The following is a 72,089-nucleotide window of genomic DNA, read 5'->3' on the forward strand; positions in this document are numbered from 1 at the left end:
TGTATGCCGACATCACCACCAAGCTGCAGAGGAAACTCCAACGGATCCAGAACGCTGCCGCAAGACTCATCCTGGACATCCCTCGCCACCACCACATCTCCGGACACCTGAAAAAACTCCATTGGCTACCCGTCAACAAGCGGATCACCTTCCGACTACTCACCCACACACACAAAGCCCTTCTCAACCTCGGACCCAAACTCATCAACACCCGCGTCTCCTTCTACACTCCCCCGTGCACTCTGCGCTCCACCGGACAGGCCCTGGCAGCCGTACCCCGCATCCGCAAAGCCACCGCCGGAGGAAGATCCTTCTCTTTTCTAGCAGCGAAGACCTGGAACTCTCTGCCCAGCCACCTTCGCGCCATACCTGACCACCTCTCCTTCAGAAGGCAGCTCAAGACCTGGCTCTTTGAGCACTGACCCCCCCCCCTCCCAGCGCCTTGAGACCCTTGATGGGTGGGTAGCGCGCTTTATAAATGCGATTGATTGATTGATTGAAGCATATACCTTGTACTGGAAGCAAACCCTCCCAGAACAAAATCCATATCCCTACACAAATTCTGATACTTTCGACTCATAGTCTATGCACTGTACACAGCAGCACATGTGCAATGTTTGGAATGTTTGGAAAAATAAAAACATTTTGCCTTGTTAGAGTCTGCTTGTAATGTAATGTAATGTAATGTAACTAAGTACTTGAAAAGCTCGCACAGAGTGTCCCGGGGCTGAAAGGACCGCTAGACTGACAGTATGCACTAAAGCAGGTTGGCCTAGATCTAATGTTGGAATAGCCAGGTTTGTAATTTCTTCCTAAAGGCGAGGAGATCCTGCACCTGTCTAAGAGAAAGTGGCAAGCTGTTCCATAGTCGAGATGCCACCACTTGGAAGGTGCAACCACGCATAGGGAGCGGGAAATCTTTGGGATGGTCATCAAGAGCTGTTCTGAGGACCTCAAAGCCTGTTGTGGGACATAGTGCTGAATCCTTTTCCTAATGTAAGAGGCCCCTGTATTATGTAGGGCCCTAAAGGCCAAGACTAGAGCTTTAAAATGGATCCTCGTCCGCACCGACAGCTAGTGCAAGGATGTCAAGTGGGGGGTCATTCTCGCTCTGGGACCTACCATGAAAATAGCTCTGGCCGCCGCATTCTAGACCACCTGCAGGTGACCTAGAAGATAGTCAGGGAGGCCCAGGTACAGGACACTGACATAGTCCAGCCTTGATACAATCAGGGCCTGGACAACAGTCTTCCTGTGTGAGACCGGGAGCAGGGGAAGAAAGTTTTGTAACATTTTCAATAGCCCAAAGCAGGTGCCGGACACAGTTTGAATCTGAGCCTTCATGGACAGGTCAGCTTTCAGCTTGACCCCAAGGTTCTTCACGGTGCTTACTGAGGTTACGGGGGGACATATCCTGTGGCCACCATTGGCGCGTACTTCACAAGGATTAGGGCCGAAGAAAATAATCTCCGACTTCTCCGGATTGCACTTTTGGCTTCGTCTCAGCCAGGAAAATACCTCCGTCAAGCAGGCGCCTATCTCACTGCCTCTAAAATCGGCACCCTTATCACAGGTGAACAGCAATTGTGTGTCATTGGTGTAAGATACTTTTTTAGTGCAGTATTCCTCAGCTAGGAGCCCAAGGGGGGCCATACACATGTTAAAGAGTGTCGGGCTCAGATTCAAACCCTGTGAAACCCCTAACTTCATAGGGGGGATGGGAGCCGAAAAGAGAGGGGACCATATTGTTTGCTGACGGCCGCTTAAAAAGGAGGTGAACCGTGCCACCGATACCGCAGTCCTGGAGTCTCCGCAAGAGTCGGTCGTGGGGCACGGTATCAAAGGCCGCGGAAAGGTCCAGCAATACAAGTACCGCGCTGCCCCATTTGTCTAGTGTCACTTTAATAGTTTCAGAGACTTCTAATAAGGCTATTTCGGTGCTGAAGTTAGCTCTGAAACCCGACTGACCCAGGTGAAGTAAATGGTTGGCTTCCACATATTCCGTGGTGACTGTATTTACATATTTCACCAAGGCCTTGGAAAAGAAGGGCAGCGATGATATTGGCCTGTAATTACCGGCTACCAAGGAGTCTGCCGCAGATTTCTTTAGTAGTGGGAGAATTTGTGCGTGTATCCAGCTCTCTGACCTTTGCCCCTCATGCAGAGAGCTGTTCAGGACTAAGTTGACTGCTGGGTTGATCACCTGAGCAATAGATGCCAGTACTTTTGCTGGGCATGGGTCGGAGGGAGAACCGGACTTAAGAGCTTTCATTATCTCTAGAGACTTATCCAAAGGGATAGACGGTAACTGCATGAGGGAAAAACCTGTATTAGGGTTGGCGCAGGGGAGTGAACCCGTGTTTACTTCCATCGCCTGGGGCAGCGCCTCAAAAGAATCTTGGATGATTTTGAGTTTGTCATAAAAATAGCGTGCCAGATGGTTAGTCCAATCACTGGTAGGGGTAAATGGCCTGTCTATTGCATTAGGGGATGAGAAGTCTTTTATGATTTTAAAGAGTTTTTTACTTTTGTTTCCAGCCTGTTCAATTTTAGAGGAGAGAAAAAGTTTATTTTCTTCACAGACTTTACTGTAATGGACTTTCAGGGCCAGTTTGTAAGTAATTTTGTCCACGGGATTGAAATTATTCCGTCATGCTCTCTCTAGGCGTTTGCAAGCACTTTTGCTCTTTCTAAGGGCCTCTGTAAACCATGGGGCCAAGGCTCTGCTGGCTTTTGCTGCCCGAGTGGTGGGGGGGCAAGCTCCAAAGAGTGGAGCTGTAGCCAGTTCGCCAAGGAGAGCACACCACTCTCAAGATTTTCGCTGTGAGGGATAGGGTGTAGCCTGAGTGCACTATACAACGCCTCCGAGGTGAACTGATGAAAGGGCCTAAAACTGCTGGCGTGAGGCTTACCATATGATTGAGGGCTACCTGATTCCTTACGGACTCTGAAACCAAGCAGAAAATGTTCTTACCATACTATGGGGAGGGGCGCATCGATTTCTATCCTTGCAGTAGAAAAGTTCTGGTCCAAAGTGTGACCCCTTTCATGGGTAGGGAGGAGGACATAGGGGACATAGGGGGCCAAGTTGAATATGCCTAAACATTCGCACAGCCTAGTGGGCTCAAATTCCGCTGGTTTGTCCATGTGAATATTAAAATCCCCAAGTACCAGGCATCAATTGTATTTGGCGGCAGTAGGGGAAATAGCGTGGCTAATAGACTCTATGAACTTTCCAGCCGGCCCCGGAGGCCGGTAAATTATTACGCCTGTGATAGATTGGTGGGCAGATACAGCACAAAGAAAGCTGAGGCTCTCGGCCCCCTCTATCTCCGCTGTAGGTATTAAGGAGCAAGTAAAAGTGTTCTTAAAGATTATAGCCACACCCCCGCCCCTGCCCGATCCTTTCTTATGATCTGGAATCCAGGGGGGATCGCACTAGCAATGGTGGGATTAGATCCTTTGTTTAACCATGTTTCAGTTAGAAACATAATATCAGGCGTTAAGTCTATTAGAAGGTCATAGAGCTGGAGCTCGTGTGTTTTTTACCGACCAGGTGTTCAATAGGAAAGTCTTCAACTGTCTCCCTTTCCCATGCTTCTGGTCTAAGTGGGTGCCGGTGTTAAACTTTTCTTCAAGGGGAGGTTTGTTGCCACAAATCCTGGTCTGGCTAGCTTCTTAGGTTGGAGTCTGTGTCAAAATCTTTGGCTATTTTTGCTGATCCGCATAGGTTACACCCACAAAATGATTCCTTGATGTAAATTTGTGGCTATTTGCACTGAGAAAAGGGAACCTTACCAGTGCAAATAAATACCTTGGTGCTGAAAAATTATTAGCCCTCCAATCTCTATAGAAATTAGCAGCACTTTGCTTGTCTTGGTGAAAGCACAACATCTTTGTAGATGTGTTGCTTAGAGTGAGCTGTACATGCTGAATGTCTGTCAAATGTCGTGTAAATACAGCAGCACTAACGATATAAGCAGTGGTAGCGCCTCTGCAGTTATTGTTCAGAGATTCCACTGAAAGAACATTTTGTATATACCTCTGGTGCCATTAGATGAATTTGAACAAACCCTTTCATCACACATTTTCATTTACTTTAGGTTTGTGGGAGCAAAATAAAACTGGGTTCCTAAAAGAAGCATTTCCCATTTTAACAGCCATTGGAAATTTAGCTTGTAATGCAGAAAATAAACAGTCAGACAAAACTACAGTAGACTTGCTGTGTATGAAAACGTTTGCTGAAATAATTGCCTCTGACTGGATTGGGGTTTATCTTTAGTAATTTTTGAGAAATTAGCATTTAAAATGCATTCCAGTCTGGGCATTAACAGGCTAAAGTTTAGAGATATATGGGCCATTAATCAGCGGATCCTTTAAAGATTCATAAAATCATAGAGGATGACAAATCAAATTAAAAAAATAGAGGCACACCATTGGATTAGGAGCCTTTTCACTCATAATCCATTGCTGATTTGCAAATCCAAGTGTTGCTCTGTGAATCCATGCTGCTCTCATTTGTGTCACCAAAATGTTTCTGTTGTGGCTGCTATTATCAACTTGGTGCACAGAACACTGGACTAGGAAAAGTAAAACAAAAAGTTCATATAAATGCAGGATAAGCCTACCCTGACCGCCGACCCACGTGGCGAAGTCACAAAGGGTTCTAAGAAAATGAGGGAGGTACCCTGATACATTAGATAAGGGAAGGGTCTGTGTAACACATAAAAGAGAAAATTGACTTTTCAACAAGATCAGATTTTAAACAAGATGAAAATACAAGAGGTTATAAAAACCAACCTTCAACTTGGACCATGTGATATAGATGTTGATATTAACACTAATAAAAGCTGCAGGTATTATAACAACAAAGAAGGAACAGAGAAAAACTACCCACAGGTTATTATCCGCGTTGCTAGAATGTGTTGCAGTAATGGCTAAATAATACAATCACTACAGAAAACCATCAACAGTCATGTACTCATACACAAGTGATTTATTTAAAACCATAATACATACATATAAAAACCAAAATGGCTTATTTCAAAAAAACATTTCAAATTTCCATTTATAAAGTACAAATTCATGTATCTATCAGTGGGTTTATAAGAAAAAACGTTTTTTCGTGATTACATGATTTACATCTATATTCAATTTGTTGTTCCAAAACAAACTATCAAATAAAAATTAAAATTATTCCAAAGAATAAAAAATTATGTTGACACAGCGTTTCGGCACAAAGTTTCTTTGCCTTCTTCGGGACAGAAAATATTTCAATCTTATCTAAACAGCAATAAAAACATTATGAGTACATTTAAACATTCCATAGTTGACAATATTTACCGCACAACATCTTATAGCAGCAACGTGCACTATACTAATATTTTAAACATCTCCCAGAACAACTCATTATCCAAAAGATCTCCACAACATCTAAGTCCTGTAGTATATCCTACAAATCACTAATTACAAAAAAAAATTAAACAAAGAGGCATTTTCTATAATATATCACATGATCCTTGTTCTTGTATGATTATTTGTTTACCACTAAAATCCCTCACAGAGAGGGGGAACTAAAGCCTTACCAGATAAAATTCAGAGACCAAGAAGAAAATTGTCTCTTGCTTAAATGGCAATAATAGGTGGAGGGGAACTGTATTTTTCTCCCATAGTCCACTAACCATAGGAATCTATCATAAAATATATATATAAAAAATATTATATATTAAAAACCATCAATTAATTCAGCCAAAGAACTTGACATACTTGTTGTGAGCAACTCACATTTACACCCACCTATGTGGTCGTCTCTCAGTTGTATTTGACTCACACTTTTGGCATCATTGTTAAAATTTCCTGATTTAGATGTGTATGGTAGAGCGTAAAGATTGTCTAGAAAGTAAGGGTACAAAGTACACATATTTACACAACCCTACAAAGCATACTATTCGTGAGTCTCGCATGTGCCTTAAGCTAACAAGGTTGTTTCATACCTGGCAATTCCCGATATTGGTGCACTGTCACCTTGCTTTTTAAAATTGCTATCAGGCTCAATTGTACTGTGTAGCAGCCCAGGTTTTAACAGCCGAGGTTAAGGAATCATTGGATACAGTATGTTCTGAAAGTAGAAACGATTTTAAATTTATGCCTATACAACAACAGCGTGATTAATATGAATGTTTTTAGGAACTATACTTCATATGAAGATGTTTCATTGAACTAATTTAAAAAGGACCTAAAAGTTGAGCGAAAACTACCTACCAATTAATATTTATTTTCCGCTAGGACTCACTGATTATTCACTCTACCAGCCTTCCGTCTCACTTCTTTCTTCCATTATGACAAACTCGAACTGCTGGAGGTTACTCGCTTTTATGGCTGAAAACCAGTAAATAGACTAGACCTCACTCTTCACTTCCTCTACACTCTATGGTGGGAATGCACCGACTGCCATTTTAAAAGTATTCCCATTAAACCAAATACCTACTTATCACCACAAACCTGACTCCCTGTCCTACATTAAATTTCTGACCACACCCCTGTATCAAGTATTGGCTGACATCTCACCATTTGCCACCGAAATGCGGACTCCCTTTGACTAGTGTTGTTTACCAGATTGCAATTTAGGGAACATTCCTGTCTTTTGCTTTGTTTGCCATTGACTAACAGCTTATGGACCCATATTATGTATGCCACTCAACGTATAATCCTCAAACCTTCCTATCATGTTATAAAACATCCTGAAACAATGGTAAACATCATTGACCATACATGCCTACTACTATTTAAGGGAATTTAGTATACTTGGGTTTCATTAGCTTACTTCTTGCATTAATAATTTTATCCATTGACCTCAACATCATAGCTTTTATTTCCAGAATCTTGACTATGCTCACCTAGAGCCATACAGTCATGGCTATCTGTCCTATTATCATCTATTAGCACACTTTTCATCCCAGAAACACACTCTTCATGGCACAAGGATGGTCATTATTACCTTGTCCTTCACAACACATTCATGACCGTAAGTGCCACTATAATTTATCGCCAAACATGTGATCAATCTATCTAGATTTACCTTTAGATTCCTGTCTCTCATTTCTTCTGTATGCATTACTGCTATCCTCCTACTGGGGTCCTCTACAATTACCCCATAAGGTTTATCTTCCATTCCCCTGATTATCAGTAAAATCCTGACCTTAGTCCCCCTACACTTATCACCACTACAATTCTGACACCCAGTGCTCTCACCATTCATTATTACTTAGCTCACAAAACAATTTGTTGGGAACAATCTTGTCTAGAAGCAGAGACATGTCTTAGTGACAAAGCATGCTGGACACCAGGAAACTGTCTTTGCAAGAGAGTAACTCCCTCATTTCCTCCTTTAAAGTGACCCAATATCAAGAGAAGTTCCCTCTCTCATACACTGGCTACAATGAAGATAAGGTGTAACCTTATAATTTTATGTTGCACTAAACTCATATTAGGCCATTGTGACTATTGTTTGGGAACATATCCAAGTTAGGATTTGTCCTGATGAATACACACAAACTGTACGGACACGTGTAAGAGCAGAAACATGCTAGCATTATAGATTCAGAGCGCTCCTTAGAGAACTCTTGGGTTTTTGCTATTCATGTGAAAGGGGTGTGTTAATAAAATAACATAGTACTAACCCTCTCCTGCTGATATAGAGATTTGGGGAAAGATTTGTTAAGAATCTGATTTACCTATATAAACTAGTGCCATCTGAATTTAGGGAGACACATGATATCTCACAAAGAGCTCCAGGAGAAGCCCCTCTTGAACAAAACACCTTGTCAAGAGAAAAGGAAACCAATAATGGAGAATGCGACGGTAAGTGTGTTAGGGTTTCCATCCTTGAGATTGTTAAGATTACAACCGACCAGTTAGCAACTTCCATAAGCCTAAAATAGACAAGGGTCAGTCAGTAGCTTTCAAGGCTCCTGATTAATCAATAAGTTAGATATTCATGGTTAAAAGTTAGATAATTATAGTCAAATTCTGTACTTCTCATTTCTCCATATTTAAGTGCACTGTTAATCATCGTATTCCTTCTCCTTAGCTTTTTAGCTACAAAAATGGGGTCCCGTGGTTCCGCCACATTTATTGTCACATACGTGCTTGATCCTCTTTTGACCGTGTTTTAACCTCTATCGTCCATTATTTACCACACAATTAGGACCCTCAGGCCCCTTATATTTACTAGCACTATCTAGACCCTTAGTTATCATATACTGTGCCCCCCTCGAATCCTTATCATAGTCAATGCAATTTACCTAAACAACCTCAAACCACAAACTCGACCTTAGTAACTCTGGTCAGCCTAGTCCATCCCTGACCTCAATATTATCTGAAACACGCCTGTTTCCTCCCTATTCACATGATACTTGGACACTAATAGAATCCTAGTCTGCCAGTTTATTACAAAACTCTGTGAGCCGTAGCATGTAGCAGCATCCCCGGAATTTACAGTTCAGTCATCCAAAACATCTCTTCCAAGCTTGTATCAACAAAACGTCCCATTCCACATCTTAATAGATAAGACCCAACAATAAATGTACTTTCAGAAGGATGAAACGTCAAGGCAGATTCTTGGAATCCCAGAGCTCTAGACTTTGAAAGGCCATGAACCTAAACCTGAGAGCTGAATCAAACTACAAGAAGTTCAGAATTTTTTTTTTATCTTTGTATTCTTGTCTGCAATTGGACTTTATCCAGAAAATAGATTGTAAGTGAAGAACTTTATACAAGAGTTCATGTCACTATTTGGCTTATACCACCTCCAGAGACCCATCCAAAAACAACTTTCTGCTCCCAATACTTTACTTTCAGCACTATGAGGTAAGCAAAATGATGCATGTGGCACTGAGCAAAACTCTCAAATAAATCAATGAAAACATAAATAAATATTAATAATTACCACCTCTAATAATCACAAACAATATAGAACAGAGATCTGGTTATAGTCATGAGAATCCTTGTAAACTCTACAAAGAATAAAAGTCCAAGCAGCTATTTTAGCCGTAATTTTAGGAAGCTGTGTCACATCAAATCGCCCTTCATTGATCTCCACTGACTTGCGGTAGAACAAAGCATAACATTTAGGCTTTCATTGATGTGCTACAGGTTTAGAATACCAACATAAGCAACTTCAAATTAGTAGACTAGAGAAACTCAAGTAAAGAGACAGCTGAAAGTTACAGATTAGAGTGCTGTGGCCCAGGCTGTTGGTTGGCTAATGTGAACATCTTTGAGGGACAACCCTAAACTTCAATGCTTGAAGAAAGCTTTGATGATGCACCTAGTTGAAGAGACGTTTGACAATCGCCCTGCCACCAGGGCCGGCCTCTGGCATTGGGAAGCCGGGCCCAAGCCTGCGGTACTGATGTTCAGAGTGGCATATGAGTAGCCTGCAGCAATCTCCCCCCAGCCGGACTCTAAAGGAACACGTGCTAACCATTGCTGCAGTCTGTTTTTCTCCTCTCTCTTGTCCAGCTCACCCTCCCTGAGCCCTTCCATGTTCCCAGAACACTGACATTTAAAGATGAGGTGGGCAAGGGGTTTTTGCCCAGGGTGCTATCTGAGCAAAGGTGAACTAGGCCCATAACTCATGGCCGACCACCACGGCAGTGTCTCGCACAGCTCCTCTCCAAACCAGAGGTGACCACATTCTGCACAGAGTCTTGCATTAAGCAGTGTGCTTTGTACAGACTGAATTGATACTTCCATACAGGCAAAACACATCTAGTGTAACCTCCCTTTAAGAAGCAGTGATTTCCCCAGGCAAAGAAGAACACAAATTATTTGCAAAAGTAACTAACTTTTCTAAGAAAAATATTATCACTGCTGGCGTTGAAGTCGTTGTTATTGCACAGATCAAAACAGGTGATTTTAATAACATGTATATCAAGCTTGGATGATTAAAAGTTTGAATCCGCTTTTACGAATTGCAACATTTGTCCAAAGGCTGAAATGAATGAATCAATGATGTCATAGGAGTGGGGGAGGTTGTCAACTTTTGATCCTTGCCATAAAGCCCCGCGGATGAACTTACCTCTGGCAGATGAGCTGAGCTGGCTGTGCTGTGAAGGGGGTGTCAGGGTAAATCCTGTCATCGTGGACAGGCAGAACTCCTCCAATCAGAACCTCACCTGGAATGACAACACCCGTGACTTCCGGTCTTTCAAGATGGCAGCCTGTGTGGTTGCTCTGTCGGGAAGAAACAGAGACCAGACTGGACATAACAACATAGAATACCCCCTTCTGGGAGAGGTGCATGGTTTTGCCTGCTTTCAAAAGCAAGTCTGACCACTGCTCGCTTGAGTAGCCTAACAATTTCGTTTGGACATTTTGACGAAACCCGTTGAACTGTCTTAGTTGCTTTTTAATTGCGATACAGCTCGAATCCCAGAGTTTGGTTTTATTCAACACTACGTCAAAACAGTTGATAACGTAACACTAGGACAATACAGACTATACAACAGCGCCCTTTATTTAAAGTGGGTCAGGTGGCTGCCCTGACAGATCAGATGCCCGCGCACGGTTCATCCCTTCTGACGCACATCCTGCATTTCTCCGGCTTTATAGCCACGGCTCCTCGCCACCGCGGGCACCGCGTCTCTGGAGAGCGCTTCACGCCTGATTGTGGCGCTCACAATTATGGACCACAGGGCAATTTCCTGAGCCACATCTTTTTAAAAGTTTTACTTCTGGGATTAAAACGTCACAAATAACCGCAGTAATACCGTAGGGCTTAGCGACAGCACGAGGTCATCTTCAAGAGAAAGATGAGCCACAATAATTGTATTTTCGATTCTAGCTGAAAACAATATTTTCTCAATGATAATTATGTGCACTCGTCCAGCCACACCATATCGACTACAAATTAAAAAAAAAATTGAAAATCAGATGCATATAGCTTAATGGTAAATGTAGCGCTTTCAATTCGACAATAGTAACACATATTAGAAAAACTGAAACAAAGGACTTGAAAATACGCAGCCCCAAATGCAAATGAAGAAATTATTATTATCATTAAAGCAGGTCACATCTGTGATGCACACAGTGCATGTCTGACTTGTGGAGCAGTGTAATTTAGCATCTGACCCCTTTATATGCACCCAATATATTCAAGGTGTGTTTAACTGTATTAATATAAATGCATTGTTATTTTCCAAAAGCAGCAAGTGGCTATATATTCTCTTTAAAGAGAGCCACCCGTAAATGTACCTGAATTATAATAATATATTCACTATGAAAGAAAATGCACGCCTTCTTCGAATTGCATTTGATATCATCATATATGCTAACTGTAGTCATTTAGAACCTAATATTGGTCTGACTTGTAACGAGGCTGTACCAGGCAGGCCGGACTGATGTTACATCCTAGGTCGTCCAGATGTTTGCTTCTTTGTTGCCTCTTTGTTGGGAGCTGGGAACTCGGAAGTCTACCTGCTCCCCAATAGTCTTTTGATTGGTTCCTTTCATGGGAAGTGATAGGGAAAACCCTCCTAGAAGCCTCTTTCCTGTTTTAATTTTGTGCTTTTTAGAATAACACACCAGACCCTGCCCTGGCTTTGCCTGAGAGAAGAACTCTTCTGGACTCTGGCTATTTAAGCTGCTCAGAGGGTCAAGCTTCATGCTTGAATACTCGCTTGTTCCACTGAACCTTAAATCTTGTTCATCTGATGCTGAAACCTTCTTCATAGAATTTCCCCTTCTCAAGTCAATACTTTATTTAAAATAGTGCAGTTCATTTATGGAACCTGCTTGGGTGATATTTTAAATGTTGAATGTGATATTATTTTGCATTTTCTTTCCCATAATATATACATTTATACTGCACAACCATTTCAATATGTACACTCTTATGAAATGTTTTCTCTAGTTTTTGCTTATTAATTTAACTTGTAATCTGAATTGAATTGTTAGTAAAAATTCTAAAGGGTTGGAAATCATCCTCTTGTGAAGCCATATTAATGTCACTATATTTGCAATTTACCTCTGATGTTAACTCCTTTATTACACTTCATGTCAACAAAAAAGGTCCATATGACCAGTGGGGAAACTTATTTGATGACTTCACTAAGAGATTGAGATTTAAGAAATTCCACTCTATCGCTTGCAACTACTGAGAATGTTTCCATAACGGTATTTGTGTGAAAGTTCAAGGACTCTGTAGTCTCAAAACAAAAAATACAAAAATCCTATTGGTCAAGGGTATTTTTCCTGCTGTCCATTTCAGGTATTCAGAATCACAACTGAGATCACAGAGTCACGCACTTTTATTGGTTGTCCACAAGATAATTTGTTTATGCTGATCCTGAGAGACAAGGACCCGCCCCCTGGTCTGCAGGCCACACTTTGCAGCCTCGGAGATGAGGTTGATGACTATATGAGAGAGCCCAATACTGGGAACACAAGTTTCATAGTCTGTGGTTCTGCTACAGCCACCACAGACAATGGGTGCTATTTTGGATGTGCAAAGTCCACAGTTTAGAAGTCAAGGATACAGATGATGCGAGCCATCTGTAAAGTACAGAGTCTGCCATCGAGTTTTCAAGGCTTCAGATAATTTGGAGTGTGCTGAGTCCGTGGCTGTGAAAAATAGTCTGTAAACTTCAACAAATGTGGTGACTATTTAAAATTTAAAAAGCTCTCTTTTGGCCTCACCTACATGTGTCTTGAACTTGCATTAGGTTTTTATGAGGTCATTGACACTAAGCTCAACATTGTGTGTAGTACATCAACTCCACAACCTTTCTTGTGAGACCACAGACCCAGTATATCACATCTAACAACAAGGGCAAGAATGCATGCACAATCCTAGACTTTCTGTGTAGAACACCAATATTTTTAATTTTAAAAATCATTCTGATATTCTCAGGTAGACCAGATGAAAAAGTGCCTTTTCTTTGGCAAAAGAGGGGCACATCCATAATGGTGTAAGCAGCAAAAGACCTAATCATGTGCACAGCTCGCGTTTTCTCCTCTATGGTGCAATATAGAGAAGGAGACCTTCCCGGACCATCCTTTGCTGCGGCTGAGGAGGGAAGAAGATGGGTAGTGTTTCAAAGAGACTGTAGAGCTGGGGAAGCAGTCAAGTGTGTGGGAGCTTTTTACCCATCCTGCCAGGAAGAAGAAACACAATGCATGCCAGGTCACATGCAATTCCTTTGACCAGAGAATTGTCAAGGGGACACAAGGCCACTACTCCTTTGGCACCACAACCATGTTTAGGCATTTAAAATCAAAGCATGAAATATTCAAGGTGGAACAGGAAGAGAGTGTGTGCTCAGAGGGAGAGGATAGGTATTTTTCTTGCACAGGTGTCGTACGAAAAAACAAAAAGAACAAATCTACACTTGAAACAGTTCATGCTGTACTGTATGGAGTGCTATGCCTTCTGATTATGAGGTGAACAGATTTGGAAAGGGAAGATAGAAGAACATTTTTGAATATTCACCAATATAATAAAAATCTTTGAAATAGGCTGTTTGGCATAACAGTTGTTAAAATAAAAGTCAAATTACAAAATAAACAACAACAAAAAAAACCAACCAAAAATATTTGGTTTTTTTGTCAATCAAAAATCAAAGAGCTTATCTTAGGCTCTGAGGTCAACCCTCACTGTGGGTTAGGCACTGAATGAAGACCAACTGTCTAAAGCTGAAAATTGACAAGACTGAAAAATGTGATTTTTCCGGATTAGCACACCACAGTGAGACTCCACCTGGTGGCTAATAGAGCTAGGACCAACATCCAACCCCATCAGCCATGCCAAAACCCTCAATATCATCATTGATAGTGAACTTGACGTGACCTCCCAAGTCAATGCTGTCACCATCTCATCCTTCCATACTGTGAAGATGCTGGAGAAGATTTTGAAGTTGCCCCCAATCAGACGATGGAAAACCATCCCACACACTTGAGTCAGCCGTGGCCGCTGCAGTTAAGAGCTGTGGGGCAGTGGGGCCAGGTGAGGGGGGATTTCGAGAGACGACCACCAAGGAAAATTAAATAAATAATTAATTTGCACTATTCAAAGTGTTGTATGACAGAGGCATGCATGGCTAAGCCATGTGTGCCTCTATCACGCAGCCCGATCCACAAATGCATCCTAACCATGCATTCCTTTACCAAGCATGCCTTTACAGCGCATTTTCATTGTAAAGGCACGAATGGTAAGGGGGTATGCATGGTTAAGGTTCACCACTACTCTGACCCAGCCCACTGCCCTAAGCCCTAAAATTAAAAACCCCTACCTCGCCCTCTCTCCCTGAAGCCTAAACCTGCTCTGCCCTTGAAACTGCGCCTTTCCTACCTCTGCCCTGAGGCCTGAAACCATGCCTCTTACCATATACTACCCGATCCCTGCCCCTTTGCCCTAAGCATTAAACTTTGAACCACCTACCTCACCTCACCACCCTGAAAGGACTAAACCTCCACTGTCCTTAAAACTACCATTCCCTGCCCAGAGGCCTAAAACCATGACTCTTACCATATACTAGCCTACCCCCCTGCATTGTCCCTAAAAGTACCCCGGCCCACTTCCCACTGACCCGTAAAAACCTCCCCCTTTCTAAAACTACGCAAATCCTTCCCATTGACCTGAGGCCTAAAATCCTGCCCAATTAAAAAATAACCCCGATCTCGAAGATGCGCCCTAAAAACCTTCCACCTTTCTAAAAGTACTCTGCCCCCCCCCTCCGCCCTGACCCCTAAAATGTGCTGTTCAGGCAAATGTGGTTATGATTGGTTTGTTCCTGAATGAGTGGCTCTATCCGCGATGTTCTGGGTGTTCCCCATTCAAAGTCCTCACCTTCACTTTCAAGGCTCTACATAACAGTGGCCCGGCATACCTTGACAATTGAATCTGCTTTCACAAGTCGGCCAGACACATCCGCTCACCTCCAACGCTACCTGCAAAAATCCCACGCATACTAAAACCAGAACCGGCAGTTAAGCCTTCTCTTGCATCGCTCCTAAAGCGTGGAACAACCTGCAGCTATACATAAACGCCTCCTCCTCACAATTTAGCAAGAAGCTGAAGACCTGGTTTTTCGAGTAGTCCCCCTGGGTCTTAGTTGTACCTAAACTCAAATCTGCTCTGTGCCAGTATACCCTCCAGGGTGATAGGACACTTTTCAAATATGCTTAACATAGCATAACATAACACTGAGATTATGGTCAGTCCTCACTGTGCGTGGCTGAAGACCATGAGCAGGATAGGTTTACCATCTGTGGTGAGCTGGGTGCAATGCCTGGCCACTTGCTCAACAATTGTAATATATAACATATGTGTATTTCATTTAAAAATGCTATTTGATCATATCCAGTATGCAAAGGGTTACAATTGTGTAAGGCAAATTAACGTTAAAGTGGCAGTGTGAATGTTGGATGAGTTGTTTCCCGGAGTAATGCCATTGTTAAATGCGTTCTGAGAGGCACTAAATAGTGTTTTCTCTCGGTCATTTAACTGTACGTTGATGATAATATAATGATCTGAGATGTCATCAGTGATGTAACCAATGAATTAGTTTAACATGCCATTAGTGATGTCATATATGAAGTCATAAGGAGCACAAGATGGGATGCAAGTTATGGTTAGTTTACCTAAACATAACTGATGAAGTTCTGTGGGTTTTAGGTTTTGTAACCATATCTTCATTTTAACAGTGTTATTAAGTGCATTTCTAAGGGATTTTTTAATGTAATAGTGCATTAGAACACATAAGAACTATAAGGTAGACAGAGACACTATACACTTTAGCAAGACACTTCGAAAACCTACACTATCAGAACCCTCACAAAAGTTATTTTGTGAAATGACAGTATTGAACAGAATGAAAAGGTGGATACCAGGAGAAGCCACTAGGTCACTTGGAAACCAGATACATCCTGGATTTAAAACCAAGCACCCCTCTGGACATAATATTGATGAAGAACTTGCTGTATTTTATACTAATAAATGGACATCTGTACGGTACGCATTGGTGATTAAACTGCAATGTTTGGATAATGAGTAAAGATAATTAAAAAGACGTATTGATCTTTAACAAATGATTGATTGCTAGCATTTTTGAGTTGGTATTTAGCTACCTTAGGATCTAAGAGAATTATTGGCCTTCAGGTTAGAACAAACCCACTAGGGTAAGACTGGAATAATTCCATAATGTTCAGTAGTATATGGTGTAGACCTACGTGGGTGAAGATGCTGACACATACACGTATAATGTTGGTGACAATAGGCAATGCATGGGAAATGTAAATGTGACCCATACATGGTTGGGTTGCCAAAACCGTTTCATACATTGTTTTTTAACATCACTGTGTCACTAAATCACATGCATTTTAATTGTTTTCTTGTGCTTACAAAGACTAAAATGTGGCCTGGAAATATTATGTGGAGTGTTTTTAGGGAGATCAAATATTGCTTGGGTTGTAGATTTTAAAATATAGGGATAGTGAAAAGAACTATGCTAATTTAGGGTGTGCTTGTGACTTATCCTTACTAGGAATCTGGTTCCTGCTGGGACAGGGTGAATACCTCTGCCAGCCAGAAACCCAATTTCTAACAGCACATAAAAATGTTTTGTCCCCCTTTAAACTTAAGTCACCTTAATGTATCGTCACAGAACTTACCATGACCTCAGAAGATTGAACATACTAAATGACTGCCAAATATCATGTGGATTGTTCAAATGATTCCACAGTTATTTGCAAATTAACATGTTTTTACACTCCCCTGCCCCCTTTTAACTACGTTATCCTGTAATGAATCATATCACATTTTAAAATACCAAAATTCAACCAAGCATGCTAATTCAGCTAAACATGTCATCTCTGTAACTGCAACCTTCGGTTCCTACAGAAAGTTTATTGACATAATTCGATTTGTCAACCACAGTTTTCATCCCTTTGAATGGTTATCTTGTCAAAGAAAACATTGTAAACGGAAGAGACCTTAGTTCTAGAAAAAGGATTATGTTTGTCTGAAAGTACACTATGAAATTGCTGAAACAAGGATTAATCTCCATCCGCTTATCCACTTTCACATTTAAAAGGTGGGGGTCAAAAAAGAATTCATTAACTATAAACGAGTCCATTAAAAGATAAATCCACATGAAATTTGGCAGAAATTTAGCGTGTTTAGGGGCACATGCATCAAGCTATTTTGAAATCTCAAACAGTGAAATTTGCAAAAATCGGCCGTTTGTGATCGCAAAATTGCCTCTTCTAATCCATTAAAGTGTTTGGCATTCCCAATTTAGGTAATCGTGATTCCCTAAATTGCAAATACAAATAGGGAATCGTATTTTGCGATTACCTAATGCACATGCAAGAAGCCTTTCCTAACTGCGAACTGTGCATTTAGAAAATGCTAAATAACCTCAATTTCAAGTTGATGTTAACCATGTGCATACTTTAAAAAATGCACAAAACTTCATTTTTCAAAGTGCCATGTGGCGCACACATGCCCCTAGGGCATGTGTGTGCCTTACTAGTGGACCTTTTTTTTAGGGGAGCCTCATGGGGTCCTTAAGCCCCCGGGCATCCTTGCCTTTGCATTACCTAATTTGCGATTACCAATTAGGTAATCGCAATTTAGGTATTGCCAGACCATTCTTAGAGTCACAATTGCAAATAGAGATTCCCTATTTGTGTTTGCGATTCTTAGGGAATCGCAATTAGAGAATCGCTATTTGCTGCCTGTTTTGTTGCATTGAATTTTGCACTTACTAATTAGCGATTTCTGAAAAATCGCTATTTGGTAATCACAAAATGCAACTTTCATGCATGTGCCCTTAGTATTTTGTAGACATAGTAAGTTTTATGTAGATCTAGTGCGGGGACAAAGGTAAAAGAAGGTGGCAAAAATGTTTTCATGTGCTAATAGCTCTGGTGCATTTTAATTATTCAAAATGACATTTTCTAAGCTGTTAACAAGTTAAATCAAGTCTTAGAACATCGAGTTATAAGCAGACCAAAAAAAGAATGGGAAAAGTTGAAAAACATGTATTTGCTAATAACTATGGCTCCGCTGTATAGAACTGCACAACGCTTGGCAGACACTCACATGTTTTGCATACTCTTGATGAGATTTTGAGTTTCATGCATATCCATCAAGGGGGCAATACTCAATGGGGTGCTCAAAAATAAGTATTTCCCACTTTAACTCAAGTATGAATCTTTGCTATGCACTGAAGAGAAAAAGCATGAACGTGAAAACACCAAACTTGGTATGAAAATAGCTTTACTTGGGGAAGTGTCTGTTTGGTTTGGAGTACATCTCTTTAGTGGTTATCAAGAAACTAGCATAGCACACAAGTATCAGTAGGCTTGAGAGTGTTAAAAGTAAAGACATCTGGACCATTAGTCCACATACAACTCTCAAACCATGTTTGTAGACTGTCCTTGAACCAAAACCTAAAAATAAAAACCCTCCAATGACAAGCAACCTGAATCCTATTGCACATGACCTTTACTCCCACAGGTGTGCCCCACAGGGACTGGTCAACACTAGCTGCAGATGGCTTTCTGAGTCACATGCACCCCCTGGGCCAGTTCACACCCTGCTGTAATTGGGCAGTCATCCTTTCTCCACCCCTTTAACTTCCCCTCATTTACTGCTATGTTGAAACCTGATACCATTGCACTGGGTTTAACTTGCTTACAGTCTTTCAAATGCAATGCAGATTTCTTTTTTTTATGTTTGAAAGCTTTATTAAAGAGTTGATAACAAAGGAAAGATATCAGCATACATTGCAATAATACAGAAACCATTGAAAAACTTAACACTGCTAATATCACTGTTAGAAACTCACAAAGCATTTTAAGAGAATTTTAACATTGAGGGAGGCAATGGGAGGGATAGGATAAGGGAGGAAAAGAGGGGGAAAGGGAAAAGAAGACATAAAGATAATAATATAGACCATACATTATCCAATAATTACAACACATATCAAATCGTAAAAATCAGCGATGCAAAATTGCCATCATAAAACAAGCAATAATATTAAACAAAACCCATACTGGATAGCAAAAGGAGAGAGTTCCAGACGTTCAAGGAGGTTTAAAATTTTCTGCATTGAGACATATAGGTTTCTTTAGGGCCAAGCAGTCCAAATACGTGGTGAGAGGCAACCAGAAAGAATCAACATTACGAACAGGTTTACAAGTGGAGGCAAAGGAGACGTCCAATCTGTGAAAGTGGCATAATAAATTCCACCATCCTTGTAAGGAAATAGAAGCTAGAGATTTCCAGTTGGAAGAAATATGTTGGAAGGCAAGCGCAAGCGTCAGGTCAAAGAGACCGTGTAGATGAGCAGGGAGATTCAAGGAATCAGAAAGGCTACCCAAAAAGAGAAAAGAGTGTGTGAAAGAGGAAGGGAGAGGGAAGATACGAGAGAGGCATGACCACACTTTCCCCCAAAAGGTAGAAACAACTGGGCACAGAAAAAACATGTGGAAAAGGTCAGCATCAGAAGAGGCACAAGTCCAGCATTTAGAGTCAGAGGAGGGAGAAAAGCGGGATAAAGAAAGGGGAGAAAGGTAGAGCCTGTGATACAGATAAAATAAGGATTGAGTAAGAGAAGCAGAGTGGGAAATATTTAAAGATCTGGACCACAGCTTATCCCAAAGAGCAATCGGCCAAGTACAACAAAAATCCGTTTCCCAAGAAAGCTCCACTTTAGATTTGACACGATTAGGATTAGGAGATACAAAAGATTTATAGATGAGAGATGCTTTAGGGAGTGTAGCAAGAATATTAAGAAGAGAAGGAGGAGGTGACGATGATGGTGAGGAGGGAAGAGAGTAATAACGATCAAGGATAATTGCCATGAGGGTTGTGAATTTCCGCAGAAAGGAACGAGGGCACCGAAATAAAAGTTGAAATTGGGGAAAAGAGCAAGGGGATACACCATCAAAAAGTTGGTTGACCCACATTACGCCCTTTACCCTCCATGCTCTCCAAAAAATGGGTCTATTTTTGAAAAGAATAAGAGAGTTATACCAAATAGGAGAATTTAAGAAGGATGTACGTGTGACCTCTACAACTACAAGAAGTTCAGAATTTTTTTTTTATCTTTGTATTCTTGTCTGCAATTGGACTTTATCCAGAAAATAGATTGTAAGTGAAGAACTTTATACAAGAGTTCATGTCACTATTTGGCTTATACCACCTCCAGAGACCCATCCAAAAACAACTTTCTGCTCCCAATACTTTACTTTCAGCACTATGAGGTAAGCAAAATGATGCATGTGGCACTGAGCAAAACTCTCAAATAAATCAATGAAAACATAAATACAAAAATAAATATTAATAATTACCACCGCTAATAATCACAAACAATATAGAACAGAGATCTGGTTATAGTCATGAGAATCCTTGTAAACTCTACAAAGAATAAAAGTCCAAGCAGCTATTTTAGCCGTAATTTTAGGAAGCTGTGTCACATCAAATCGCCCTTCATTGATCTCCACTGACTTGCGGTAGAACAAAGCATAACATTTAAGCTTTCATTGATGTGCTACAGGTTTAGAATACCTACAAAAGCAACTTCAAATTAGTAGACTAGAGAAACTCAAGTAAAGAGACAGCTGAAAGTTACAGATTAGAGTGCTGTGGCCCAGGCTGTTGGTTGGCTAATGTGAACATCTTTGAGGGACAACCCTAAACTTCAATGCTTGAAGAAAGCTTTGATGATGCACCTAGTTGAAGAGACGTTTGACAATCGCCCTGCCACCAGGGCCGGCCTCTGGCATTGGGAAGCTGGGCCCAAGCCTGCGGTACTGATGTTCAGAGTGGCATATGAGTAGCCTGCAGCAATCTCCCCCCAGCCTGACTCTAAAGGAACATGTGCTGACCATTGCTGCAGTCTGTTTTTCTCCTGTCTCTTGTCCAGCTCACCCTCCCTGAGCCCTTCCATGTTCCCAGAACACTGACATTTAAAGATGAGGTGGGCGTGGGGGTTTTGCCCAGGGTGCTATCTGAGCAAAGGTGAACTAGGCCCGTAACTCATGGCCGACCACCGCAGCAGTGTCTCGCACAGCTCCTCTCCAAACCAGAGGTGACCACATTCTGCACAGAGTCATGCATTAAGCAGTGTGCTTTGTACAGACTGAATTGCAACTTCCATACAGGCAAAACACATCTAGTGTAACCTCCCTTTAAGAAGCAGTGATTTCCCCAGGCAAAGAAGAACACAAATTATTTGCAAAAGTAACTAACTTTTCTAAGCAAAATATTATCACTGCTGGCGTTGAAGTCGTTGTTATTGCACAGATCAAAACAGGTGATTTTAATAACATGTATATCAAGCTTGGATGATTAAAAGTTTGAATCCGCTTTTACGAATTGCAACATTTGTCCAAAGGCTGAAATGAATGAATCAATGATGTCATAGGAGTGGGGGAGGTTGTCAACCTTTGATCCTTGCCATAAAGCCCCGCGGATGAACTTACCTCTGGCAGATGAGCTGAGCTGGCTGTGCTGTGAAGGGGGTGTCAGGGTAAATCCTGTCATCGTGGACAGGCAGAACTCCTCCAATCAGAACCTCACCTGGAATGACAACACCCGTGACTTCCGGTCTTTCAAGATGGCAGCCTGTGTGGTTGCTTTGTCGGGAAGAAACAGAGACCAGACTGGACATAACAACATAGAATACCCCCTTCTGGGAGAGGAGCATGGTTTTGCCTGCTTTCAAAAGCAAGTCTGACCACTGCTCGCTTGAGTAGCCTAACAATTTCGTTTGGACATTTTGACGAAATCTGTTGAATTGTCTTAGTTGCTTTTTAATTGTGATACAGCTCGAATCCCAGAGTTTGGTTTTATTCAACACTACGTCAAAACAATTGATAACGTAACACTAGGACAATACAGACTATATAACAGTGCCCTTTATTTAAAGTGGGTCAGGTGGCTGCCCTGACAGATCAGATGCCCGCGCACGGTTCATCCCTTCTGACGCACATCCAGCATTTCTCCGGCTTTATAGCCACGACTCCTCACCACCGCGGGCACCGCGTCTCAGGAGAGCGCTTCACGCCTGATTGTGGCGCTCACAATTATGGACCACAGGGCAATTTCCTGAGCCACATCTTTTTAAAAGTTTTACTTCTGGGATTTAAACTTCACAAATAACCGCAGTAATACCGTAGGGCTTAGAGACAGCACGAGGTCATCTTCAAGAGAAAGATGAGCCATCTCTGATAACTCCTCTTTTCTTTCACAATAATTGTATTTTCGATTCTAGCTGAAAACAAAATTTTCTCAATGATAATTATGTGCAGTCGTCCAACCGCACCATATCGACTAAAAATAACATTATTTTTGAAAATCAGGTGCAAAGAGCTTAATGGTAAATGTGGCACTTTCAATTCGACAATAGTAACACATATTAGAAAAACTGAAACAAAGGACTTGAAAATACGCAGCCCCAAAAGCAAATGAAGAAATTATTATTAATAATATTATCATTAAAGCAGGTCACGTCTGTGATGCACACGGTGCATGTCTGACTTGTGGAGCAGTGTAATTTAGCGTCTCACCCCTTTATATGCACCCAATATATTCAACGTGTGTTTAACTGTATTGATATGCATGCATTGCTATTTTCCAAATGCAGTAAGTGGCTATATATTCTCTTTAAAGAGAGCCACCCGTAAATGTACATGAATTATAAAAATATATTCAATATGGAAGAAAATGCACGCCTTCTTCGAATTGCATTTGATATCATCATATATGCTAACTGTAGTCATTTAGAACCTGTTTTGAACCTAATATTGGTCTGACTTGTAACGAGGCTGTACCAGGCAGGCCGGACTGTTGTTACATCCTAGGTCGTCCAGATGTTTGCTTCTTTGTTGCTTCTTTGTTGGGAGCTGGGAACTCGGAAGTCTCCCTGCTCCCCAAGAGTCGTTTGATTGGTTCGTTTCATGGGAAGTGATAAGGCCAACCCTCCTAGAAGCCTCTTTCCTGTTTTAATTTTGTGCTTTTTAGAATAACACACCTGACTCTGCCCTGACTTTGCCTGAGAGAAGAACTCTTCTGGACTCTGGCTATTTAAGCTGCTCAGAGGGTTAAGCTCAATGCTTGAATACTCACTTGTTCCACTGAACCTTAAATCTTTTTCATCTGATGCTGAAACCTTCTTCATAGAATTTCCCCTTCTCAAGTCAATACTTTATTTAAAATAGTGCAGTTCCTTTATGGAACCTGCTTGGGTGATATTTTAAATGTTGAATATGATATTATTTTGCATTTTCTTTCCCATAATATATACATTCATACTGCACAACCATTTCAATATGTACACTCTTATGATATGTTTCCTCTAGTTTTTGCCTATTATTTTAACTTGTAATCTGAATTGAATTGTTAGTAAAAATTCTTAACGGTTGGAAATCATCCCCTCTGTTGTTCTTGTGAAGCCATATTAGTGTCACTATATTTGCAATTAACCTCCGATGTTAACTCCTTTATTACACTTCATGTCAACAATAAAAGGTCCATATGACCAGTGGGGAAATTTGATGACTTCACTATGAGATTGAGATTTAAGAAACTCTACTCTATCGCTTGCAACTACTGAGAATGTTGCCATAACGGTATTTGTGTGAAAGTTCAAGGACTCTCTGCAGTCTCAAAACAAAAAATACAAAAATCCTATTGGTCAAGGGTGCTTTTTTCCTGCTGTCCATTTCAGGTATTCAGAATCGCAACTGAGATCACAGAGTCGCGCACTTTGATTGGCTGTCCACAAGATAATTTGTTTATGCTGATCCTGAGAGACAAGAACCCGCCCCCTGGTCTGCAGGCCACACTTTGCAGCCTCGGAGATGAGGTTGAGGACTATATGAGAGAGCCCAATACTGGGAACACAAGTTTCATAGTCTGTGGTTCTGCTACAGCCACCACAGACAATGGGTGCTATTTTGCATGTGCCAAGTTCACAGTTTAGAAGTCCAGGATACAGATGATGGGAGCCATCTGCAAAGTACAGAGTCTGCCATCTAGTGTTCGAGGCTTCAGATAATTTGGAGTGTGCTGAGTCCGTGGCTGTAAAAAATAGTCTGTAAACTTCAACAAATGTGGTGACTATTTAAAATTTGTAAAGCTCACTTTTGGCCTCACCTACATGTGTCTTGAACTTGCATTAGGTTTTTATGAGGTCATTGACACTAAGCTCAACATTGTGTGTAGTACATCAACTCCACAACCTTTTTTGTGAGACCACAGACCCAGTATACCACATCTAACATCAAGGGCAAGAATGCATGCACAATCCTAGACTTTCTGTGTAGAACACCAATATTTTTAATTTTAAAAATCATTCTGATATTCTCAGGTAGACCAGATGAAAACGTGCCTTTTCCTTGGCAAAAGAGGGGCACATCCATAATGGCGTGAGGAGCAAAAGTCCTAATCATGTGCACAGCTCGTGTTTTCTCCTCTATGGTGCAATATAGAGAAGGAGACCTACCTGGACCATCCTTTGCTGCGGCTGAGGAGGGAAGAAGATGGGTAGTGTTTCAAAGAGACTGTAGAGCTGGGGAAGCAGTCAAGTGTGTGGGAGCTTTTTACCCATCCTGCCAGGAAGAAGAAACACAATGCATGCCAGGTCACATGCAATTTCTTTGACCAGAGAATTGTCAAGGGGACACAAGGCCACTACTCCTTTGGCACCACAACCATGTTTAGGCATTTAAAATCGAAGCATGAAATATTCAAGGTGGTACAGGAAGCGAGTGTGTGCTCAGAGGGAGAGGATATTGATTTTTCTTGCACAGGTGCCGTACCAAAAACAGAAAGAACAAATCTACACTTGAAACAGTTCATGCTGTACTGTATGGAGTACTATGCCTTCTTATCGCGGGGTGAACAGATTTGGAAAGTGAAGATAGAAGAACATTTTTGAACATTCACCAATATAATACAAATCTTTGAAAGAGGCTGTTTGGCATAACAGTTGTTAAAATAAAAGTCAATATACAAAATAAACAACAACAAAAAAAAACCTCCAAAAACATTTGTTTTTTTTTCTATCAACAATCAAAGAGCTTATCTTAGGCTCTGAGGTCAACCCTCACAGTGGGTTAGGCACTGAATGAAGACCAACTGTCTAAAGCTGAAAATTGACAAGACTGAAAAATGTGATTTTTCCGGATTAGCACACCACAGTGAGACTCCACCTGGCGGCTAATAGAGCTAGGACCAACATCCAACCCCGTCAGCCATGCCAAAACCCTCCATATCATCATTGATAGCGAACTTGACGTGACCTCCCAAGTCAATGCTGTCACCATCTCATCCTTCCATACTGTGAAGATGCTGGAGAAGATTTTGAAGTTGCCCCCAATCAGACGATGGAAAACCATCCCACACACTTGAGTCAGCCGTGGCCGCTGCAGTTAAGAGCTGTGGGGCAGTGGGGCCAGGTGAGGGGGGATTTCGAGAGACGACCACCAAGGAAAATTAAATAAATAATTAATTTGCACTATTCAAAGTGTTGTATGACAGAGGCATGCATGGCTAAGCCATGTGTGCCTCTATCACGCAGCCCGATCCACAAATGCATCCTAACCATGCATTCCTTTACCAAGCATGCCTTTACAGCGCATTTTCATTGTAAAGGCACGAATGGTAAGGGGGTATGCATGGTTAAGGTTCACCACTACTCTGACCCAGCCCACTGCCCTAAGCCCTAAAATTAAAAACCCCTACCTCACCCTCTCTCCCTGAAGCCTAAACCTGCTCTGCCCTTGAAACTGCGCCTTTCCTACCTCTGCCCTGAGGCCTGAAACCATGCCTCTTACCATATACTACCCGATCCCTGCCCCTTTGCCCTAAGCATTAAACTTTGAACCACCTACCTCACCTCACCACCCTGAAAGGACTAAACCTCCACTGTCCTTAAAACTACCATTCCCTGCCCAGAGGCCTAAAACCATGACTCTTACCATATACTAGCCTACCCCCATGCATTGTCCCTAAAAGTACCCCGGCCCACTTCCCACTGACCCGTAAAAACCTCCCCCTTTCTAAAACTACGCAAATCCTTCCCATTGACCTCAGGCCTAAAATCCTGCCCAATTAAAAAATAACCCCGATCTCGAAGATGCGCCCTAAAAACCTTCCACCTTTCTAAAAGTACTCTGCCCCCCCCCTCCGCCCTGACCCCTAAAATGTGCTGTTCAGGCAAATGTGGTTATGATTGGTTTGTTCCTGAATGAGTGGCTCTATCCGCGATGTTCTGGGTGTTCCCCATTCAAAGTCCTCACCTTCACTTTCAAGGCTCTACATAACAGTGGCCCGGCATACCTTGACAATTGAATCTGCTTTCACAAGTCGGCCAGACACATCCGCTCACCTCCAACGCTACCTGCAAAAATCCCACGCATACTAAAACCAGAACCGGCAGTTAAGCCTTCTCTTGCATCGCTCCTAAAGCGTGGAACAACCTGCAGCTATACATAAACGCCTCCTCCTCACAATTTAGCAAGAAGCTGAAGACCTGGTTTTTCGAGTAGTCCCCCTGGGTCTTAGTTGTACCTAAACTCAAATCTGCTCTGTGCCAGTATACCCTCCAGGGTGATAGGACACTTTTCAAATATGCTTAACATAGCATAACATAACACTGAGATTATGGTCAGTCCTCACTGTGCATGGCTGAAGGCCATGAGCATCAAAGGTTTACCATCTGTGGTGAGCTGGGTGCAGGGCCTGGCCACTTGCTCAACAATTGTAATATATAACATATGTGTATTTCATTTAAAAATGCTATTTGATCATATCCAGTATGCAAAGGGTTACAATTGTGTAAGGCAAATTAACGTTAAAGTGGCAGTGTGAATGTTGGAAGAGTTGTTTCCCGGAGTAATGCCATTGTTAAATGCGTTCTGAGAGGCACTAAATAGTGTTTTCTCTCGGTCATTTAACTGTACGTTGATGATAATATAATGATCTGAGATGTCATCAGTGATGTAACCAATGAATTAGTTTAACATGCCATTAGTGATTTCATATATGAAGTCTTAAGGAGCACAAGATGGGATGCAAGTTATGGTTAGTTTACCTAAACATAACTGATGAAGTTCTGTGGGTTTTAGGTTTTGTAACCATATCTTCATTTTAACAGTGTTATTAAGTGCATTTCTAAGGGATTTTTTAATGTATTAGTGCAACACATAAGAACTATAAGGTAGACAGAGACACTATACACTTTAGCAAGACACTTCGAAAACCTACACTATCAGAACCCTCACAAAAGTTATTTTGTGAAATGACAGTATTGAACAGAATGAAAAGGTGGATACCAGGAAAAGCCACTAGGTCACTTGGAAACCAGATACATCCTGGATTTAAAACCAAGCACCCCTCTGGACATAATATTGATGAAGAACTTGCTGTATTTTATACTAATAAATGGACATCTGTACGGTACGCATTGGTGATTAAACTGCAATGTTTGGATAATGAGTAAAGATAATTGAAAAGAGTATTGATCTTTAACAAATGATTGATTGCTAGCATTTTTGAGTTGGTATTTAGCTACCTTAGGATCTAAGAGAATTATTGGCCTTCAGGTTAGAACAAACCCACTAGGGTAAGACTGGAATAATTCCATAATGTTCAGTAGTATATGGTGTAGACCTACGTGGGTGAAGATGCTGACACATACACGTATAATGTTGGTGACAATAGGCAATGCATGGGAAATGTAAATGTGACCCATACATGGTTGGGTTGCCAAAACCGTTTCATACATTGTTTTTTAACATCACTGTGTCACTAAATCACATGCATTTTAATTGTTTTCTTGTGCTATCAAAGACTAAAATGTGGCCTGGAAATATTATGTGGAGTGTTTTTAGGGAGATCAAATATTGCCTGGGTTGTAGATTTTAAAATATAGGGATAGTGAAAAGAACTATGATAATTTAGGGTGTGCTTGTGACTTATCCTTACTAGGAATCTGGTTCCTGCTGGGACAGGGTGAATACCTCTGCCAGCCAGAAACCCAATTTCTAACAGCACATAAAAATGTTTTGTCCCCCTTTAAACTTAAATCACCTTAATGTATCGTCACAGAACTTACCATGACCTCAGAAGATTGAACATACTAAATGACTGCCAAATATCATGTGGATTGTTCAAATGATTCCACAGTTATTTGCAAATTAACATGTTTTTACACTCCCCTGCCCCCTTTTAACTACGTTATCCTGTAATGAATCATATCACATTTTAAAATACCAAAATTCAACCAAGCATGCTAATTCAGCTAAACATGTCATCTCTGTAACTGCAACCTTCGGTTCCTACAGAAAGTTTATTGACATAATTCGATTTGTCAACCACAGTTTTCATCCCTTTGAATGGTTATCTTGTCAAAGAAACCATTGTAAACGGAAGAGACCTTAGTTCTAGAAAAAGGATTATGTTTGTCTGAAAGTACACTATGAAATTGCTGAAACAAGGATTAATCTCCATCCACTTATCCACTTTCACATTTAAAAGGTGGGGGTCAAAAAAGAATTCATTAACTATAAACGAGTCCATTAAAAGATAAATCCACATGAAATTTGGCAGAAATTTAGCGTGTTTAGGGGCACATGCATCAAGCTATTTTGAAATCTCAAACAGTGAAATTTGCAAAAATCGGCCGTTTGTGAACGCAAAATTGCCTCTTCTAATCCATTAAAGTGTTTGGCATTCCCAATTTAGGTAATCGTGATTCCCTAAATTGCAAATACAAATAGGGAATCGTATTTTGCGATTACCTAATGCACATGCAAGAAGCCTTTCCTAACTGCGAACTGTGCATTTAGAAAATGCTAAATAACCTCAATTTCAAGTTGATGTTAACCATGTGCATACTTTAAAAAATGCACAAAACTGCATTTTTCAAAGTGCCATGTGGCGCACACATGCCCCTAGGGCATGTGTGTGCCTTACTAGTGGACCTTTTTTTTTAGGGGAGCCTCATGGGGTCCTTAAGCCCCCGGGCATCCTTGCCTTTGCATTACCTAATTTGCGATTACCAATTAGGTAATCGCAATTTAGGTATTGCCAGACCATTCTTAGAGTCACAATTGCAAATAGAGATTCCCTATTTGTGTTTGCGATTCTTAGGGAATCGCAATTAGAGAATCGCTATTTGCTGCCTGTTTTGTTGCATTGAATTTTGCACTTACTAAATAGCGATTTCTGAAAAATCGCTATTTGGTAATCACAAAATGCAACTTTCATGCATGTGCCCTTAGTATTTTGTAGACATAGTACGTTTTATGTAGATCTAGTGCGGGGACAAAGGTAAAAGAAGGTGGCAAAAATGTTTTCATGTGCTAATAGCTCTGGTGCATTTTAAATATTCAAAATGACATTTTCTAAGCTGTTAACAAGTTAAATCAAGTCTTAGAACATCGAGTTATAGGCAGACCAAAAAAAGAATGGGAAAAGTTGAAAAACATGTATTTGCTAATAACTATGGCTCCGTTGCATAGAACTGCACAACGCTTGGCAGACACTCACATGTTTTGCATACACTTGATGAGATTTTGAGTTTCATGCAGATCCATCAAGGGGGCAATACTCAATGGGGTGCTCAAAAATAAGTATTTCCCACTTTAACTCAAGTAGGAACCTTTGCTCTGCACTGAAGAGAAAAAGCCTGAACGTGAAAACACCAAACTTGGTATGAAAATAGCTTTACTTGGGGACGTGTCTGTTTGGTTTGGAGTACGTCTCTTTAGTGGTTATCAAGAAACTAGCATAGCACACAAGTGTCAGTAGGCTTGAGAGTGTTAAAAGAAAAGACATCTGGAACATTAGTCCACATACAATTCTCAAACCATGTTTGTAGACTGTCCTTGAACCAAAACTTAAAAATAAAAACCCTCCAAGGACAAGGAAGCTGAATCCCATTGCACATGACCTTTAGTCCCACAGGTGTGCCCCACAGGGACTGGTCAACACTAGCTGCAGATGGCTTTCTGAGTTACATGCACCCCCTGGGCCAGTTCACACCCTGCTGTAATTGGGCACTCATCCTTTCTCCACCCCTTTAACTTCCCCTCATTTACTGCTGTGTTGAAACCTGATACCATTGCACTGGGTTTAACTTGCTTACAGTCTTTCAAATGCAATGCAGATTTCTTATCCTGCGCTAAAGTTATTAGCAATTGAACTCTTTTTATGGATCCCCCACCTAAAATTAAGCCCCCTCTTGATGGATTTACATGAAAATCAATATATTACTTACTTAGGATCTACCACATTTCAAACAGCTCCATGATATGGCACCCATTATACATGTAAATTATAACGTTGACGTTGCCTACTCTGAGCTTAACTTGCTAGTAATAGCCTGTCAACTATCCTGCTTGTTCATTAACTGGAGCTAAAGTTATTAGCAAAGGAACACATTTTTACCCACCCCATTTAAACAAGGATTTGCATGAGGCTCAATATATCAAGAGTAGGCTGAACATGAAAAGGCATCAAAGTTATTAGCTAGTCCAAGATGATTTGTTCCCACCGCCTTTAAATTTGCTCCTTCTTGATTAATCTTTATAATGCTTGACATAAAAGCAGAAAACAAAGCATACTAAAAATTTGCCAAATTTCGTGCAAATGTGATCAGTATCATAATTATTATTAAATTAATACTTTTTTGACTCCCACTAATTGTAACTGTCCCCCTTTTATGAATCCGCAAAAAAATTAAAACACAAAAGAGCAGATGAATTATGTTCAATACAGTGTTGTTTTGCACAAGAATGGAAAAAGTAGGCCAGAGCAATATTTATTAGAACTGGCCCTCTGCTGCTGTCATCACTCGTGCTGGTGCACACATAGGTTTGTTTAGCACCAACACAAGCTTTGCATAACAGTGCAGAGGTGTGTGTGTTTGCTGTGCAGCATATACCTTGTACTGGAAGCAAACCCTTCCAGAACAAAATCCATTTCCCTACACAAATTCTGGTACTTTCGACTCATTGTCTATGCACTGTAAAGAGCAGCACATGTGCAATGTGTGGAATGTTTGGAAAAATAAAAACATTTTGCCTTGTTACAGTCTGCTTGTAATGTAACTAAGTACTTGTAAAGCTCGCGGCTACTCCACAGAGTGTCCCGGGCTGAAAGGACGGCAAGACTGACAGTATGCACGAAAGCAGGTTGGCCTAGATCTAATATTGGAATAGCCAGGTTTTAGTTTCTTCCTAAAGGCGAGGAGATCCTGCACCTGTCTAAGAGAAAGTGGCAAGCTGTTCCATAGCCGAGATGCCACCACTTGGAAGGAGCAACCACGCATAGGGAGCGGGAAAACTTTGGGATGGTCGTCAAGAGCTGTAATGAGGACCTCAAAGCCTGTTGTGGGACATAGTGCTGAATTATTTTCCTAATGTAAGAGGCCCCTGTATTATGTAGGGCTTTAAAGGCCAAGACTAGAGCTTTAAAATGCATCCTCATCCGGACCGGTAGCCAGTGCAAGGATTTCAAGTGGGGGGTCATTCTCGCTCTGGGACCTACCATGAAAACAGCTCTGGCCGCCGCATTCTGGACCACCTGCAAGTGACCTAGAAGATAGACAGGGAGGCCCAGGTACAGGACACTGACGTAGTCCAGCCTTGATACAATCAGGGCCTGGACAACAGTCTCCTGTGTGAGACTGGGAGCAGGGGAAGAAAGTTCTTTAGCATTTTCAATAGCCCAAAGCAGGTGCCGGACACAGTTTGAATCTGAGCCTTCATGGACAGGTCAGCATTCAGCTTGACCCCAAGGTTTTTCACGGTGCTTACTGAGGTTATGGGGGGCACATATCCTGTTGGCACCATGCTTCACAAGGATTAGGGCCGAAGAAAATAATCTCAGACTTCTCCGTATTGCACTTCAATTGGTTCCGTCTTAGCCAGGAAAATACCTCTGTCAAGCAGGCGCTTATCTCACTGCCTCTAAAATCGGCACCCTTATCACAGGTGAACAGCAATTGCATGTCATTGGTGTAAGATACTATTTTTGCACTGTATTCCTCAGCTGGGAGCGCAAGGGGGGCCATATACATGTTAAAGAGTGTCGGGTTCAGAATCGACCCCTGTGAAACCCCTAACTTCATAGGGGGATGGGAGCGTTAAAGAGAAGTGACCATATTGTTTGCTGGCGGCCACTTAAAAAGGAGGTGAACCATCTAAGTACCGTGCCACCGATACCGCAGTCCTGCAGTCTTTGCAAGAGTCGGTCTTGGGGCACGGTATCAAAGGCCACAGAAAGGTCCAGCAATTCCAGTACCGCGCTGCCCCATTTGTCTAGTGTCGCTTTAATAGTTCCAGAGACTTCTAATAAGGCTGTTTCGGTGCTGAAGTTAGCTCTGAAACCTGACTGACCCGGGTGAAGTAAATGGTTGGCTTCCACATATTCCGTGGTGACTGTATTTACCTATTTCACCAAGGCCTTGGAAAAGAAGGGCAGCAATGATATTGGCCTGTAATTACCGGCTACCAAGGGGTCTGCCGCAGATTTTCTTTAGTAGTGGGAGAATTTTTGCGTGTTTCCAGCTCTCTGGCATTTGCCTCTAATGCAGAGAGCTGTTCAGGACCAAGTTGACTGCTGGTTTGATCACCAGAGCAATAGATGCCAGTACTTTAGCTGGGCACGGGTCGGAGGGAGAACCAGACCTAAGAGAATTCATTATCTCAAGAGACTTATCCAAAGGGATCGATGGAAACTGCATGAGGGAAAAACCTATATTAGGATTGGGGCACGGGAGCGAACCCATTATTACTTCCATCGCCTGGGGCAGCACCCCGAAAGAATCTTGGATGATTTTGAGTTAGTCATAAAAATAGCGTGCCAAATGGTTAGTCTAATCGCTGGTAGTGGTAAATGGGCTGTCTATTGCATTAGGGCAGACGTCTTCAATCTGTGGGGCGCGACCCCTAGGGGGGCCGTGGAGTCCTGGGAAGGGGGTCGTGCATTCCCCAGCCTCACTTTGCCTGGATTCTAAAACATTTGCTTTCGGTTCTGAGGAAATAAAAATTATGAGGCCTATGTGTCCCCCATGTGCCCCTCCCAACGGATTTTTATGCACATGCATGTATGACATGCATTCTCCCTCCATGGCCTATCAACCTATCAACCATGATGCTTATGCTATAACGTGGCCTGCCATCATCCAGTCTCCCATGAGAGAAACGACAACTCTGCATTGAGGCCTACACGTTTTGCATCATGTTTTCCTGTACTCGTGTCATTTCATGAAAGCCCGTTTTAGTGGCTCAGCCAGGGCCTCAGACGCTCTTAGAGCTGCAGCTGCGTATCCTTGGCCTTGCACACTTGGGCCTCATCCAAAGGGGCCCAGTCCGGGGTGCCGAGACAGTATTGAGCACGGTTATCTGCTTACTCCTACTGAACCACATTCCTGCCTGGAGAAGGAGGAATAAACACCACCCGTCTGCAAAGGAGAAAGCCTAGCCTTTCTGTCTCTTTTTGTGTGATTGCAAAGCTCACGTCAGTGAAAAGCCCATAGCCCCCATGTAAGGCCTACGCAGTAAATGAAGAAATAGATGCCACATTGGCTCTTGGTGATGGGCAACCTATGTCACAAATCAGTCCCTGCTCCAGACTTCAGATATCAGATAATACAAGATGTGCTGGTCGTCCTGACACTGAAGGCCTCACTTCCAGACTCCCCGATAGCACAGCAGCCCTTCCCCACGTCAGTTACACGTCATGCTCGAGTTGAGCACAAGAAAGGCAAAGTTCCAGTAAAATTCCAGCTGATCACGCAACCCCCTCCAGGTATCCACCCACCCATGACATTCACCAATGATCATCACATGGACGCCCACATGGACGCCCACCTTCACGCCTACCTACACACCCACATGCTCTTATCTCATTCTCTCTTGCTCCGCCTGAAGCACTCCTGCTTACGTATAATATCAAATGTATATATACTGTACTCTGTGAATAAAGTTTGAGAATATTCTGAGGAGAAGTCCCTTCCTGATCCCTTGTGGTGATGGAACTCTCCCTATAACTCGAGTTATTGGAATAAAGCCCTTTTGAACCTGATACCACAGACTCAGTCTCTTGCTTTATGCATGATCATATTGATATTATAGAAATTCTGAGTGCGTAATACTTTATTTACGACAGTTCGGAAAAAAGACGGCCCTCCTGGAACAGCAAAGTTCGCTCGTTAAATGCTGTATCTGAGTCTCCTGTGCTGTGTAAAGGTGTTGCGCCAGGGTGCCTGATCGTCTAAAAGAAATGCAAATGTGCCCAATTAGTTAATCTGTAAGTGTGAAGGGTGCTTGGGACCCCATGAATCACTCATAGCTTTGCGATGACAAATAGTTGCTTTTTTGAGTGGTAGAACTAAGAGTTAACAAATGGGCTGTGAAGCGTTTGCTTTTAAAAATAACTGCACTTACACAGCCCTTACTACCACTAAGGAGGTGTTGAAGCGACAGTTATTTAAAATATAAATTACATTACATAAGCCCTGGTATCCCCAAAATCTACATTTTAGAAGAACCATTTTATTCTGAAACTATTTACACATTTTGTATCAATCTATATTTCACTGTGTGTAATGCAAGTATAAAATAAAGACTTACATACTCACAGTGCTTTCCATCACAGGCTGTGACCTCATAGCACTAAAAATACACTATTCTCCAAAGCACCAACTAAGATTTAATTATGTGTCTCTCTGGTTACACACAGACCTCTGCAGTGCATTAACTAATAGAGGTTTCAAATGTACTACAGTGCATTTCCCACTGAGTAACGTCTTTTTACATTTATTTTCTATTTACGATGCCCATTATTTTATATGTAGGTACCTGATGGTGAAAGAACTAAAAAAAACATACAGAATATTTTGGGGATCATTTGTGAGAGGCTTGCGCTGCCAGAGCACCAGTTTTATTGACGCTCCGGAGGCGCACGCGTCTCAACCATATCTATGAGGCGGCGCAAAGTCACCTTGCATGGCTTTGTATGGGCTCATGGATATGGAGTAAGACAAAGCAGGGCAAGATGCTGCCTTGTCTAATTCTGCATCAAGGAGGTGTTCCATGTGCGCTGCGTGGGTGTTCCCATGCAACACCCATGGATTTTGATGCTGCCCCATACTTACAAAATCACTTAAACTTGGGGCAACACCAAAAACATATGCCTCCCCAGTGAAAACATTTCTCCTTGTTTTTTCCTCTTTCCATATGTGCTGCATTTTTGCAGCTCACATAGAAAGAGGAAAATATGTCTCAGGATTGTTTGTGTGCAGGAAGCTGTCCTTCCTGCACAAAAACAATCCTGCCTGTGTTGGTGCTAGGCAGCAATTTGTGCGCCAACGCAAGAGGAAAGGACAGGAATGGACCGTATTTCATAAATATGGTGCATTCCTGCCTTTTCACATTGGCGCAGAGCACCGCAGCAAGACTACTTCTGGCGCTGCCCAACGCCAATTCCTCATAAATGAGGCCCTTTATTTTTAGCTTGTTAATAATCAAACGGTTGAGAGGGGAATAATGTGGGCTAGTTCATTTCCCCTGGTACAATAGGTAAATATCAATGAGAACTAGCTTATTAGTGGAAGCTAGATGTCCATGTCGGGAGGAAAAACCTTTTTTTTTTTATGAACCTTGGGTGTGCTTCGACGCCTGACTACAGCAGAGCTGGTTTTGTGTAGTGAGAGTGCAGTAAAGTGAATGAATGTGAGTTAAAAGCTGTCCAATGGGTCCCATTTGCCTAAAGGATTTTAATAATGGGCCCTTGTCAGTATTTAAAACAACAAGGCGGATATGTGAGGAGTTACAATTATGTCTCCAATATCCTGTAAACATAAGAATGAGGTCTACATCTTTCAGCCAGACTGCTGTGTATGCTGGCTTTCATCAGGACCTATGTGTATGGTGAGTTAGTGATGGTCAGTTATGGTTTGTTTGACCAGATATGTGTCGCACGCGCTAAGGTGCGTTTAAATGAGGGAGGAAATGTTCCTCTATTTGCTCAAAACCTGTTGGGAAAGGGACAACAAACAGAACAAAAACATAGACATTAACCCCTTCGCTGCTAAGCCTTTTCCCCTCCTGTGCTAAGCCTTTTTTGGGCTATTTGGGGTAGTGTGCGCTTAGGCCCCTGTAACTTTTTGACCATATTAGGTATCCACGCCAAATTTGCGTCCTTTTCTTCCAACATCATGGGGATTCTAAAGGTACCCAGGGTTTGTGGATTCTCCTAGAGGGTTCCCAGAAATTAGTCAAAATACAGCAAAATTTTGTTTTTTTTGTGAAAAATGGGGAAAAGTGGCTGCAAATGAAAGCGTCTGGGTTTTTCTCTGCAAATGATATCAAAAAAGGGTTTATGGGGCTGAAATCACAATTTCTCCAGCTTTTAGGGAATGACAGATTTTTGTCAGAAATCCATCATTTTTTACACAGTTTTGACATTTTTCTGGGACATACCCTATTTTTGCTATTTTTTGTGCTTTGAACCTCCTTCCAGATAATGGTAAAAATGGGTAGAAAAGCAATAATGGATCCTTGAAAGCTATACATTTTTGAAAAGTAGACAAAATTCTGAATTCAGCAAGGGGTCATTTGTGTAGATCCATCAAGGTTTCTTTATAGAAACTACCAGTTAAATATAGGAAAAATTAAAAATTAGTTGAAAAAAGCAGCCTTTTGAGTCAACGTTTTCACCTGTAACTTCTTCTAATTATCACATCTCTTAGAAAGCAATATACCGTTACATCCACTGGACCTTCCTGGTTGTGGGGATATATAGGACTTGTAGGTTCACCAAGAGCCCAACGAACCCAGAGTAAAAAACTGAGCAGCATTTTGTTATGGTTTATTTTTTTGTTCCGGGTATATAGCAATTATTGTGGGAAAATGTATACATGGAAAAATCGGTATGAAAGACACCTATGTATTTCTGAAATGGGAACAAATTACAGAGTTTAGAAACAGTGCATATTTGCACATTTTAGAAATTGGGAATACTCATACTTGCATGACAATTATTGGTCATTTTTCAAAATGACTTTTTTTTTACACAATGTCTTTCATTTGGAAGGGAGAAATGCATCCAAAATCAATAGGTAATAACAGTTGCTTTACAAATCTGAACTACCCTAAGTCCCCCGATAAAAATGGTACCTCACTTGTGTGGGTAGGCAGAGTGCCCACGACAGGAAGTGGCTCAAAACCTAAGCTGAACACACCACATTTTCACACTGAAAATTTACACTTTTTTTGCGAAGAGTCTAGCTGTAGTTTTTGAACCCTAGCCCTGCCGGCACCTAGGGAAACCTAGCAAACCTATAAATTTTTGAAAACTAGACACCCAGGGGAATCCAGGATGGGGTGACTTGACTGCCTCCCACCATGGTCTGTTACCCAGAATCCCTTGCAAACGTAAAAAAATGACAAAAAAAACACATTTTCCCCACATTTCTGGGATGGAAAGTTCTGGAATCTGCGTGGATCCACAAATTTCCACCCATCCCGCGTTCCCCAAAGTCCTACGAGAAAAATGGTACCTCACTTGTGCGGGTCGGCCTAGTGCCCGCGACAGGAAACGGCACAAAACGCAACGTGGTCACACCTCAATTTTGGAGTGAAAAATGACCCTTTTTTGGCAAAGTGACTAGCTGTAGTTTTTGAACCCTAGCCCTGCCGGCACCTAGGGAAACCTAGCAAACCTATACATTTTTGAAAACTAGACACCCAGGGGAATCCAGGATGAGGTGACTTGACTGCCTCCCACCATGGTCTGTTACCCAGAATCCCTTGCAAACGTAAAAAAATGACAAAAAAAACACATTTTCCCCACATTTCTGGGATGGAAAGTTCTGGAATCTGCGTGGATCCACAAATTTCCACCCACCCCGCGTTCCCCAAAGTCCTATGAGAAAAATGGTACCTCACTTGTGTGGGTCGGTCTAGTGCCCGCGACAGGAAACGGTGCAAAACGCAAGGTCGTCACACCTCAATTTTGCAGTGAAAAATGACCCCTTTTTGGCAAAGTGACTAGCTGTAGTTTTTGAACCCTAGCCCTGCCGGCACCTAGGGAAACCTAGCAAACCTATACATTTTTAAAAGCTAGACACCCAGGGGAATCCAGGATGGGGTGACTTGACTGCCTCCCACCATGTTCTGTTACCCAGAATCCCTTGCAAACGTAAAAAAAATGACAAAAAAAACACATTTTCCCCACATTTCTGGGATGGAAAGTTCTGGAATCTGCGTGGATCCACAAATTTCCACCCACCCCGCGTTCCCCAAAGTCCTACGAGAAAAATGGTACCTCACTTGTGCGGGTCGGCCTAGTGCCCGCGACAGGAAACGGCGCAAAACGCAACGTGGTCACACCTCAATTTTGCAGTGAAAAATGACCCTTTTTTGGCAAAGTTACTAGCTGCAGTTTTTGAACCCTAGCCCTGCCGGCACCTAGGGAAACCTAGCAAACCTATACATTTTTGAAAACTAGACACCCAGGGGAATCCAGAATGGGGTGACTTGACTGCCTCCCACCATGGTCTGTTACCCAGAATCCCTTGCAAACGTAAAAAAATGACAAAAAAAACACATTTTCCCCACATTTCTGGGATGGAAAGTTCTGGAATCTGCGTGGATCCACAAATTTCCACCCACCCCGCGTTCCCCAAAGTCCTACAAGAAAAATGGTACCTCACTTGTGTGGGTCGGCCTAGTGCCCGCGACAGGAAACGGCGCAAAACGCAACGTGGTCACACCTCAATTTTGCAGTGAAAAATGACCCCTTTTTGGCAAAGTGACTAGCTGTAGTTTTTTAACCCTAGCCCTGCCGGCACCTAGGGAAACCTAGCAAACCTATACATTTTTGAAAACTAGACACCCAGGGGAATCCAGGATGGGGTGACTTGACTGCCTCCCACCATGGTCTGTTACCCAGAATCCCTTGCAAACGTAAAAAATTGACAAAAAAAACACATTTTCCCCACATTTCTGGGATGGAAAGTTCTGGAATCTGCGTGGATCCACAAATTTCCACCCACCCCGCGTTCCTCAAAGTCCTACAAGAAAAATGGTACCTCACTTGTGTGGGTCGGCCTAGTGCCCGCGACAGGAAACGGCGCAAAACGCAACGTGGTCACACCTCAATTTTGGAGTGAAAAATGACCCTTTTTTGGCAAAGTGACTAGCTGTAGTTTTTGAACCCTAGCCCTGCCGGCACCTAGGGAAACCTAGCAAACCTATACATTTTTTAAAACTAGACACCCAGGGGAATCCAGGATGAGGTGACTTGACTGCCTCCCACCATGGTCTGTTACCCAGAATCCCTTGCAAACGTAAAAAAATGACAAAAAAAACACATTTTTCCCACATTTCTGGGATGGAAAGTTCTGGAATCTGCGTGGATCCACAAATTTCCACCCACCCCGCGTTTCCCAAAGTCCTATGAGAAAAATGGTACCTCACTTGTGTGGGTCGGTCTAGTGCCCGCGACAGGAAACGGTGCAAAACGCAAGGTCGTCACACCTCAATTTTGCAGTGAAAAATGACCCCTTTTTGGCAAAGTGACTAGCTGTAGTTTTTGAACCCTAGCCCTGCCGGCACCTAGGGAAACCTAGCAAACCTATACATTTTTGAAAACTAGACACCCAGGGGAATCCAGGATGGGGTGACTTGACTGCCTCCCACCATGTTCTGTTACCCAGAATCCCTTGCAAACGTAAAAAAATGACAAAAAAAACACATTTTCCCCACATTTCTGGGATGGAATGTTCTGGAATCTGCGTGGATCCGCAATTTTCCACCCACCCCGCGTTCCCCAAAGTCCTACGAGAAAAATGGTACCTCACTTGTGCGGGTCGGCCTAGTGCCCGCGACAGGAAACGGCGCAAAACGCAACGTGGTCACACCTCAATTTTGCAGTGAAAAATGACCCTTTTTTGGCAAAGTTACTAGCTGCAGTTTTTGAACCCTAGCCCTGCCGGCACCTAGGGAAACCTAGCAAATCTATACATTTTTGAAAACTAGACACCCAGGGGAATCCAGAATGGGGTGACTTGACTGCCTCCCACCATGGTCTGTTACCCAGAATCCCTTGCAAACGTAAAAAAATGACAAAAAAAACACATTTTCCCCACATTTCTGGGATGGAGAGTTCTGGAATCTGCGTGGATCCACAAATTTCCACCCACCCCGCATTCCCCAAAGTCCTACGAGAAAAATGGTACCTCACTTGTGTGGGTCGGCCTAGTGCCCGCGACAGGAAACGGCGCAAAACGCAACGTGGTCACACCTCAATTTTGCAGTGAAAAATGACCCCTTTTTGGCAAAGTGACTAGCTGTAGTTTTTTAACCCTAGCCCTGCCGGCACCTAGGGAAACCTAGCAAACCTATACATTTTTGAAAACTAGACACCCAGGGGAATCCAGGATGGGGTGACTTGACTGCCTCCCACCATGGTCTGTTACCCAGAATCCCTTGCAAACGTAAAAAAATGACAAACAAACACATTTTCCCCACATTTCTGGGATGGAAAGTTCTGGAATCTGCGTGGATCCACAAATTTCCACCCACCCCGCGTTCCCCAAAGTCCTACGAGAAAAATGGTACCTCACTTGTGTGGGTCGGCCTAGTGCCCGCGACAGGAAACGGGGCAAAACGCAACGTGGTCACACCTCAATTTTGCAGTGAAAAATGACCCCTTTTTGGCAAAGTGACTAGCTGTAGTTTTTGAACCCTAGCCCTGCCGGCACCTAGGGAAACCTAGCAAACCTATACATTTGTGAAAACTACACACCCAGGGGAATCCAGGATGGGGTGACTTGACTGCCTCCCACCATGGTCTGTTACCCAGAATCCCTTGCAAACGTAAAAAAATGACAAAAAAACACATTTTCCCCACATTTCTGGGATGGAAAGTTCTGGAATCTGCGTGGATCCACAAATTTCCACCCACCCCGCGTTCCCCAAAGTCCTACGAGAAAAATGGTACCTCACTTGTGCGGGTCGGCCTAGTGCCCGCGACAGGAAACGGCGCAAAACACAACATGGTCACACCTCAATTTTGCAGTGAAAAATGACCCCTTTTTGGCAAAGTGACTAGCTGTAGTTTTTGAACCCTAGCCCTGCCGGCACCTAGGGAAACCTACCAAACCCAGACAATTCTGAAAACTAGACACCCGGCGGCTTCCAGGGAGGTATGGCTTGCGTGGATCCCCCAATGTTTCCTTACCCAGAATCCCGTGCAAACCTCAATTTTTGCTGAAACAATCACTTTTTTCACACATTTTGGGGGGGAGGAAAGTAGTGGCATCACCGGGCTCACACAAATTTACCACCACCCAGCATTCCCCCAGGTCTCCCGGTAAAAATGGTGCCTCACTTGTGTGGGAGGCCCAAGTACCCGCGGCAGGCAAGGGCCCAAAACGTAGTGAGGCGATATCAAAATGGCCTATCGCAAAACCACCTGGTTTTGCAAGGGGGGGTCACTTAGGTTTTTGGCCCGGTGCGCGGCGGCCATCTAGGGAAACCTACCAAACCCATGCATTTCTGAAAACTAGACACCGGGCGGCTTCCAGGGAGGTATGGCTTGCATGGATCCCCCAACGTTTCCTTACCCAGAATCCCCTGCAAACCTCAATTTTTGCTGAAAAAATCACTTTTTTCACACATTTTGGGGTGGGAAAGTAGTGGCATCACCGGGCTCACACAAATTTACCACCACCCAGCGTTCCCCCAGGTCTCCCGGTAAAAATGGCGCCTCACTTGTGTGGGAGGCCCAAGTACCTGCGGCAGGCAAAGGCCCAAAACGCAGTGAGGCGACATCAAAATGGCCTATCGCAAAACCACCTGGTTTTGCAAGGGGGTCACTTAGGTTTTTGGCCCGGTGCGCGGCGGCTATCTAGGGAAACCTACAAAACCCACGCATTTCTGAAAACTAGACACCCGGTGGCTTCCAGGGAGGTATGGCTTGCGTGGATCCCCCAACGTTTCCTTACCCAGAATCCCCTGCAAACCTCAATTTTTGCTGAAAAAATCACTTTTTTCACACATTTTGGGGTGGGAAAGTAGTGGCATCACTGGGCTCACACAAATTTACCACCACCCAGCATTCCCCCAGATCTCCCAGTAAAAATGGCGCCTCACTTGTGTGGGAGGAAGAAGTACCCGCGGCAGGCAAGGGCCCAAAACGCAGTGAGGCGACATCAAAATGGCCTATCGCAAAACCACCTGGTTTTGCAAGGGGGGTCACTTTGATTTTTGGCCCGGTGCGCGGCGGCCATCTAGGGAAACCTACCAAACCTATGCATTTCTGAAAACTAGACAACCGGCGGCTTCCAGGGAGGTATGGCTTGCGTGGATCCCCCAACGTTTCCTTACCCAGAATCCCCTGCAAACCTCAGTTTTTGCTGAAAAAATCACTTTTTTCACACATTTTGGGGTGGGAAAGTAGTGGCATCACCGGGCTCACACAAATTTACCACCACCCAGCGTTCCCCCAGGTCTCCCGGTAAAAATGGCGCCTCACTTGTGTGGGAGGCCCAAGTACCCGCGGCAGGCAAGGGCCCAAAACGCAGTGAGGCGACATCAAAATGGCCTATCGCAAAACCACCTGGTTTTGCAAGGGGGGTCACTTAGGTTTTTGGCCCGGTGCGCGGCGGCCATCTAGGGAAACCTACCAAACCCATGCATTTCTGAAAACTAGACACCCGGCGGCTTCCAGGAAGGTATGGCTTGCATGGATCCCCCAACGTTTCCTTACCCAGAATCCCCTGCAAACCTCAATTTTTGCTGAAAAAATCACTTTTTTCACACATTTTGGGGTGGGAAAGTAGTGGCATCACCGGGCTCACACAAATTTACCACCACCCAGCGTTCCCCCAGGTCTCCCGGTAAAAATTGCACCTCACTTGTGTGGGAGGCCCAAGTACCCGCGGCAGGCAAGGGCCCAAAACGCAGTGAGGCGACATCAAAATGGCCTATCGCAAAACCACCTGGTTTTGCAAGGGGGGTCACTTAGGTTTTTGGCCCGGTGCGCGGCGGCCATCTAGGGAAACCTACCAAACCCACGCATTTCTGAAAACTAGACACCCGGCGGCTTCCAGGGAGGTATGGCTTGCGTGGATCCCCCAACGTTTCCTTACCCAGAATCCCCTGCAAACCTCAATTTTTGCTGAAAAAATCACTTTTTTCACACATTTTGGGGTGGGAAAGTAGTGGCATCACCGGGCTCACACAAATTTACAACCACCCAGCGTTCCCCCAGGTCTCCCGGTAAAAATGGTGCCTCACTTGTGTGGGAGGCCCAAGTACCCGTGGCAGGCAAGGGCCCAAAACGTAGTGAGGCGACATCAAAATGGCCTATCGCAAAACCACCTGGTTTTGCAAGGGGGGTCACTTTGGTTTTCGGCCCGGTGCTCGGCGGCCATCTAGGGAAACCTACCAAACCCACGCATTTCTGAAAACTAGACACCCGACGGCTTCTAGGGAGGTATGGCTTGCGTGGATCCCCCAACGTTTCCTTACCCAGAATCCCCTGCAAACCTCAATTTTTGCTGAAGAAATCAAGTTTTTCACACATTTTGGGGTGGGAAAGTTGTGGCATCACCGGGCTCACACAAATTTACCACCACCCAGCGTTCCCACAGGTCTCCCGGTAAAAATGGTGCCTCACTTGTGTGGGAGGCCCAAGTACCCGCGGCAGGCAAGGGCCCAAAACATAGTGAGGCGACATCAACATTGCCTATCCCAAATGTCGCATCACTACGTTTTGGGCCCTTGCATGCCGCGGGTACTTGAGCCTCCCACACAAGTGAGGCACCATTTTTACCGGGAGACGTGGGGGAACGCTGGGCGGTGGTAAATTTGTGTGAGCCCGGTGATGCCACAACTTTCCCACCCCAAAATGTGTGAAAAAAGTGATTTTTTCAGCTAAAATTGAGGTTTGCAGGGGATTCTGGGTAAGGAAACGTTGGGGGATCCACGCAAGCCATACCTCCCTGGAAGCCGCCGGGTGTCTAGTTTTCAGAAATGCATGGGTTTGGTAGGTTTCCCTAGATGTCCGCCGAGCACCGGGCCAAAAACCAAAGTGACCCCCCTTGCAAAACCAGGTGGTTTTGCGATAGGCCATTTTGATGTCGCCTCACTACGTTTTGGGCCCTTGCCTGCCGCGGGTACTTGGGCCTCCCACACAAGTGAGGCACCATTTTTACCGAGAGACCTGGGGGAACGCTGGGTGGTGGTAAATTTGTGTGAGCCCGGTGATGCCACAACTTTCCCACCCCAAAATGTGTGAAAAAAGTGATTTTTTCACCAAAAATTGAGGTTTGCAGTGGATTCTGGGTAAGGAAACGTTGGGGGATCCACGCAAGCCATACCTCCCTGGAAGCCGCCGGGTGTCTAGTTTTCAGAAATGCATGGGTTTGGTAGGTTTCGCTAGATGGCCGCCGAGCACCGGGCCAAAAACCAAAGTGACCCCCCTTGCAAAACCAGGTGGTTTTGCGATAGGCCATTTTGATGTCGCCTCACTACGTTTTGGGCCCTTGCCTGCCGCGGGTACTTGGGCCTCCCACACAAGTGAGGCACCATTTTTACCGGGAGACCTGGGGGAACGCTGGGTGGTGGTAAATTTGTGTGAGCCCGGTGATGCCACAACTTTCCCACCCCAAAATGTGTGAAAAAGGTGATTTTTTCAGCTAAAATTGAGGTTTGCAGGGGATTCTGGGTAAGGAAACGTTGGGGGATCCACACAAGCCATACCTCCCTGGAAGCCGCCGGGTGTCTAGTTTTCAGAAATGCATGGGTTTGGTAGGTTTCCCTAGATGGCCGCCGAGCACCGGGCCAAAAACCAAAGTGACCCCCCTTGCAAAACCAGGTGGTTTTGCGATAGGCCATTTTGATGTCGCCTCACTACGTTTTGGGCCTTTGCCTGCCGCGGGTACTTGGGCCTCCCACACAAGTGAGGCACCATTTTTACCGGGAGACCTGGGGGAACGCTGGGTGGTGGTAAATTTGTGTGAGCCCGGTGATGCCACAACTTTCCCACCCCAAAATGTGTGAAAAAAGTGATTTTTTCAGCTAAAATTGAGGTTTGCAGGGGATTCTGAGTAAGGAAACGTTGGGGGATCCATGCAAGCCATAACTCCCTGGAAGCCGCCGGGTGTCTAGTTTTCAGAAATGCATGGGTTTGGTAGGTTTCCCTAGATGGCCGCCGAGCACTGGGCCAAAAACCAAAGTGACCCCCCTTGCAAAACCAGGTGGTTTTGCGATAGGCCATTTTGATGTCGCCTCACTACGTTTTGGGCCCTTGCCTGCCGTGGGTACTTGGGCCTCCCACACAAGTGAGGCACCATTTTTACTGGGAGACCTGGGGGAACGCTGGGTGGTGGTAAATTTGTGTGAGCCCGGTGATGCCACTACTTTCCCCCCCCCCCCAAAATGTGTGAAAAAAGTGATTTTTTCAGCAAAAATTGAGGTTTGCAGGGGATTCTGGGTAAGGAAACGTTGGGGGATCCACGCAAGCCATACCTCCCTGGAAGCCGCCGGGTGTCTAGTTTTCAGAAATGGGTGGGTTTGGTAGGTTTCTCTAGATGGCCGCCGCGCACCGGGCCAAAAACCTAAGTGACCCCCCTTTCAAAACCAGGTTGTTTTGCGATAGGCCATTTTGATGTCGCCTCACTACGTTTTGGGCCCTTGCCTGCCGCGGGTACTTGGGCCTCCCACACAAGTGAGGCACCATTTTTACCGGGAGACCTGGGGGAACGCTGGGTGGTGGTAAATTTGTGTGAGCCCGGTGATGCCACAACTTTCCCACCCCAAAATGTGTGAAAAAAGTGATTTTTTCAGCTAAAATTGAGGTTTGCAGGGGATTCTGGGTAAGGAAACGTTGGGGGATCCATGCAAGCCATACCTCCCTGGAAGCCGCCGGGTGTCTAGCTTTCAGAAATGCATGGGTTTGGTAGGTTTCCCTAGATGGCCGCCGAGCACCGGGCCAAAAACCAAAGTGACCCCCCTTGCAAAACCAGGTGGTTTCGCGATAGGCCATTTTGATGTCGCCTCACTACGTTTTGGGCCCTTGCCTGCCGCGGGTACTTGGGCCTCCCACACAAGTGAGGCACCATTTTTACCGGGAGACCTGGGGGAACGCTGGGTGGTGGTAAATTTGTGTGAGCCCGGTGATGCCACAACTTTCCCACCCCAAAATGTGTGAAAAAAGTGATTTTTTCAGCTAAAATTGAGGTTTGCAGGGGATTCTGGGTAAGGAAACGTTGGGGGATCCACGCAAGCCATACCTCCCTGGAAGCCGCCCGGTGTCTAGTTTTCAGAAATGCATGGGTTTAGTAGGTTTCCTTAGATGGCCGCCGAGCACCGGGCCAAAAACCAAAGTGACCCCCCTTGCAAAACCAGGTGGTTTTGCGATAGGCCATTTTGATGTCGCCTCACTACGTTTTGGGCCCTTGCCTGCCGCGGGTACTTGGGCCTCCCACACAAGTGAGGCACCATTTTTACCGGGAGACCTGGGGAACGCTGGGTGGTGGTAAATTTGTGTGAGCCCGGTGATGCCACAACTTTCCCACCCCAAAATGTGTGAAAAAAGTGATTTTTTCAGCTAAAATTGAGGTTTGCAGGGGATTCTGGGTAAGGAAACGTTGGGGGATCCACGCAAGCCATACCTCCCTGGAAGCCGCCGGGTGTCTAGTTTTCAGAAATGCATGGGTTTGGTAGGTTTCCCTAGATGGCCGCCGAGCACCGGGCCAAAAACCAAAGTGACCCCCTTGCAAAACCAGGTGGTTTTGCGATAGGCCATTTTGATGTCGCCTCACTACGTTTTGGGCCCTTGCCTGCCGCGGGTACTTGGGCCTCCCACACAAGTGAGGCACCATTTTTACCGGGAGACCTAGGGGAACGCTGGGTGGTGGTAAATTTGTGTGAGCCCGGTGATGCCACAACTTTCCCACCCCAAAATGTTGGAAAAAAGTGATTTTTTCAGCTAAAATTGAGGTTTGCAGGGGATTCTGGGTAAGGAAACGTTGGGGGATCCACGCAAGCCATACCTCCCTGGAAGCCGCCGCGTGTCTAGTTTTCAGAAATGCATGGGTTTGGTAGGTTTCCCTAGATGGCCGCCGAGCACCGGGCCAAAAACCAAAGTGACCCCCTTGCAAAACCAGGTGGTTTTGCGATAGGCCATTTTGATGTCGCCTCACTACGTTTTGGGCCCTTGCCTGCCGCGGGTACTCGGGCCTCCCACACAAGTGAGGCACCATTTTTACCGGGAGACCTGGGGGAATGCTGTGTGTTGGTAAATTTGTGTGAGCCCGGTGATGCCACAACTTTCCCACCCCAAAATGTGTGAAAAAAGTGATTTTTTCAGCTAAAATTGAGGTTTGCAGGGGATTCTGGGTAAGGAAACGTTGGGGGATCCACGCAAGCCATACCTCCCTGGAAGCCGCCGGGTGTCTAGTTTTCAGAAATGCATGGGTTTGGTAGGTTTCCCTAGATGGCCGCCGAGCACAGGGCCAAAAACCAAAGTGACCCCCCTTGCAAAACCAGGTGGTTTTGCGTTAGGCCATTTTGATTTCGCCTCACTACGTTTTGGGCCCTTGCCTGCCGCGGGTACTTGGGCCTCCCACACAAGTGAGGCACCATTTTTACCGGGAGACCTGGGGGAACGCTGGGTGGTGGTAAATTTGTGTGAGCCCGGTGATGCCACAACTTTCCCACCCCAAAATGTGGGAAAAAAGTGATTTTTTTCAGCTAAAATTGAGGTTTGCAGGGGATTCTGGGTAAGGAAACGTTGGGGGATCCACGCAAGCCATACCTCCCTGGAAGCAGCCGGGTGTCTAGTTTTCAGAAACGCATGGGTTTGGTAGGTTTCCCTAGATGGCCGCCGAGCACCGGGCCAAAAACCAAAGTGACCCCCCTTGCAAAACCAGGTGGTTTTGCGATAGGCCATTTTGATGTCGCCTCACTACGTTTTTGGCCCTTGCCTGCCGCGGGTACTTGGGCCTCCCACACAAGTGAGGCACCATTTTTACCGGGAGACCTGGGGGAATGCTGGGTGGTGGTAAATTTGTGTGAGCCTGGTGATGTCACAACTTTCCCACCCCAAAATGTGTGAAAAAAGTGATTTTTTCAGCTAAAATTGAGGTTTGCAGGGGATTCTGGGTAAGGAAACTTTGGGGGATCCACGCAAGCCATACTTCCTTGGAAGTCGCCGGGTGTCTAGTTTTCAGAAATGTGTGGGTTTGGTAGGTTTCCCTAGATGGCCGCCGAGCACCGGGCCAAAAACCAAAGTGACCCCCCTTGCAAAACCAGATTAACTATTGTTCCTACAGCGTGAGAATTTTGGAATAATATTGCAAAGAAAATGTGGCAGACATTTTGAGGTTTGCAGGACATTGGGGATAAAAAATTTTTTTGAATTCACAAGAGAGACATCACCATGAACTCCCATAGGTTTTCGACAATATCTACAGTTGGTGGGTTATTCTTGCATGGAAAGTGTACCTTGGCAGAGAAACTAAAGACAAAGATTCCTGCACAACCATCTATTCCTCAAACTCACACACATACTGGTTGGATTTGGCACGAGGGCGAGTCATGGTTCAGTGTATTAAATTTTATTAACAAGAGATTTCACAAAAATGAAATGCATTGTCAATAATTAAATTCACAAAAAACCAAATCAATGACTCGCAGCTCGTGAGCTGTAAAGGCACGTCAAGGCACCAACCACTTTACAGGCCATTCACACACCTTTCATACGTGATACAAACAAGACCATTCGCACCACCAGGCACAAAAGCAACACATTACAAAATTCACCAAAAAGGGACAAGGTACACCCTGCTTCAGAAAGACAAATATTACTGCACAGCCATCTAATCCGCAAGCACACACACATACTGGTTGGATTTGGCACGAGGGTGAGTGATGGTTCAGTAGATACAATTGTATTAGCAAGTGATTTCACATAAATGAAATGCACTGGTAATAATTAAAAGGGCGAGAAACAGAACCATTGACTCACAGCTCGTGAGCTGTAAAGCCACGACAAGGCACCAACCTCTTTACAGGCCATTTATACACCTTTCATACGTGTGAGACATACAAAACCATTCACACCGCCAGCCGCGGGCCCATCACATAACAAAACTCACACCAGCACACAGCGCCATTCAAGGGCCCATCACTTTCACACGCCCACAATCCAGACACAGCAACTACACAGGCTGATGGATTGCGTGGAGTGGCACTCAGCTAGCAGTGTGTGTAGTGACCAGCAGAAAGTCACTACTCACACACAGCCAGCCGAGCACCAGTCCACACACACCGCTAGCCAAACACCAGTCCACGCACACCGCTAGCCAAGCGCCAGTCCAGGCACACCACCAGCCAATCGCCAGTCCAGGCACACCGGCAGCCAATCGCCAGTCCAGGCACACCGGCAGCCAATCGCCAATCCACGCACACCGCCAGCCAAGCTCCACTCCACGGACACCACCAGCCAAGCACCAGTCAGCACACACCACCAGTCCACGCACACCGCCAGCCAAGTACCAGTCCACGCACACCGCCAGCCAAGCTCCAGTCCACGCACACCACCAGCCAAGCTCCAGTCCACGGACACCACCAGCCAAGCACCAGTCCACACACACCACCAGTCCACGCACACCGCCAGCCAAGTACCAGTCCACGCACACCGCCAGCCAAGCACCATTCCACGCACACCGCCAGCCAAGCTCCAGTCCACGCACACCACCAGCCACGCACCAGTCCACGCAGACCGCCAGTCCATGCACACCGCCAGACCACGCACACCGCCAGCCAAGCACCATTCCACGCACACCACCAACCAAGTGCCAGTCCACACACACCAACAGCCAAGCGCAAGCCTACACACACCGCCATCACATGTAGGATTTTTTTAGAAAAAAATAAAAACAAAAACAAATCGCAAATAGATACAAATCTTCTAACAGAAAATCAGCAACTAAATACATTGCACTAACACCAACCTTGAAACAGAATCAAATTATCCAAAGAATACAGACCAGGCAGTTCACTTTACCACTCATGAATGCTCCCAAAAATTCTTTCGCGTGTGGTACGCTCTAAAACAATCAGGGAGACACAGTGCAGGATGAGAAGGACAGTCGGGGCAGTACATACGACTCTCCTTCCGCAAACCTCTTCGCCAACAGACTCTACATCTCCTACTGGGAAAATCTTTTGCGGGTGTGGGAGGAATGTGATCTGGAAAGTGGCGTTCTTTCAATCTAGCAACATCCTCCACCACTCCAACTCTAGGAACACTTGCCTGTTCCACTACAACAAGGCTGCCTATTACAGACTCCTGAAACTTAGCAAAAGTCATCTTTGACTCAGGGCAAGAATCCTGGAACACAACAAAAGCATTAAACATTGCCAAGTGGAAAAGATGGATAGCCAACTTCTTGTACCAAATGTAAGCCTTACGAAGAGCAGTGTAAGGTTCCAACCTCTGATCGACTCTGTCAACACCACCCATGAGCCTATTATAGTCTAAAATGCACACAGGTTTGCGCGCTTCAGCGACCTGACCCCAAACAGTCACAGGTGCAGTGCTTTCATCATGGATGGTAGTCAGCATGTAGACATCTCTCCTGTCTGTAAACTTCACAGCAAGAAGCTCCTGGCAACGCAACGCACTGCACTGTCCCCGCACAAGCTTTTGACAAACAAGTTCTTTCGGGAAACCTTTACGGTTAGAGCGGATTGTGCCACAAGCAAGAGTGTCCACTTTGGCCAATTCCCTGAACAACCGCACACCAGTGTAGAAGTTATCTACATATAAATGGTGGCCTTTGTTAAAAAATCCTCTACCAAGTTCCCAAACAATTTTCTCAGTCACTCCACAAGTGGACGGACAACCAGGGAGGTTAATCCTAGATTCCTTACCTGTGTACACCCTAAAATTAGAGACATATCCAGTCCTACTGTCACACAGCATATACAGCTTTATTCCATAGCGTGCCCTCTTACTAGGAATGTATTGCCTAAAAACCAAGCGGCCCTTGAACAACACCAAAGACTCATCCACTGCAATTTCTTTCCCAGGGGCATAAATCTCAGAAAATCGATCAACAAAGTGATCAAGGACAGGCCTAATCTTAAAAAGACGGTCACAATCAGGGTGATCTTGGGGCAACGCTAAACCATTATCAACAAAATGCATCATCCGAAGCAGAAGCAAATACCTGTCACGACTCATGACTGCCGGAAAAATAGACGTTGCCATCAAGGGACTGCTAGACCAATATGAAGACATTGATGGCTTCCTTAGCAAGCCCATCAAAAAAGTTAAACCCAAGAACTTCTTCATCTCTTCAACATTTGTGGGAGTCCACCGGGTAGCTCTAGAGTAGGGCCTAAGTCTGGCACTGTTGTCCCTCAAAAACTGTTCGGCATACATATTAGTCTGCTCAACAATCTCTGCCAAAAACACATCGTCCATAAACAACTGAAAAAAATTTACCGGCAAAAAGTTTTCAGTGTTCACTCTAGACCCTGGAACACCAGTAAACTCTGGCAATGCCGGCTGCACCATGCCAGGGGCAACCCAGAGGTCATCACTTTCAAAGGGAAGCCTTGCAGCCCCAGCCTGCAGCCCAGATGCCTCTTGCCGCACTACACCAACGGGAAGCCTTGCAGCCCCAGGCTGCAGCCCAGATGCCTCTTGCCACACTATCGGCACATCAGTCTCCTCCTCTAACACAGGCACTTCATCCGCACTAAGAGTATCTTCATCATCCGATGATTCCATACGGAGAGACAACTCACTGCCAGAATCGTCCCCTGCCTCCTCTCCCTCAGATGCAGAGTCAGTCTCTGAACCATGGTCAGAGGAAGACTCAAACAGCAAACCAACAACCTGCTGAGCAGTAATCCTGCGGCTAGCCATTATACTTACTAAGATAGAAGACTGCACAAACAAGTCAACAACAACCAACAATGTGCAAACCAAGTAAGTAAAGAAATGTGTACCTTTATCACAAAGATCAATGTACTCAAAAACTATACAATCCAATTACAAGAGACAGCTGCACTCACCAGAAACCAACTCTGCAGTGACACAGCAAAAACCAACGATATCAAACTAGAAAGAAGAAAAAAAAACAAATTACTCCCAAGACAACAAAATACACATCGAGCACCAATGCAAAAAGTTTTTGACACTCAAAAACCAAACATACTGCTATTATTACTCCATTTGCAAAAAAAAAAAAACAGGCAGAGAAATCAAACACATTTACATTGTACAAAAAAAAGTCTCTTACCAAACTAATCAAACAGCTGAACCACCAGTAACAACACGGCAAACTGAAAAGAGCAAAAGCCTTCGCCTAGAACAAAAAAGTAAAACAAAAAAACACATTACAATTGCAATTCACAAAAAATATAACAATAAACATTATAACATGCTATGTCACTACCCAAATGGTCAATCGGGTTGTGTGCCAGGTGGGGCAGAAAACAGCAGGAAAAAAAAGGCTACTCAGTCCCGGGGCGGGTGAGCCAAATACATATTATAACAAATTGCACCCTGGAAGCGAGGGGTCACTTCTATTTTTATTACAACTAATTCCCTGGTGTCTAGTGGGCTTTTCTGCCCCTCCTGGGAGCAGAAACGGCGAAAAAATAAAACCGATCTGCCCCCAGAGGGGGCAGAAAAGTCTACAAATAAATTAGGGGCCCAAGGAAGCGACCCTTGCCCAAGGGGTCGCTTCCTACAATAATAATTAGATCCCTGGTGTCTAGTGGGCTTTTCTGCCCCCCCCTGGGAGCAGAAACGGCAAAAAAATAACACCGATCTGCCCCCAGAGGGGGCAGAAAAGTCTTCAAATAATTTAGGGGCCCAAGGAAGCGACCCTTGCCCAAGGGGTCGCTTCCTACAATAATATTTATATCCCTGGTGTCTAGTGGGCTTTTCTGCCTCCCCCTGGGAGCAGAAACGGCGAAAAAATAACACCGATCTGCCCCCAGAGGGGGCAGAAAAGTCTTCAAATATTTTAGGGGTCAAAGGAAGCGACAATTGCCCAAGGGGTCGCTTCCTACAATCATATTTACATCCCTGGTGTCTAGTGGGCTTTTCTGCCCCCCCTGGGAGCAGAAACGGCGAAAAAATAACACCGATCTGCCCCCAGAGGGGGCAGAAAAGTCTTCAAATATTTTAGGGGCCAAAGGAAGCGACCCTTGCCCAAGGGGTCGCTTCCCAAATACAAAAACACACATCCCTGGTGTCTAGTGGGGCATCCCTGCTCCACGATCGCGACGCTGTGCGCGATCGTGGAGCAGGAATGCCCTGTATTGAGACATCAGGGGAGAGGAAATACTCTTTCCTCTCCCCCGATGCCTCAATACACTCCAAAAGGCCCCCGCCGCCCCACCGGAGCACACAGCACTCCCTCTCCCTCTGTGGACGCCTGGAAGCAAATGGCTTCCAGGCGTCCCAGCGCTTCCTGATGACGCCGGCGCGCGCTGTGCGCGCTGACGTCATGGGGAAGCGTGGGGGGGCTCGGGGGTGGCAGCGGAAACTCTTCCGCTGCCATCCCCCTCTGTGGGGGCACGATCGATGCCCCAGGGGGGGAGCGCCAGCGCTTCCCCCGGGGGCTGTGCTCATGACGGAGCGGTTCCGTCATGAGCACAGGCCAACCGATGCTCATGACGGAACCGCTCCGTCATGAGCATCGAAGGGGTTAAGCAACTGTAGCTTCTCATATTCGCACGCTAGTAATGTGACTAGATGAGCACTGTGTCCGTAGACTATGTGGCAAATTAGCGGTAGTGAAATGGATAGTGACGCTTGTGAGAAAGTGGCTGTTATTTAATGCAGATTATTATGCGCTTCTGTGCCTTGACCAATAGTGTCGAGTTATCGGTATGTTCGTGGTTTTAATAACATGAAAAAAGAAAATGATACAATGCTTACAATGAGATTTTCAGAGTGAGCAACATGAATCCCGTGGGGGGGGGCGGACCTGTAGTCACACACTATATGTGCGGCAAGAAAGAGAAACGAAAATCGTTTAAAGGTGGAGTACCCGGTCAGCATGGGGAACTCCGTCCAAAAGCTGGAAACAAGGCCCCAAACACCCCACTTACTTCATCAAGATCACTGGCCCCCTCCTCATACCTTTGTTTTTAGCTACACCTCTGACCACGCCCCCACGCTCACTGGCCTTTGGTTGGCTAAATACTGTCTAACATTATTTCCACACTGTAAAAATTATTTTGTGTGGGAATTGGGGGCGTTTATGGTTGTCGATGATGAGGAGTACCAGGTTCTAGAAACTTTTGTCAGGAGGGGGTCCTTACTCCTAAAACGGTTTGGCAAGGGGGTCTCGGCATCAAAAAGTTTGAAGACCTATGCATTAGGGGATGAGAAGTATTTTACGATTTTAAAGAGTTTTTTACTTTTGTTCCCAGCCTGTTCGATTTTAGAGGAGAGAAAAAGTTTCTTTTCTTTGCAGACTTTACTGTAATGAATTTTCAGGGCCAGTTTGTAAGTGATTGTGTCCATGGGATTGAAATTATTCTGCCATGCTCTCTCTAGGCGTTTGCAAGCACTTTTGCTCTTTCTAAGGGCCTCTGTAAACCATGGGGCTGAGTCTCTGCTGGCTTTTGCTGCCCGAGTGGTGGGGGCAAGCTCCAAAGATCGGAGCTGTAGCCAGTTCTCCAAGGAGAGCACATCACTCTCGAGATTTCCGCTGTGAGGGATAGGGTGTCTTCGAGGTGAACTGATAAAAGGGCCTAAAACTGCTGGTGTGAGGCTTACCATATAATTGAGGGCTACCTGATTCCTTACGGACTCTGAAACCAAGCAGAAAATGGTCTGACCATACTATGGGGATGGGCGCATCGATTTCTATCCTGGCAGTAGAAAAGATCTGGTCCAAAGTGTGACCCCCTTTCATGGGTAGGGAGGAGGACATAGGGGGCCAAGTTGAATATGTCTAAACATTTGCACAGCCTAGTGGGCTCAAGTTCCCCTGTTTTGTCCATGTGAATATTAAAATCCCCAAGTATCAGGCAGTGATTGTATTTGGAGGCAATAGGGGAGATAGCGTGGCTAATAGACTCTATGAACTTTCCAGCCGGCCCCGGAGGCCGGTAAATTATTATGCCCGTGATAGATTGGTTGGCAGATACGGCACAAAAAAAGCAGAGGCCCTCGGCCCCCTCTAGCTCTGCGGTAGGCAGTAAGGAGCAAGTAAAAGTGTTCTTAAAGATTATAGCCACACCCCCGCCCCTGCCCCCTGCCCAATCCTTTCTTAGGATCTGGTATCCAGGGGGGATCGCACTAGCAATGGTGGGATTAGATCCTTCGCTTAACCATGTTTCAGTTAGAAACATAATAACAGGCATTAAGTCTATTAGACGGTCATAGAGCTGGAGCTCGTGTTTTTTTACCGACCGGGTGTTTAGTAGGAAAGCCTTCAATTGTCTCCCTTCCCCATGCTTCTGGTCTAAGTGTGTGCCGGTGTTAAACTTCTCTTCAAGGGGAGGTATTTGGTGCCACAAATCCTGGTCTGGCTAACTTCTTAGATTGGAGTCTGTGTCAAAATCTTTGGCTATTTGTGCTGATCCGCATAGGTTACACCCACAAAATGATTCCTTGATGTAAAGTAGTGCAAACCAGTGTGAATGGCTATTTGCACTGAGAAAAGCGAACCTTACCAGTGCAAATAAATACCTTGGTGCTGGAAAATTAATAGCCGTCCAACTCTTTATGGCACTTAGCAGCACTTTACGTGTCTTGGTGAAAGCACAACATCTTTGTAAATGTGTTGCTTAGAGGGAGCTGTACATGCTAAATGTCTGTCAAATGTCGTGCAAATCGTGCAGCACTAAAGATATAAGCAGTGGTAGCGCCTCTGCAGTTATGGTTCTGAGATTCGACTGAAAGAACATTTTTTATATACCTCTGGTGCCATTAGATGAATTTGAACAAAACATTCCATTACGCATTTTCATTTACTTTAGGTTTGGGGGAGCAAAATAAAACTGGGGTCCTAAAGAAGCATTTCCCATTTTAATACCCATTGGAAATTCTTCTTTTAATACAGAAAAAAATGTCAGACAAAATTACAGTAGACTTGCTGTGTATGAAAACTTTTACTGTAAGAAGTGCCTCTGACTGGATTGGGGTTTATATTTAGTAGTTTTTGAAAAATTAGCATTTAAAATGCATTCCAGTCTGGGCATTAACAGGCTAAAGTTTAGAGCTATATGGGCCATTAATCAGCGGATCGTTTAAAGAGTCATAAAATCACAGAGGATGACAAATCAAATAAATAAAATAGAGGCACACCATTGGATTAGGAGCCTTTTCACTCATTATTCATTGCTGATTTGCAAATCCAGGTGTTGCTCTGTGAATCCATGCTGCTCTCAATTGATAGGTGTCACCAAAATGTTTCTGTTGTGGCTGATATTATCAACTTGGGACACAGAACACTGGACTGGGAAAAGTAAAACAAAAAGAGCATATAAATGCAGGATAAGCCTACCCTGACCGCCGGACCCACATGGCGAAGTCACAAAGGGTTTCAACAAAAAGAAGAGAGGTACCCTGATACATTAGAAAAGGGACGGGTCTGTGTAACACGAAAAAGAGAAAATTCACTTTTCAACAAGATCATATTTCAAACAAGATGAAAATACAAGTGGTTATAAAAATCTACCTCCAACTAGGACCATGTGATATAGACGTTGTTATTAACACTAATAAAAGCTGCAGGTATTGTAACAACAAACGTTGCTAGAATATGTTGCAGTAATGGCTTAAAAATACAAGCACTACAGAAAACCATCAACAATCATGTACTCATACACAAGTTATTTATTTCAAATCATAATACATACATATAAAAACCAAAATGGCTTATTTCAAAAAAACATTTAAAATTTCCATTTATAAAATAAATTCATGTATCTATCAGTGGATGTATAAGAAAAATAGTTTTGAATTACATCTATATTCATTTCGTTTTTCCAAAACAAACTATCAAATACAAATTAAAATTGTTCCAAAGAATAAAAATTATGTTGACGCAGCTTTTCGGCGCAAAGGTTCTTTGCATTTTTCAGGAAAGAAAATATTTCAATCTTATCTAAACAGCAATTAAAACATTATGAGTACATTTAAACAGTCCAAAGCTGACAATATTTACCGCACAACATCTTATAGAAGCAACATGCACTATACTATTATATATAACATCTCCCAGAACAACTCATTATCCAAAAGATCTCCACAACATCTAAGTCCTGTAGTATATCCTGCAAATCACTTATTACAAAAAAATTAAACAAAGAGGCATTTTCAATAATATATCACATTATCCTTGTTCTTGTATGATCATTTGTTTATCACTAAAATCCCTCACAGAGAGGGGGAACTAAAGCCTTACCAGATAAAATTCAGAGACCCAGAAGAAAATTGTCTCTTGCTTAAATGGCAATAATAGGTGGAGGGGAACTGTATTTTTCTCCCATAGTCCACTAATCATAGGGAATCTATCATAAAATATATATATATAAAATATTATAAAATAAAAACCATCAATTAATTCAGCCAAAGAACTTGACATACTTTTTGTGAGCAACTCACATTTACACCCAGCTATGTGGTCGTCTCTCAGTTGTATTTGACTCACACTGTTGGCATCATTGTTAAAATTCCCTGATTTAGATGTGTATGGTAGAGCGTAAAGATTGTCTAGAAAGTAAGGGTACAAAGCACACATATTTACCCAACCCTACAAGGCCTACTATTTGTGAGTCTGGCATGTGCCTTAAGCTAACAAGGTAGTTTCTTACCTGGCAATTCCCAATATTGCCACACTATCGCCTTGCTTTTTAAAATTGCTATCAGGCTCAATTGTAGCAGCCCAGGTTTTAAAAGCCCAGGTTAAGTAATCACTGGACACACAGTATGTTCTGAAAGTAAAATCGATTTTAAATGTATGCCTATGCAAGAACAGTGTGATTAATATTAATGCTGTTAGGAACTATACTTCATATGAGGATGTTTAATTAAACTAATTGCTTTGACTGGTGTACTTGCTGTTTATTAAGAAAATACAAATCTCCCTTTATATTATGTGATGTAAGACACCTCCCAAGATGTGTATCATAGTCCAAACTCTGTTATGTTTTAGCAAGTTTCAAATTAAAAATAAAACAAATCTTTTTTCTTATTTTTATGAAAAAAGGTTTATGGTCCTTAAACTAATTTAAAAAGGACCTAAAAGTCGAGTGAAAACTACCTACAAATTATTATTTATGTTCCGCTAGGACTCACCGATAATTCACTCACTTCTTTCTTCCAGTAAGACAAACTCGAACTGCTGGAGGTTACACGCTTTTATGGCGGGAAACCAGTAAATAGACTAGACCTCACTATTCAATTCCTCTACACTCTATGGTGGGAATGTACCGACTGCCATTTTAAAAGTATTCCCAAAAGGGCAGCCATCTTGGAAGGGGTTCCAATTGTCGCTACTTGCCAGTGATAAAAGACTATATATATATGTTCACAGGTGAGTATCGTAATGTCCCAGTGGTCTTGTGGCTCAATCAGACCACAATACCCAGAATGCACCACTGTTCAGTATCGCGGAAAATCCTCTGTATTTGCATGATGCAATCGGGTTAAAATGTTACAAGCTTAGTGCTCTTTGTTCCCACACACTGAATTGTTTGCTCAAGAAGAAAGAACACAGTCTGTCGGAAAGAGGAAGCACCTCCTTCGTCTCCCTTTCCTTATCGCCATCACCAAATCGCTGTGGAAATCCAATGGGCTGGTGAGGTATCGAGCGAGTCATGCCCCTCCGTTAAATCACAACACGTTTCTCCACTTTGCTGGGGCCACCGACTCTGCAGGGCAGGCTCTGAAACAGGAACGGAGGATCCAGTAAACATCAACACGAAAAATGAAGAGCCCACAGCTGTGACATCCTCTCTTGCAGACACTTTATTAGGTCTGTGCATGGCAGCTACACTCTTAAACCTTACGCGTTTCGGCGCGCATGCGCCTTGTTCACAGGTGAGTATCGTAATGTCCCAGTGGTCTTGTGGCTCAATCAGACCATAATACCCAGAATGCACCACTGTTCAGTATCGCGGAAAATCCTCTGTATTTGCATGATGCAATCGGGTTAAAATGTTACAAGCTTAGTGCTCTTTGTTGCCACACACTGAATTGTTTGCTCAAGAAGAAAGAACACAGTCTGTCGGAAAGAGGAAGCACCTCCTTCGTCTCCCTTTCTCTATCGCCATCACCAAATCGCTGCGGAAATCCAATGGGCTGGTGAGGTATCGAGCGAGTCATGCCCCTCCGTTAAATCACCACACGTTTCTCCACTTTGCTGGGGCCACCAACTCTGCAGGGCAGGCTCTGAAACAGGAATGGAGGATCCAGTAAACATCAACACGAAAAATGAAGAGCCCACAGCTGTGACATCCTCTCTTGCAGACACTTTATTAGGTCTGTGCATGGCAGCTACACTCTTAAACCTTACGCGTTTCGGCGCGCATGCGCCTTGTTCACAGGTGAGTATCGTAATGTCCCAGTGGTCTTGTGGCTCAATCAGACCACAATACCCAGAATGCACCACTGTTCAGTATCGCGGAAAATCCTCTGTATTTGCATGATGCAATCGGGTTAAAATGTTACAAGCTTAGTGCTCTTTGTTGCCACACACTGAATTGTTTGCTCAAGAAGAAAGAACACAGTCTGTCGGAAAGAGGAAGCACCTCCTTCGTCTCCCTTTCTCTATCGCCATCACCAAATCGCTGCGGAAATCCAATGGGCTGGTGAGGTATCGAGCGAGTCATGCCCCTCCGTTAAATCACCACACGTTTCTCCACTTTGCTGGGGCCACCGACTCTGCAGGGCAGGCTCTGAAACAGGAATGGAGGATCCAGTAAACATCAACACGAAAAATGAAGAGCCCACAGCTGTGACATCCTCTCTTGCAGACACTTTATTAGGTCTGTGCATGGCAGCTACACTCTTAAACCTTACGCGTTTCGGCGCGCATGCGCCTTGTTCACAGGTGAGTATCGTAATGTCCCAGTGGTCTTGTGGCTCAATCAGACCACAATACCCAGAATGCACCACTGTTCAGTATCGCGGAAAATCCTCTGTATTTGCATGATGCAATCGGGTTAAAATGTTACAAGCTTAGTGCTCTTTGTTCCCACACACTGAATTGTTTGCTCAAGAAGAAAGAACACAGTCTGTCGGAAAGAGGAAGCACCTCCTTCGTCTCCCTTTCTTTATCGCCATCACCAAATCGCTGTGGAAATCCAATGGGCTGGTGAGGTATCGAGCGAGTCATGCCCCTCCGTTAAATCACCACACGTTTCTCCACTTTGCTGGGGCCACCGACTCTGCAGGGCAGGCTCTGAAACAGGAATGGAGGATCCAGTAAACATCAACACGAAAAATGAAGAGCCCACAGCTGTGACATCCTCTCTTGCAGACACTTTATTAGGTCTATGCATGGCAGCTACACTCTTAAACCTTACGCGTTTCGGCGCACATGCGCCTTGTTCACAGGTGAGTATCGTAATGTCCCAGTGGTCTTGTGGCTCAATCAGACCACAATACCCAGAATGCACCACTGTTCAGTATCGCGGAAAATCCTCTGTATTTGCATGATGCAATCGGGTTAAAATGTTACAAGCTTAGTGCTCTTTGTTGCCACACACTGAATTGTTTGCTCAAGAAGAAAGAACACAGTCTGTCGGAAAGAGGAAGCACCTCCTTCGTCTCCCTTTCTCTATCGCCATCACCAAATCGCTGCGGATATCCAATGGGCTGGTGAGGTATCGAGCGAGTCATGCCACTCCGTTTAATCACCACACGTTTCTCCACTTTGCTGGGGCCACCGACTCTGCAGGGCAGGCTCTGAAACAGGAATGGAGGATCCAGTAAACATCAACACGAAAAATGAAGAGCCCACAGCTGTGACATCCTCTCTTGCAGACACTTTATTAGGTCTGTGCATGGCAGCTACACTCTTAAACCTTACGCATTTCGGCGCGCATGCGCCTTGTTCACAGGTGAGTATCGTAATGTCCCAGTGGTCTTGTGGCTCAATCAGACCACAATACCCAGAATGCACCACTGTTCAGTATCGCGGAAAATCCTCTGTATTTGCATGATGCAATCGGGTTAAAATGTTACAAGCTTAGTGCTCTTTGTTGCCACACACTGAATTGTTTGCTCAAGAAGAAAGAACACAGTCTGTCGGAAAGAGGAAGCACCTCCTTCGTCTACCTTTCTCTATCGCCATCACCAAATCGCTGCGGAAATCCAATGGGCTGGTGAGGTATCGAGCGAGTCATGCCCCTCCGTTAAATCACCACACGTTTCTCCACTGTGCTGGGGCCACCGACTCTGCAGGGCAGGCTCTGAAACAGGAATGGAGGATCCAGTAAACATCAACACGAAAAATGAAGAGCCCACAGCTGTGACATCCTCTCTTGCAGACACTTTATAAGGTCTGTGCATGGCAGCTACATTCTTAAACCTTACGCGTTTCGGCGTGCATGCGCCTTGTTCACAGGTGAGTATCGTAATGTCTCAGTGGTCTTGTGGCTCAATCAGACCACAATACCCAGAATGCACCACTGTTCAGTATCGCGGAAAATCCTCTGTATTTGCATGATGCAATCGGGTTAAAATGTTACAAACTTAGTGCTCTTTGTTGCCACACACTGAATTGTTTGCTCAAGAAGAAAGAACACAGTCTGTCGGAAAGAGGAAGCACCTCCTTCGTCTCCCTTTCTCTATCGCCATCACCAAATCGCTGCGGAAATCCAATGGGCTGGTGAGGTATCGAGCGAGTCATGCCCCTCCGTTAAATCACCACACGTTTCTCCACTTTGCTGGGGCCACCGACTCTGCAGGGCAGGCTCTGAAACAGGAATGGAGGATCCAGTAAACATCAACACGAAAAATGAAGAGCCCACAGCTGTGACATCCTCTCTTGCAGACACTTTATTAGGTCTGTGCATGGCAGCTACACTCTTAAACCTTACGCATTTCGGCGCGCATGCGCCTTGTTCACAGGTGAGTATCGTAATGTCCCAGTGGTCTTGTGGCTCAATCAGACCACAATACCCAGAATGCACCACTGTTCAGTATCGCGGAAAATCCTCTGTATTTGCATGATGCAATCGGGTTAAAATGTTACAAGCTTAGTGCTCTTTGTTGCCACACACTGAATTGTTTGCTCAAGAAGAAAGAACACAGTCTGTCGGAAAGAGGAAGCACCTCCTTCGTCTCCCTTTCTCTATCGCCATCACCAAATCGCTGCGGAAATCCAATGGGCTGGTGAGGTATCGAGCGAGTCATGCCCCTCCGTTAAATCACCACACGTTTCTCCACTGTGCTGGGGCCACCGACTCTGCAGGGCAGGCTCTGAAACAGGAATGGAGGATCCAGTAAACATCAACACGAAAAATGAAGAGCCCACAGCTGTGACATCCTCTCTTGCAGACACTTTATTAGGTCTGTGCATGGCAGCTACACTCTTAAACCTTACGCATTTCGGCGCGCATGCGCCTTGTTCACAGGTGAGTATCGTAATGTCCCAGTGGTCTTGTGGCTCAATCAGACCACAATACCCAGAATGCACCACTGTTCAGTATCGCGGAAAATCCTCTGTATTTGCATGATGCAATCGGGTTAAAATGTTACAAGCTTAGTGCTCTTTGTTGCCACACACTGAATTGTTTGCTCAAGAAGAAAGAACACAGTCTGTCGGAAAGAGGAAGCACCTCCTTCGTCTCCCTTTCTCTATCGCCATCACCAAATCGCTGCGGAAATCCAATGGGCTGGTGAGGTATCGAGCGAGTCATGCCCCTCCGTTAAATCACCACACGTTTCTCCACTGTGCTGGGGCCACCGACTCTGCAGGGCAGGCTCTGAAACAGGAATGGAGGATCCAGTAAACATCAACACGAAAAATGAAGAGCCCACAGCTGTGACATCCTCTCTTGCAGACACTTTATTAGGTCTGTGCATGGCAGCTACATTCTTAAACCTTACGCGTTTCGGCGCGCATGCGCCTTGTTCACAGGTGAGTATCGTAATGTCCCAGTGGTCTTGTGGCTCAATCAGACCACAATACCCAGAATGCACCACTGTTCAGTATCGCGGAAAATCCTCTGTATTTGCATGATGCAATCGGGTTAAAATGTTACAAGCTTAGTGCTCTTTGTTGCCACACACTGAATTGTTTGCTCAAGAAGAAAGAACACAGTCTGTCGGAAAGAGGAAGCACCTCCTTCGTCTCCCTTTCTCTATCGCCATCACCAAATCGCTGCGGAAATCCAATGGGCTGGTGAGGTATCGAGCGAGTCATGCCCCTCCGTTAAATCACCACACGTTTCTCCACTGTGCTGGGGCCACCGACTCTGCAGGGCAGGCTCTGAAACAGGAATGGAGGATCCAGTAAACATCAACACGAAAAATGAAGAGCCCACAGCTGTGACATCCTCTCTTGCAGACACTTTATTAGGTCTGTGCATGGCAGCTACATTCTTAAACCTTACGCGTTTCGGCGCGCATGCGCCTTGTTCACAGGTGAGTATCGTAATGTCCCAGTGGTCTTGTGGCTCAATCAGACCACAATACCCAGAATGCACCACTGTTCAGTATCGCGGAAAATCCTCTGTATTTGCATGATGCAATCGTGTTAAAATGTTACAAACTTAGTGCTCTTTGTTGCCACACACTGAATTGTTTGCTCAAGAAGAAAGAACACAGTCTGTCGGAAAGAGGAAGCACCTCCTTCGTCTCCCTTTCTCTATCGCCATCACCAAATCGCTGCGGAAATCCAATGGGCTGGTGAGGTATCGAGCGAGTCATGCCCCTCCGTTAAATCACCACACGTTTCTCCACTTTGCTGGGGCCACCGACTCTGCAGGGCAGGCTCTGAAACAGGAATGGAGGATCCAGTAAACATCAACACGAAAAATGAAGAGCCCACAGCTGTGACATCCTCTCTTGCAGACACTTTATTAGGTCTGTGCATGGCAGCTACACTCTTAAACCTTACGCATTTCGGCGCGCATGCGCCTTGTTCACAGGTGAGTATCGTAATGTCCCAGTGGTCTTGTGGCTCAATCAGACCACAATACCCAGAATGCACCACTGTTCAGTATCGCGGAAAATCCTCTGTATTTGCATGATGCAATCGGGTTAAAATGTTACAAACTTAGTGCTCTTTGTTGCCACACACTGAATTGTTTGCTCAAGAAGAAAGAACACAGTCTGTCGGAAAGAGGAAGCACCTCCTTCGTCTCCCTTTCTCTATCGCCATCACTTTCTTGGTGCCATTTTCTATTTATTACATGTTTTAATTTGTTATCTGATGACGTCAGCTATTACATCACTGTATTTAGACACTTATTTACCCATGTCTTCTTCCATTAATTTTTAGCTATACATATATTACAAATATTTTTTTTTCAGAAAGACACATGTCATCAGTGATGTAATATCTGACGTCATCAGCATGGGATTGCGGTCGCGTGAGTTATAGTTGCCTGCACTAACTATAACGGGGGAATTTCAATGGTTTTTCACGAGTGAAATGTCCAGCTAACTATAACATGTGTGAAACCTATGGTTTTTTAAGTGAATTTGCAAGGTTTTTTAAATGCTAATTCCTAACTATAACGTGTGTGAAACCTATGGTTTTTTCAGTGAATTTGTACGGTTTTTTAAATGCTAAGTTATGTATTTATTTATTTTTTTTAAGGTTTTTCACCGTGCGCGCTCCGTGCGCTCACGGTCCGCTTTGCGCACCGTGCGCGCGCTGTGGGCGCTCGGTGCGCTTCGCGCACTGAGCGCCCACGTTACGCAATTCGCGGAATTTTTCCATTTACACCATACGCGCACGCTACGCGTACTCCGCGATTTTTCGTAAACATTTTTAAAAACATTTTGGTCCTTAGGGGTCTTTCTGGGACCCCCTGACAAAGGCTAGGGGGTCAGGAACTGTCCACCCTACCCCCTTTTCAAGTTCTCCACCTTTGTTTTTTATCCCCACACACTGCGAGAGACAAAATGGCGGCCGACACTTCCTGGTTTCGACCGATTCGAATGTTTACTAAGATCTAACAACCAATCAGAATCGCGTTCGCGCACGGCAGCGTGCGCGTACGGTAAGTTTTACCGTACGCGCACGGAGCGCGCCTATAGATATATATATGCTTTTAAATGCTATTTTCTCAGGAAATACCGAACAGATTTACACCAGACCTGTAAAAGGCACATCCCTGACCTGAGGACTACCTCTCTGCCAAATTTCAAGAAATTCTGTTCAGCCGTTCGGGCTGTAGTTTGGACTAAAGGTCCTATGGGAAAACGGTCCTAACTATAACTATCTACTGGCGACCGACAGCAGATAATATATATAAAAAAATATATATATATATATATATCTATGTGTGTGTATATATATATATATATATATCAAATCCAATTTCGCCGATAAATGCACACTCGAAGTCACGGGTATTTACAAATCTGGCAGCAGTTTATTCTTCGTTACGCGTTTCAACACAAAAAAAGTGTCTTGATCACACGAATCACCAAACGTTTGTTACTAGTTTGGCTCAAGTATACGATATCTCCACTCAACCAAGATTGACGGTAGGAGATTTTGATACCCTGCATACGATAATTGATCTAGGAGCCCCTTATTCTAGTGATACAGAGGATATAATAACTAATAAGGCAGCATGTACTCGATTTAGACCTCGCTCAGTATTCTACCCCAACTTACCACATGATGCAATTGATACATTTAATGATGTTGTGACTAAAGAACTCGTAAAATATAAGCATAAATTGGACAACTCCATGAAAAGACAAAACCTATCCTATAAACAGTATGAATTCATTCTAGCATTATCGAAAGATAATAGCTTAGTTGTACGACCATCAGACAAAGGTGGAAATATTGTTCTCTGGAGTAAAGAGATGTATATCAAGGAAGCTATAGAACAACTTAGCAACAACGAATATTACTGTGTTTGTGACACAACAGCATACAACACCAGTATAGTTACAACATGGCAAAAATTATCAGAATGGCAGGAACTGGGTATCATAACATGGCATGAGTACTGCTTCTTAAAACGTGACTTTCCAAAGTTACCTATTCTATACCTTCTCCCTAAACTACATAAACACCCCACTATTCCACCAGGGAGACCGATTGTATCTTCAATCGGCAATGTGAATGAGAACGTGTCTAAATACGTAGATCAGTTCCTCAAAGATCATGTCATCAATTTGCCCTCTTTTGTCAAAGACACCAAGGATTTTCTGAATAAATTAGAAGGCCTCATCTGGGACGAAAATTACCATCTCATTACCCTGGACGTTAATTCACTATATACTATAATTGATCACGTCCAGGGAGTTGAAGCATGCATGCACTTTTTAGGTTCGAGAGATATTATGTATCTTGAACATACACGCATGCTAGCTGACATGATGTTATTATGTCTGAAAAATAACATCTTTATGTTTGATGGGGTACTCTATAGGCAGGTGCGAGGCACGGCGATGGGAACGTGCTTCGCACCTGGATTTGCTAACCTCTTTTTGGGCAAATGGGAGGAGGAAAATCGCCTAAACCCGAACCTGGCCAAATATTTCGATCTAGTGATCGTATGGCTCAGGTATATTGACGACCTGTTTATTGTGTGGAATGGCCCAAAAGAGGAGGCAATTGAGTTCATTAACGAACTCAATAACAATCCATACAGTATCAAACTTACATCAAATATTAGTGATAGAAAAGTAGAGTTCCTAGACACATGTGTAGAAGTCCTAGATGGGAAACTCACCACAAGTCTGTATAGAAAAAGTACAGCTGGGAATAGCTTACTTCATGCCCTTAGTGGCCATCCTGAACCATTGAAATGGAGTATTCCGTATGGAGAACTACTAAGGGCAAGAAGGAACTGTAACACGGATGAGAAATTCTTGGATGAACAAAACAACATGCTTGTTAGGTTCCGCCAAAGAGGATATCCAGAATGGGTTCTAAATAAGGCAGTGATGAAAATCAGTGGTGTTACGAGAGCAGAGGCTTTACAACAGGGACAAAAAAATCAGGAAGATGCAGATGGTGGCATTAGATTGATAACCACTTACAACAACAGATCATCAAAAATAAACAAAATGCTTACTAAGAATTGGAAGATTCTCCAAACCGATGCTATTATAGGGAAGGAAATAGGAGAAAGACCCCAGATCACCTATAAGAGAGGTAAAAGCCTAAAAGATATCTTAGTAAGAGGAGATATCACTGAATCAAAGAACCCAAACTTTCATGATCTAAAGGGGTTCTTTCCCTGTGGACATTGCAGAGCATGCAAATTCAGCTACTCTGTAAAAGAATTTAACATCCCAGGAAGAGATAAAAAATGGAGAATTAACCAATTCTTGACTTGCAGCAGCAATTATATAGTATACATTTTGGAATGTCCTTGCAAACGTAGATACGTGGGTAGTACCACTTGTATGGTAAAGAAAAGAGTAATGGAACATCTCAGAGCTATTACTAACATAAATGTACAGTACCCCATTGCAAGGCATTTTCTGGAATTCCACCAATCTAATAATTCCCTGTTGCGATACTTTGCAATTGAACAAATAGTCCTGGGCCCAAGAGGGGGCAATAGAGACCTTAGATTAAGGCAACGGGAATCCAAATGGATTTTAGAACTGGAAACAAGATTCCCGGGAGGGCATAATCTTGACGAGGAACTGGCCTCACATTTGCATACTGAATGAGAACTATCAGAAGTATAAATGGAGATAATGTTGAACTTTGAATGGAGTAACTGTATGATTATATTAATCTTCAAATATATTGCTTGGCTGTAGAGTATTTGTCTTCCCTTGGAGAATCTAATGGCTGTTTATCTCTGATTCTGTGTTTTACAGGAGGAAAGGAAGGGGCCCACTCTAAACATGACTGTCTCACGGGTTCCCTAACCTTTTCTTCCCCGGGCTCGGGTCTGCACTTAAACACAGATAAGAGAATTTTATATTGGGATTTCTATTGGTGTTTGTTTGTTTGGATTTTGATTATATGTTTGTAAATTATATCACAAGGTTCGGTGGTTTCACTTATGTATGAAATGATCTTTGTCTAGAAAGATGTTGCAAACAACTTTGACTATAAGCATAACCAGCGCGAAGTAACAAGATACAGACCGTCATAGGCACTAGACCGACAAAAAATGAATGTCCCAGTAAACAAAGTATATACGTGTATATGCAAGCCACTAGAGCGTAGATACATAATGTTGATGTTCTTGTATTCTGCCGATGTACAGATGGTGAAATCGCACGTTATAATACGAATGATTTGGACTACCAATACAATTATGGGTTGTGTTGCACTTAGCGGAAAGATACGTTGTATAGCCGTCTTGTTAGGCGATTGGTATAGACACTTGTCTAATGTCCTATTTTTTTAATAATACCAATAACGAGAACCAGCATCAGAAATACAACATTTAATTACCGTTAAATGTTTTATACTTTATTTTATAGTATCACGTTGCTTTGGACAAAAATACATGTACATCTAACAATGTAAATAGGTCATGATGTATAATGATATAGCAGGTTTGCATTTTCAAGATGTCTACCGCACTACATAACATCTGAAAGAGACAAGCCAAAGATATAGTCCTATTTCTGTTGTTATTTTCTGTAAGTGAAATCACGTCAATGAACTTTATTTAAACTAGTAACAAACGTTTGGTGATTCGTGTGATCAAGACACTTTTTTTGTGTTGAAACGCGTAACGAAGAATAAACTGCTGCCAGATTTGTAAATACCCGTGACTTCGAGTGTGCATTTATCGGCGAAATTGGATTTGATGAAAAATTGCCGGTTTTCTGGTTTACCGGCATCAGTGCACCAACTGACAACGGGCTCAGTTTCTAAACAACCTGGTTGGGTGAAAGGAATACGAAGTCTGGAACTTTGAGCCGGCCACGACCTACTAATTGGCGCCACGCAACTGCAAAAAGGACTGCCGGGATTTTCCTACGCGGAGGTAAGCTCGGACCTGGGACTGTTGTTCTGTGGGGGAACGGAGGTTCCCTTACAGGCAGCGGGATCTGGGGGGAGTACTTACTTCTCATGGTAGGATGGGCGAAGGGAGAATTACTCAGTAGTCACTGTCGGGTGATACCAATACGACGTTCGGATAGTGGAAGAGGGGTGATTGGAATTAAAGAAAGAATCACAGATCCACACTCCCCGCGCCTTACCCGTGCTACAAAAGAAAGTGTATAGTGGCATCAGGAACCGCCCAAAGTTGGCGGGAAGTCCGGGTAGAACAAGGCAGCAGTTTATAAAACCAACAAATAAACGTTACAAGAAATGAGAACATCAACCAGAAACGAGCAATACAGTTAACAGCCTCTTTGTATTCACTAGAGAGACACAGAACAAAAAGCAATAACCGAGGGATTGACTAGCCACTATAAAATATAACATCTTCATAAAATGGAAGAAGAAAATGATAGACGTGCTGCTGCACAATCTCTGTTTGCACGTGCTCCTGGTAAAGGAAAAACGATAGGAATATCGGACATTAACAACAAGAAGGATAATGAACTGAATATACTATTACGTAAATATGAGAAACTAAAAAAGCAGGAAGGGTCAAAGTGGTGGGAGGCAACATCTCTCCAGGATTACGTGGAAAAGCAAATGATACCGAGAGGCTTAAGAATATACATCACGCCCTCACATGAATCCCCGAATCCACAAATGCTCGATGAATGGGCAAAGAACTCTGCTGCAAGTTCTAAAAATATGATGACAATATTGATTAAATATGCCTGGGAGGACCGGGATAAAATCATCAAGGAAATATTGGAAATCGAAGAAAACTTCAAAAAATTTGCAGATCAACCAGCGATTCAGAAATTTAAAGATGAACTCAAAGGAAGACTCGTTAAGTACGAAGATGACATCAAGCAAAGGAAACAAAGGAAATTACATAGAGACTGTGTGGACTATGAAACAGGACGAATTCTAACCTATAGTCATAAGTATGACCACTTATATAATCAAAATATAAGAATTGAAGAGCGACCGACTACGGAGGAAAATGTGACAACCCATCTTGTTGTAAGTGACTCCGATACGGATGTATCAATACACACAGCGAGTTCCATTTCGGATACAGAAGTTATAACACATCAAGCGACTTTTTTAGACGAGTTCAGAATAATGAAGAGGAGTCGCCAATCGGGGAAGACAACAGCAACACCTACCCCACCACAGAGAGGACGGGGAAGAGGCAGAGGAAGAGGAAGAGGCAGAGGCAGGGGCGCAGCAAACAGAGGCGCCTCAAGCGGAAGCACAGAAAGAAGAATGGAGCCCATGGGAACAAGACAAAGAGGCTCGAAATCAACACTGTAATGGATGCCCAAATGGTAAATAAAACCATAGTGAATCTCTCTGCCCGTACATTGTCCTATACTGAAAAATCTACCCTATGCCTAGGATTAACATTCTGTCCTACAGAACTTTTCAATTATGCCAATACTCGGATTGACATTTTTAAATTTGTCAGAAAAATAAAATTAAAAAAGTGGTATATGTTGAACAATAACATAGGACAAGATAATTTGGCTCAAGTATACGATATCTCCACTCAACCAAGATTGACGGTAGGAGATTTTGATACCCTGCATACGATAATTGATCTAGGAGCCCCTTATTCTAGTGATACAGAGGATATAATAACTAATAAGGCAGCATGTACTCGATTTAGACCTCGCTCAGTATTCTACCCCAACTTACCACATGATGCAATTGATACATTTAATGATGTTGTGACTAAAGAACTCGTAAAATATAAGCATAAATTGGACAACTCCATGAAAAGACAAAACCTATCCTATAAACAGTATGAATTCATTCTAGCATTATCGAAAGATAATAGCTTAGTTGTACGACCATCAGACAAAGGTGGAAATATTGTTCTCTGGAGTAAAGAGATGTATATCAAGGAAGCTATAGAACAACTTAGCAACAACGAATATTACTGTGTTTGTGACACAACAGCATACAACACCAGTATAGTTACAACATGGCAAAAATTATCAGAATGGCAGGAACTGGGTATCATAACATGGCATGAGTACTGCTTCTTAAAACGTGACTTTCCAAAGTTACCTATTCTATACCTTCTCCCTAAACTACATAAACACCCCACTATTCCACCAGGGAGACCGATTGTATCTTCAATCGGCAATGTGAATGAGAACGTGTCTAAATACGTAGATCAGTTCCTCAAAGATCATGTCATCAATTTGCCCTCTTTTGTCAAAGACACCAAGGATTTTCTGAATAAATTAGAAGGCCTCATCTGGGACGAAAATTACCATCTCATTACCCTGGACGTTAATTCACTATATACTATAATTGATCACGTCCAGGGAGTTGAAGCATGCATGCACTTTTTAGGTTCGAGAGATATTATGTATCTTGAACATACACGCATGCTAGCTGACATGATGTTATTATGTCTGAAAAATAACATCTTTATGTTTGATGGGGTACTCTATAGGCAGGTGCGAGGCACGGCGATGGGAACGTGCTTCGCACCTGGATTTGCTAACCTCTTTTTGGGCAAATGGGAGGAGGAAAATCGCCTAAACCCGAACCTGGCCAAATATTTCGATCTAGTGATCGTATGGCTCAGGTATATTGACGACCTGTTTATTGTGTGGAATGGCCCAAAAGAGGAGGCAATTGAGTTCATTAACGAACTCAATAACAATCCATACAGTATCAAACTTACATCAAATATTAGTGATAGAAAAGTAGAGTTCCTAGACACATGTGTAGAAGTCCTAGATGGGAAACTCACCACAAGTCTGTATAGAAAAAGTACAGCTGGGAATAGCTTACTTCATGCCCTTA

The sequence above is a fragment of the Triturus cristatus genome, chromosome 12, assembly GCF_964204655.1.
Source record: "Triturus cristatus chromosome 12, aTriCri1.1, whole genome shotgun sequence".
NCBI classification, from domain to species: Eukaryota; Metazoa; Chordata; class Amphibia; order Caudata; family Salamandridae; genus Triturus; species Triturus cristatus.